A 72,089-nucleotide genomic window follows, 5' to 3' on the forward strand; every position below is an offset into this window, starting at 1 on the left:
AACCTCTACAAAGTGGTTCTCACCTACCTTGCCAGCATGGTCACATATAATTTGCACTTAAACTGAGTTAATTGTTTCTAGAATCTGTTGTATAGTTTTCTCTAATGTGATTCAAAGTGTACTTCTGACTCACCTGAGTGCCTCTTCTTTTTATGTACGGCATGACACAGCTTAAAGTGAACTACCTTACTGAATAAATACATTCTAATTCATTTATTCAACTATTCCTGGACTCCTTCGATATGCACCAGTGAGTCCATATGATATGGTCCCTTCTCTCAGGAGCAAACAGCCTATTCACTCCAGTGGACTGTTACCACATCCTCTGAATTTCTATGACATATTATATGTTTCTAATGGTACTAGTTCCACAAAGAATTGTATTATGTTTTGTTTTGGTTTGGTTTTTTTTGTATATGAATCATGGAATTATTCATCAAATTGCTTTCACTTCTTTTTACACAGTATCCAAGAAATATTTGTTAAATGCTACAGTCTAAATAAATGACATTTAAATTCCATTTACTTCTTAACAATTTGGCAAAACTTTTTTCTGAGCTCAACTCTCAAGTGTGTGATTATATGCTCTTCTTAAATGACTAAAGACATCAAAATTATTTCTGGCTCTCTAAATATATTTCCCTGATGTGTTGCAAATCTAGCTAAAACTTGCATACTACTAATGCTGATGGGTTAAATCTATAATTTTCTGGAAAACAAGTACATATTAATCTGACCTATATATTTGACTTTTTAGTCTGCAATGTCTTTCAAGGTCTAACTGAAAAGGTTATTTCCCTGATTTCTAATTGTCGCAAAATCATTTACTGACTGAGTTGTTAATAGGCCTAAGGATTGAAAAGAGAAAAGCAGGCGATTATTAATGTCTTCTTACTTTTTAAAGATTAGCGTTTAGACTACACAGTATCCCTTCATCTTATGTAGATCCATTATTCCTTACAAGAAACAACATTATATGATCTATTAAGGTGGTTTGGAAAATAGAATAAGAGAAGTATGAAGCAAAGCACTTCACTTTGGCCTCATCAAGGCCTAATCAAGTCTAGTGACTATAAAAACAGGGGGATTTCCCAAGAGAAAGGCACTTACCCTCACATCTGAAACTTGTCTCTACTTTAAGATGAAGCCCTAATAGTTGATTAATACTTTTAGCTTTTCCAGTTTGTCTAATCTCATTCACAGATGTGAGAAAGCATCTGGATAGCATGAGTATATAGTGATAAAGTTGGATCTACTAATTTTTCACAGTAATAATAATAGCCTAATAATAATAATAGTAAACTGGGCCATCCTCTTTTACATGGCTGCAGTGTACTCCGTACTTTTGCTAGAGGAGAACCATCCTTCCTCTCCCAGAGACACTGACTTGACAATGATACATGGAACAATGCTCTGTGAGAAATCCAGAAACCAGTTTAGAGGCTTCTGCACCCCAGGTAAGCACGGCATCAGCCTCATCAAAGCCATTAGGATCATGACATTCACCTACACACCTTAGGCTCTTCTCCCATCTCAGCACCACACTGTTAGGAGAAAACTTCAGCTTCTCCCTGGGAAGAGAGAGAGAAGACTGGACCATGCATCCAGTAGTGAGATTTTTCAGGGGGCTGTCCAAGGGACTGGCTTCTGTCTCACCCAACTCAGACTACTAAAGGAACCCAGCATACTCTAGAAGCCTGGGGACCACTGAAAATACAAGGGAGCTGGGAGACTTGCAGCAGCTCCAGAAAACCTGCAGTATTACAGATAGACACCAGAGGAAACAAGAGATTACAAACTCCTGAAAAAAAAAGAAACCAGTGAATCTCTCTAACTTGGAATTTGCATTAAATCTAGTGAGGACCCATCCACAGAAAAGGTTTGAGACCCCTAGAATCTCAGGGAAATACAAATGAAGACAACAATGAGATATTGCTGCACACCTGTTTGAACGGCCAAAATCTGAAACTGACAACACCAAATGCTGATGAGGGTGAGGAGCAACTGGAACTGTCTCTCATTCATTGCTGGTGAGAATGCAATATGGTACAGCCACTTCAAAGACAGTGTGGCACTTACTTATAAAACTAAACATAAGTACTCATCATATGATCCAGCAATCATGCTCTTTGGTGTTTACCCAAAGGAGCTGAAAACTGATGTCTACACAAAAAAATCTGCACACAGATGTTTGTAGAAATTTTAATCATAACTGCCAAAACTTGGAAGCAACCAAGATGTCCCTCAGTAGGTAAGTGGATAAAGTTTGGTAACTCCAAATAATGGAAAATTAATCCACGGTAAAAAGAAATGGGCTATCAAACCATGAAAAGACATGGGGGAAGCTTAAAGATATATTACTAAATGAATGAAGCCCATCTGAAAAGGCTACATACATCATGATTCCAACTCAATGATGTTCTGAAAAAAGCAAAACTGTAGAGACAGTGAAAAGATCAGTGGTTTCTAGGAATTGAGGAAAGGGCAGCGAGAAGATGGAGGTCATGAATAGGCAGAGTACAGAGAATTTTTTAGGCAGTAAAAATATCTGTATGATACCATAATGATGGGTACATGTCATTATGTATTTGTCCAAACCCATAGAATGCATAGCACCTGGATTAGACACTAATGTGAATCATGGACTTTGGGTGATTATGACGTGTCAGTGTAAGTTCATCAGTTGTGATAATAAATGTATCCATCTTGGATGTCCCGTTGGGGACTGTTGATAATGAGGGAGGCAATGCCTGTGCGGGACATGGGGTATATGGGAAATCTTTGTACCTTCTCAATTTGCTGTGAACCTAAAACTGCTCTAGAAAAATATCTTCAAAAATGTATATTCATAACAATACGTTAATGGATACACAATATAAAAAGATACAATTTGTGGTATCAGTAAAAAAACTGTGTGTGGGGGAGGCGTAAAAGTATAGAGTTTGTATGCAATTAAAGTTGTTATCAGTTTAAAATAGATTATTATAACTTTAAGATGTTTTACATAGCCCAATGGTAAACACAAGAAAAGCATGTGTAGAAAATACAAAAAAGAAAACGAAAAGAGAATCAAAGAATGTCAATACAAAAAAAAAGAATCAATGAATCACAAAGGAAGATAGAAAGAGAGGAAAAGAGACAAAAAAGGTACAAGACAGACAGAAAAGAATGATCAAACTGAAAATAGTAAGTCCTTCTCTGTCAGTAATTACTTTAAATGATGTAAAAACTCTAGATGTATTCCCAGGTTGGAAATAAATTTTCCTGGATTATCTTCTAGAAGCCTTACCGTTTTCGTTTTCAAATGTCTGTAACCCATCACAAATTAATTTTTGTATATAGTGTGGGGTAGTGATTGAGGTTCATTTTTTTCCATATGGATATACATTTGTTGAAAAAGATTTCATTCCTTATCAGCACTTCTGTTAAAAACCGAGTCTGTATAAGTGTAGGTCTATTTTTGGACCCTGATATTTCATTGATATTTGTCTACCCTTATGGAATACCACTAAGTGTTACGAGGCATTGTGTTATAGACTAAATTTATTCTTGGATCACTCTAGGTATTAAAAATGGTATTTGGGGGCCAATTTTCTTTGGCTTCTCATGGAATTGCTTTAACCCAACTATGCTTTGGCATGATGCCACTGGCCTTCACTGAGGAAGTCATTTGAAACTCACCATTATATTTATCATGGAAATGTTAAGTGCTTTCTACTGTCTCTCCTTTATAAGGAGTCACAGGAAAACTGTCTTACGAGTTTCAATACCAGGAAGAATAATATGTCTGTCTTCTCAGGAATCCATATCACATTCATTTCATGAAGCTGTGGGTCCTGACCACTGGGAAGATAAGAGACTTTATTGATCAAGTCTAACAATTCCATAGAAAACCTTACTGAGGGGTCCTGTCCTTTGCTTGTGGACTATTTTTAGTCTACTTTACATCTAATTTTTCAAACATTATTGTCAATTTTCTCCTAGTTTACCACTCATCATATTTTTATATGGGTGTATTATATGTACATACGCAATCCAAATCAAATCCCTTTTGGGGATGACTTGGAATCTAAATAAAGCACTATATTTAATGTGGAAATAAGTACTACATTCAATATTTGGAAATAGATTTTACAATCAAGAATAATAGCATTTTCTTTAGCTTAAATTTATCAAATATCTAAATGAGAGTCCCCATCTTTTTTCCCAGGCTCTCCTGTAAACTGACAGGAAAGCAGAGCAAGTGTATAGTTCTATTACATGTGTAGGCTTATGTCCAATTCCTCCTTTTCTTCTCGTCTTCCCAACTGGGCCATGGTCTCTCCTTGCTCCAGTTTAGAGTGTACAGATAAATAGCATTTTAAAGTAAAAGTGGTATAGGGCTTTGTTCTTATACCATTAACTAAGTGGAACCACTGAAGTTAAAGGATTCTTGATGAGACTTCCAGGGAATTTAGCTTCTGCTTCCTATAAGGAGAGGAACAAGAAGAGCTACAGGGCCATTTACACACAACGGGACGTAGTTCATGGTGTCCCAGTGTTTCCAACTTTTGCCGCCAGGTGGGATCATACAGAGTATAGTAAATGACATCCTTTTCTGTCTCCCAGCCCATTGAAAGACTAAGATACCTGACCTATATTCCCAGAAATATCAGCTTTAGGCTTCTTTCTAATGTGATGCCTATATTTCTATCAGGCACTATTGCCCTTTCTTCCATTTGAAAGGTTATTGATTATATTCTATGATCTTGGCATCGCTATATGTGTTAGGGATAAAAAAAGAAATAATATATGGATCTGGAGATGAACGTGCTTAAATCTGAAATAACAGCATTCATCAGCTGTCATGACACTTTCCCGCCTGTCCTTTTACACACCACAAATCAATCATTCCACTTTTAATTTATTGGGGTGACAATGGGGTGACATTCAGTTTTTGAGACCTGTTACTCCTCTGAGGTACCAGATAGCTGAAAGGTGTTCTATCCAATGAAATTAAATGAATCTAACAGTGGGGTTCCCCCTCAGTCCATAAGGAAAGAACTGTGAAACCACACAGGAAGAATAAAATTAGTCCATTGAATTATAATCTCTCTTATCCCAAGGGGAAAAAAAAGTTTAAATAAACTTAAGCATTTTGTTAGGAATACAAAAGTGACAAAGATAATATTTCAAAGTGTCATAGATCAAGTAGCAGTATTTCTCCCATATTACTTTTCACTTAATTCCAATCAGCAAAACCATACAGGATGTATGGATATTAGTAAAAATCTCATTATATTATCCAATAGTTGGGTAACTGAGCTGTTTTTTTCGAGGTTAATGGCCAGGCAGCCACCGAAAATTGTTCTCTAAGAAACAAAGAAATTTGAGGCAGAACGAGCTGTAATGCCATAAGTACCTTCAGGCATAACCTATCCTTCCTGCGTGGTTCATTCATCATCACCAGTGCATAACCGTCTCCTGGCGGCCACCTCAGTGCAGCTGGTTTGACAGAGATAAGTGATGTTGGAATCTAACTGTCAGAGCCAAAGAGCACAGTGAAGTTCAAATGCAGGAGCAGATCTAAAAGAAATGAAGACTTGGAATCATAGCTATAGCTCTCAAATCTTACAGTCCACCATGTATAAAATTATCCAACAAGAAAGGGAAGTGACTAACCTATCCCTACTATTGAGAATGCATCTGTTTTTAATTCACGCATCAAAATTTTGCCGGTGATATTTGTATATTCAACCTTGTTTTGAGGTTTACCTATTTGCTTGCAAATAAAACAAAATTTCAAATTGAAGCTTAATGATAACACTTTAAAATTTTCTCTAGCTCTATTGGAGTATACTTGACAAATAATTGTATATATTTAAGGTATACAATATGTTTTGAAATACATATACATTGTGAAATGATTACCACATTCAAGCTAATTACCATATCCATCACCTCACATGGTTATGATTGTGTGTGTGTGTGTAGTGAAAACACATAAGATCAACTCTCTTAGCAAATTTCAAGTATATAATACAGTATTATTACTGAGTATAGCTACCATGCTATAGATTAGATCTCCAGCAATCCCATTTCTACGTATATACTCAAAAGGAATAAAATCAGAGTCTTGAAGACAACGTCTGCACTCCCATGTTCATTGCAGTATTATGCTCCATAGCCAAGATATGGAAACCACCGAAGCATCCACTGACAGATGAATGGACAAAGAAAATATGGCATGTGTATACAATGCAATATTCTTCAGCCTTTAAAAAGAAGAAAAGCTGACGTTTGCAACAACATGTGTGAATCTGAAGGACATTATGCAAAGTGAAATCAGCCACACAAAGGAAAACAATTACTTCCTGGTCCTACTTATACGTGGAACCAAAAAAGTCTAACCCATACAAGCAGAGAGTAGAATGGTGGTTGCCAGGCCCTGGAAGGTGGCGGAATGAAGAGGTATTGAATAAGTTCTGATCACACTTTTTTAGAAGCTGGCTTCAGCAGAACCAAAAATATTATCAAATGACAGAAAGAATGAGTAATGGTAACAAAAATGCTGGGGGAAAAAATGGCATCTATTTAATATTAAACTATTTTAGAACTTACTAGGTTTGATGGAAATTAAAACCAAAAATATGCAGAGAAACTATCACCAGAAAATAATGTAATTCATAGAGCCATCTCACACATCTTAGAGGAGAGCCTACTATCTACTATCTTTTCATCGCTACTAACCCACTCACATGCCTAGGGATCCAGTAATTGATATGATAGCATAAAAATGAACATCTTTAAAGTACTGATAGTAGTAACAGAAAACAAAAGATTCAGGCATCAATTTTTCCTGCCTCCCCATCCTTTTATTCACCATGCCTCCCCATCTTTAAGTGGAAGTTGTTATTTGTAAAAGGACTCTGAATAACAGATGAATCAGGGTCTATGGCATGAATATCAATATTAACATTTATTTCACATGAGTATTTGCCAAAAGAACAGCAATGAATTATCCAGAGTTTCCTCAAAGTCTTAGCAGAAGTATGGTACCTAATAGCAATTGCTTATTAACTTTAATAATAGTCCATTCAAAAGAGAAAATCTCAAAACATTGCTGTTTGGTGGTGAAATGGTTTTTATTTCAGCAGATATTTACTAATGTATGACTCTAGTGCCAAACATTGCAAATGCTTTTCATCCACTTCACTGGCAAAACACCCCCCTGAGGCCAGGGGAAAGCAGGTTGTCATTCTGTGTTTCTGAAGAAAACTCAGATAGACAACGAAAATCAGAATGTATTTTGCAAACAACAGAAAAGAAAAATGATATGTCTTTTAGGCTTAGCTTCCAGTATAACTTCATGAATTCAAAGAGCACTGATTGCTTACCTACTATGTGTTGCTTACCTACTTACTACGTGTTGCTTACCTGCTACTTACCAAGAACTCCTCTAAAATCTGGAGATTCCACACTTTGTCTGCCCTCAAAGTGTTTAGACTCCAGTGAAAGATAAACAGGTGCTTATGCAATTACACTGAAAAGTAAAGATGCTACAGTAGAGCTGATGGAGCACAGTGGAAGGCCACAAACCAGTTTCACAAAATGAGGCAAGAGTTCTCCTTGACCTCAATCTTGAACAGAAACCTGAAGGAAAGCAGGATTAGGTAGGCTAAAGAGCACAAGAATCAGTAAGTCTTGACAATTAAAAAATGCCAAACACCATGATCCTTAGAGACAACGTGCAAAATAAAAGTGTATGTGTAACTGCTATCAGGCACCTCAGTGTCCCCAAATATTCAATAATTCCGTATGGTGGTACCAACTATAGTATGTCTACTTCAGGAACTATTTCATAGGCATTAAGTAGTGAAATTGATTGTGGTGAATTTGCATTGAGCTCACATAAGCCAGATATGTGTTTCCCAGAATTCCCTTTTCTGCACAGTTCTGAGTTAGGAGTGCCGGAAAAGGACATTCTGAGTGCGATTTGGAAGGCGATGTGAACCTACGGCATCCATATTCTTTTCTCCTGGGCAAGGGCAGAGAGCCATGCGCGTGCGAAGGTGCTGACCTGCTGCCCCCTTGTTGACATGGGTCAGCAGTCAGGCTGTGGCTCCTACAGCTCCCGATGGTTCTCCTCCATCTGCTTCTCCAACTCTTGGCCCAAGGGTGCGTTTTGCTGTTGAGGGTAGATGCTTACTTCTCTTTGCAGGTAATCTCCCTCATCAAAATTGGAGGTTTAGAGGCAGTGAGCAACCAATGTTGGTTCAGTCCAATCTCATCGGTCTCAGCTCATCCTTGTAGATTCTAGTTTACTCGCTGCTCCTGTCCTTTCTGCTCAATTGCTTGTCCCTGACTTCAGATTCTTGCATCAGACAAAGTACACCAGCTTCACAAAGACTGTTTAACCTGCTTTTTCAATTACATAAGATCAATCTTTATAATAAACGCCTTCTTATTTGATCCTCTGATCAACCTCTGACTGCTACAGTGATGTTTGTACATTCTGTATGATGACGCTGAAAAAAAGAATTATGGCATAATGTTAAGTTAAAAACACCAATATGCAAAATTTATGTACACTATAATTTCAATAGTCTACATGCACATGGATCTAAAATTCACCAAAATATTAGCTGTGATTTTATTTGGATAAGTTGGACGTTGTGTGAATTTTTGTCTCCTTTATATCTTCAGTGTTTACACTTTAAAAAAATGAACATGCATTAATTTTATAATTTAAATCAGCAAGAAAACAGAAATTTGTTTTTGTGACAATAACTCTTCAGCGCAAAGAAAAGGCAGTCATCTAACAGTGTGATTGTAGGTCCTCTTAATTCAGATAAATGCATCCTTAGGAGCTTTCTAAATTAAAATAACATAGGAATAGAAAGGATTGTAAACAATTAGAGCTACATTTCCAATATGTTCTGCTAAGACTCAGCCACCAAACTTCATGAATACTAATTTGAAAAACTGGGTCAATTTCCCCAGCACAACTTTATGTATCGTTTCCTATAGAAGGAGTTAGATTTAAAGACTTTTAGGCAAATTTATTGAAACTATGTATTCAACATGTAAAGTTAAGTTTCTTGCAAATATATACACATCTATCTTATGCCATACACCCACAAACATGCACATATTCAAAGAAATTTCTATTTCCAATACCTAATTGCAAATTTTGAATAAATTTAGTAACCATCTGTGTATCCTTCATTTAAAAATTATGCATATATACATTTATTCACTCACAATTTTTGAAGTTTGAAATAGGTACTTTATTTAAGTAATAATCCTTCATAGCTTTCTAGTAAGTCACCATTTACAAAAAGCTTGCATAAGGCACGAAAAAGACATTTTTGTTTTTTAATTGTTGCAGATACTGAGACCCAAAGAGATTAAGAAATGAGGTTGCAGTTCTCATTATCCTTTATTGTCACTATTATTGACTTTATAAAACATCATCACCTGGTTATTTTCAAAAGTGAGTTTCCTTGACACCTCAGAGATTAAAGGAAGTATTTACCTCCTTCAGTGAACATTCAAACACCCTACAACATATTAGTTTTCTGCTATCAGGTAAATCTATTCTTCTAGTTATTTGAATTATAGATATAATCATATGATTTAGACTAATGAATGAATTACTCAATATTATTGACTCAAGAATATCAATTTCTTCATAAATCAAAATAAATTATATATTAGTATCCTTATAAAATATAGACCATAAATGTAGATACCTTTCTATCAGATTACATGTATATAACTTACAAAACAAATGATTTAACTGTATTTTATCAAGGAATTACTTTTTCAGGTGGGCATTGCATATTGCACTGTTAATTTTAGTGGAAGAGTTTGGGAATGCTCTTTCCAGTGAGTGAACAGGATATCTTTGCAAAAGTTAATCTGTAAACCAAGAGCACAGTACGTCCATTCTTTCAATTCCATTATCTGGTGCAGAAGTCAGCACATAGCAGCCAGTCCATAGCCAAATCCAGCCCAACACTGTTTTTGTATGGGAGACAAGCTAAATTATTACTTTTTTTCATTTTTAAACTCTTGGGAAAAAAATTAAAGAAATTATTTCATGACACATGAAAATTTTATGATATTCAAATTTCAGTGCCCATAAATAAAATTTTATTGGAACACAGGGCCACTCATTTGCAAAGTATTGTTCCCCATGGGAATGAAGTAGAACATAGTAACAGCTTTCCTAAGTCACAGGGTTCTTCTATGGATAAATGATGAGTGTAAACTAGACATAAAATTGCTATGCAAGACATTTCTGATAAAATCCAAAAATGCTTGGTTACACTGTAAAAAAATATTTCCACATGATTTGTATTCACATGGGGTTGGGGGGAAAGAGTAAGCATCCGTGTGTAATTTATTTTACTTAAATTGTTAATCTTGAAAGTAAAATGATAAATTTTGACAGCGGAGCCAAATTGGATCCGTTAGGTTTCCGATCTCTTCCAAAGATTTGCAAATCTTTCTTTTCTACAGACTAACCATAATTATGATATCTCTCCCTGCTCTAGTTTGTGACCTAGGTAAGATTGAGCAAGTGACACATTCTGTGGAATCCCATGCAAAATAGGCCAAAGAGAAAAAAAAAGAGAAAGAGAGAGAAAGGTATTAAAATTAACAAGAAAATTACCCCTGCTGTGTTACCATGTGTGGGCAGACCACAACTCTCAGTGCTTGGAACTCTGATCGTGAAAATCTATGAACTCAATTTTTGTCAGTCACACCAGTTTAAAATTGTATCGCTGCTGAGCTGAAATAAAATGCTAAACTTGATGAATCCCTGTGTTCCTTATATCTAGTTGCTTATTTATAATTCATTGTTATAGCTGTTGTGTTGTAGAGTTCCTTCTACATCACTGCGTTACCGAGGCTCCAGACCAGACGATTACAAATGGTCAGTACCTTACATCAGCATCTGCATTGTATTAAGGATAATTTCACAATGGATATCCATGGTTCATAACCCTTATTAATGCACAGGAATATTAAAGCAAAGATTTAAGGAAATGGACACTTTAAGTCTTTAGTTTCTTTGGGAGTCCATTAACTACAACCAGATACAATTGTGTTTGTACTAACAATTTTATTCCCAATTTAAGAATTGCTTTTTTTTTTTAATGACAATAAATGTCTTTGTTGGTGATTGCCAGCCCACCACACTTATGCTTTTTAGATCCAGCACAGTGCTAAATTATTTATTTATTTTTTTTGCTATCAGTAGGCAGATTGTTTTAAACAGTTATTGTATTTAAACCGTTAAAGTTCACAATGGATACTAATAATTATAGCTAATTTTGCATTGGTACTATGTGCTCTGCACTACTAAGCACTCAACTTTCGTTGTCTCATTTATAACTTAAACACCCTTGTGATCTAGATGCTCACATTATTTCCATTTTACGTGTGAGAAAACAGTCTTACAGAAGCTAGTTTAGTTTAGTACTGTAATAGGTATTAGAGGTAAAGTAATTAATAGGTATTAAAGTCAGATTGGAATCTATGCATGCCTGACAACCAGAATTGTGCTCTTATCCGCCATTATGTCATTCTGTTTCCCAGGCATGGAGACAACTTAGTCAAATATTGCTTTCGTGGATTTATTGTAGTATTTGTCTGTATTTTAATAGACAACAGCATTAATTACAAGTCTGGCAAAGCTGATGTTTTTGTGAAGAAAATAGGGTCTTTGGAAGCAGGCTCACTTAAGTTTGACCCTGAACTCCTCATCTCTAATCATTTAGAGTAAATAAATTATGATACTTACTCTCTTTACACCCACTTACTTGTCTATAAAATAGAGGTGTTATAATAACTACCTTGAGAATTTTTGTAAGTGTTAAATAAGGTAATGTATGTATAGCAACTAGCATGAAATAAGCACAAAATTACTATTTTTCCTCCTGTCTCTACCGTGTTTCCCCGAAAATAAGACCTAGCTGGACAATCAGCTCTAATGTGTCTTTTGGAGAAAAATTAATATAAGACCCCATCTTATTTTACTATAATATAAGGTTGGGTATAATATAATATATAATACCCGGTCTTATTTTACTATAGTAAATATATTATATAATATAAGACCGGCTCTTATATTAATTTTTGCTCCAAAAGACACATTAGAACTGATTGTCCAGCTAAGTCTTATTTTTGGGGAAAGACGTATGTATTTTTTTTAATCTGTACGTAACTTCCATTCCACAAAAGGGCTGAACTAATGTCTCAATCATCCGTTAATAGAAAAATCCAGGTCCCACCTTAAATTTGGACATTGAGTTTTTTTACATTTGTCACAGGTTCATTAAACACCTCAGTAGAATTAAGATTACATTATTTTTTTAATCACAAGAGACTCACTGATCTGAATACCCTTTGAAGTGGTAAGACACAGCCAGGGCTTCTGAATATGTATTACAAACACGAGTAACAATTCTTGTAATAGTGGAATCCTGAGGAAAAGAACCTGACATTCCAGGCAGTACACAGTGAGGAAGAACGTAGGAAAAGCAGTCTTTTGATGGAATCCTCAAAGAAACCCTGCTCAGAGTCAGACCAAGGGCTCCTGTGCCTTTCTGATGTTGATTTTGATATGTCTCTTTATCCTGTATTTCTGTTACTTTCCTGGACCTCGGGCAGGTCTGATTCTCTAAGAATACCCTGGTGGTTTCTCATACCCCATAGATGTCCTCCCTCAACAAGAAAAAAAAAAGTGAAATATTTCACATCAAGTTCATAATGGAAGTGAACTATTTCACTGTCAATTGTAACATTAACTCAGGCAAGAATGGTTTTCAACACAGGAAACCAACAGTGATGTTGGAATTGATTGGTTGTTTGATGATTATTTTAAACACTAAGAAAATGTGGATATGTAAAGGTATAATGCTAACATACTATGCAAATAGTGAGGTTATAGCTGTCTATCACAAAATGGAAGTATCAATATTACCTGGCAATTTTAAAGTTTAAAATGATTCAGGTTACTCTGGCTAATGTTGACAGTTTTCAAATCCTGGACTTTAGTAACATCATATATCCCAACTCATGTAAGTCATTAAATGTCTGTTAACATTTGCCATGGTGAAATAAACATATATTTTAAGAATTAAAGTCAATATTATTTATTAAAAATGTTTTGGATTTCCTGAAATCTCCTTAGTTTTAAATTAAAAATCCTTAGTTTTTATGTTAGAAATCTTTTATCTAAGAAGGAACTTAAAATAAGTATTTATGACTTGTTAACTTATTTGATTATAATTTTTAAAATGAAAGAAGGGGAAATAAACTCTATTCTAAATTTTATATGCATATACATAAAAATATACATGTATACAACTATATATAATAAAAAGGGGAAGAACACATAATAAATTATATCTACGTATTGTAAGAATAAAAACACATCAATCTCCTCTTCTAGCTTCATCAGTGGTCTTCGGGAGCAAGCAGCCCCCAATTATAATTTTTATAAGCATTCAACTATATATGTTCATGTATTTAGTGCCTTTTATGTGCTAGGCATTTTACATACCTTATCTCATTTTCTCTTCAAAAAATTTTATATTTGAGAGAAAGACAGAGATCTCTTCTGTTATTCTTCAGCAAAACACTTTAATTAAAAAAGAATATAATGAGTAAATCAATGGTTTATAAATCAAAAATCAGAAATAAAGTGAAATCAATAGAAATCAAAAGAGCAGAAATAAAGTAAAAAACGGTACAGGTAAATCAGGGCATGTATTTCAAGGTGCCTGGTGAGAGTGGGGAGATGCTCCTTATTTGTTCTATTTAGTTTTGTTTGCTTCCACAGTAGAAACTCTTGCCCAATGCAACATCACACATTTGAACAGGAGTTGAAGAAGGGATTAAAGGTGCAAAGAGTGGCTCTGTGCAATTTCATTTCTTTGTGTAGAACAAAGTGGCCTTTGGAGAATTGAAACTATAGGCTAGGTCTTCACAGGAACACACTAAAGCCAGAGGAGTAAAACAGGCTACATTGTAATGACCGATAAGCGTACATCCCGTTAGCAGTATTATACATTACCATGTGTGTCTGTCATACTGAAAAGCCACATACAGGGCTGAAATGCTGTTACAGGGACACCCCGTATAGCCAAGCATTGTAAGAAGCATACTTTCGTTTAATTGAAATTTATTGGGGTGACAATGGTTAGAAAAATTGCACAGGTTTGAAGTGTACAATTCTGTAATACATCATCTATATATCACATTGTGTGTTTACCACCCAGAGTCAGTTCTCTTTTTATCACCATATATTTGACCCCATTTATCTTCATCTACCACTCCCTCCCGCTTACCTTCTGGTAACCACTAAACTATTGTCTGTGTCTATGAGTTTTTGTTTCTTCATTTGTTTGTCTTGTTCTTTGTGCTTTCAGTTTTGTATCCCACATATCAGTGAAGTCATATGGTTCTCAACTTTTTCTGTCTGACTGATTTCACTTAGCATTATAATCTCTCAAGGTCCATCCATATTGTTGCAAATGGCACTATTTCATCTTTTTTATGGCAGAGTAGTATTCCATCGTGTATATATATATAACACAAGTTCTTTATCCAATCGTCTATCAAAGGACACATTTTGGTTGTTTAATGTCTTGGCCACCGTAAATAAAGCTACAGTGAACATCAGAGCACATATATCTTTACAGATAAAATCTTTTCAGATTTTTTGGGTATATACCCAAGAAGAGGGATTGCTGGGTCATATGGTAATTCTATTCTTAGTTTTTTGAGGAACCTCCACTGCCTTCCATAGCGGCTGCACCAATCTGCATTCCCACCAACAGTGTATAAGGGTTCCTTTTTCTCTACAACCTCTCCAATGCTTGCTATTATTTGTCTTGTTGATGATAGCCATTCTGACTGGGGTGAGGTGACATCTCACTGTGGTTTTTATTTGCATTTCTCTGATGACTTAGTGATGTTGAGCATCTTTTCATATGTCTGTTGGCCATCTGTATGTCCTCTTTGGAGAAAGGTCTGTTCAGGTCCTCTGCCCATTTTTTAATTGGATTGTTTTTTTTTTTGCTGTTGAGTTGTATGTGTTCCTTATTATTTTGGATATTAGCCCCTTATCAGAGGCATTGTTTGCAAAAATCTTCTCCCATTCGGTTGGTTGCCTCTTTATTTGAAGAAGGAATACTTTCAAATGAACTCTTAAACTGGGATGTAATTTTACTTAATTCTTTGGCATTGAGAACTAAATAATATATTTTAGATAGCTAAATCATTTTATTTTATTAAAAAATAAGGAGTTACTTTCAACTATCTCTTTTAAACAGGAATAGTCATGTCACTTGTATTTTAAATGTGTGTCTATTCAGGTTACACTCCACAAAAAGCCTCAGGCTTGTAGATATTCCCCAACAAAACTTACATAACTATTCACTACTGAAAACCAACTAAAACGTTCATCTTTTAAAATTATTTTTTTTTAAAGCTCCGTAATCATCTACGACCACTAACAAGGATCTCTGGATCTCACCAGCAGTCACTGTATCGTGAGCACGAATCTTGGACTTAAGAAGTCATACGTGCTGTCTGGCCTGACCTTATACAAAGCGCTGCTGGTTTGCTGTTCATCACATCACTAGTCAGAAAACACATTTGTCTTAAAACACTGTAGGATTCAAATCCAATTCTCTGGATTTGAATAATTCATCTAATACTTATTTTTTATGTGCCCTTGGAAAAATTATTGAACTTTATATGTTTAGATTCTTCTATCTATAAAATAAAATATCTTTATTTAATTTCTGTAAAAAATAAATACATTATTTTGAAGATTAAATAAGTGAATTCATGAAAAGTACTTAATACAGAGTCTGGCATTTAGTAAATGCTAAATAAATGTTAACTATTTTTATTTCTTATCTTAATTTATCATTTTCTATGCATTGTGTTATTTGTGACAGCTTCAATTTATATTTTATTCTGCACTTGCAGATTAAGAAAATCATTTGAACGTGTTTTCCTGAATTGAGTAAGTGATCAGTTAATCAATTAAGATATATTTCAATTATTTGGTTAATAAATCAGTCAATATTTCCCTATACTCTAAATTTTGATGGCACAGGTACCACATTACTTAGCTCACCTTCATTCAATCATTCATTATTAAGAAAGTATCTACTATGAATTATAAGGAAGTTAGGAATAAATATCACATTAATTGTATTCTAAAGGATCTTACAATCCAGGGGGAGAAATAAAAAATGTATGAAACTAATTAACAGAAGGGAAAAAAAGCTGTGTGATGATAGAAGTAGATTCAAAATGATAATATCTGATTAGTCAGTCATTTTATGGCTGGAGTAATAGGTTCCAAAATTGAAGCCCATTATTAACCAAAGTTCTGCTGATTTTCCTCTAACTCCGCGGCCCCTTGACTGAACCCTAACTTCCTGACTTTAGCTTTCCCAACTCCTTCCATGCTGCATCCTTCTTTGGAATCTAGACAGGATTTGCTGCTTTTTCTTACCCAGCATCTATTTTCCCATTTTCTGGTAATAGTTTCCTTTACAATGAAAAAAGCGAAGCATAAATTGCCTCAAAATCTAGTCAGAGCAAGAAGCCAATAATAATGACTCAGTTTCTAAAGAATTGTGGTTTCTATATTAGGTATTTTTTATGTTAATAGGATATTTTTATTGTGGTAACATACATGAGGTCTGACAATTAAGTTCGCGAACTTGTTGCACCGATGTCGCTAAGCTTTTTAGATATCAGAAGGATTATTCATTATGAATTTGTACCATCTGGACAGTTAACCAAGTTTACTATTTAGAAGTGCTGAAACAGGTGCATGAAAAAGTTAGATGACTGAACTTTTCACCAACAATTCATGGCAAACAATTCATGGCGTTACGACAATGCACCAGCTCACACGGCACTGTCTGTGAGAGAGTTTTTAGCCAGTAAACAAATCACTATATTGGAACACCCTCCCTACTCACCTGATCTGGCCCCCAGTGACTTCTTTCTTTACCCAAAGTTAAAGGAAATATTGAAAGGAAGACATTTGGATGACATTCAGGACATCAAGGGTAATATGATGACAGCTCTGATGGCCATTCCAGAAAGTTCCAAAATCGCTTTGAAGGGTGGACTAAGCACTGGCGTCAGTAGACAGCTTCCCAAGGGGAGTACTTCGAAGGTGACCATAGTGATATTCAGCAATGAGGTATGTAGCACTTTTTCTAGGATGAGTTCATAAACTTAATTGTCAGACCTTATATGTAACATGAAAAATACCATTTAAACAATTTTTAAGTATATAGTTCATTGGCATTACATACATTCACTTTGCTGTGCCATCATCACCACCATCCATCTCCAGAATTTTTCATTTTCCCCACCTGGCGCCCTGTGCCCATTAAATACCAACTCCCATTTCTTCTTCCTCCCTAGCAACTACTATTCTATTCTCTGTTTCTATAAATTTGATTACTTTAGGTATCTCATATAAGTGGAATCACACATTATTTGTCCTTTTGTTATTGGTTTATTTCACTTAAGAGAATGTCTTCAAAGTTCATGTTGTAGCATGTGCCAAATTTCCTTCCTTTTTAAGGTTGAACAATATTCCACTGTGTGTTTTATGCCACATGTTGTTTATCCATTCATCGATCAGTGGACACTTGGGTTTTCTCCACCTTTTGGTTATTGTGAATGACGTTGTTATGAACATGGGTGAACAAATATCAATTTAAGTCCTGGGTGGCATTTCTTTTGGGTATATACCCAGAAGTGTAATTGTCAGATCATATGGTAATTCTATGTTTAATTTTTTTTGAGGAATAACGATACCATTTTCCACAGGAGCTGCACCATTTTACATTCCCGCCAACAGTGCATAAGGGTTCCAATTTCTCCACATCCTTGCCAACACTTGTTATTTTCTTTTTTTTTTTTTTTGGACTAAGCATCTTAGTGGGTAAATAATACAACATTTTTAATATAGGCAGAGAAACTGTAATTTTTACCTCAGACATGTAGAATTAAAATATATTCACATAAAGACACCTAAGCAAATCCAACAAAAATCAGTAACTCTGCTTGTTATTTTGTATACATCGCCTGCTAAAGTTTTGATAGTTTTAAAACTTGGTATTCGGTTGATGTTGTTATTTTATATATTTGGTTTTATTTTTCATCGAAGAGTCTAAAAAGTCAGTCTGTATTTTTGGCATGAAATAGAGTTCACAGTCCCTTTCTTATTTCATGGAATATCAAAACAGGAAAATTCTTGAAGTTCTTGTATTGCTAATCCAACTTGCTCACCTACAAACCTGTGGTTTTGAAATACTCTGGACGAGGAGATGAAGCAGCAAAACCAGAAGGCTCCTTATTCTCACTCTTCTCCTTGGAGCTTTTTTCTCTTCACCATGACTGCCCCCAAATATTCATAACGCGTAGTTAAGTAGAGAACAAAGTATTAGGTTGGTGCAAAGTAATTGTGGTTTTTGCAATTATTTTTAACCTTTTAACGGCAATTATTTTTGCACCAACCTAATACATGAGCTCAGGAAGAAAAAGACAAGAAATCTAATTTTGTTAACCTGTTATTTAGTGCACATCTCTATTGGCAGAAAGACAAGCTTAATGTGTAATGAGATCTTCACCTTGGTGGAGCACCCAGGCCTAAACCTGCCAGTGGTAGCCTGCAGATATATTCTAAGTGGAGGTTCAGCGTGATAATGCACATTCAATCGGTATGAAAGGGTTCATTAGGACAGTCTGGGACTCATCCATATTGCTGCAGCTGTGACTGGGCTGTAAGTTTCTTGAAATCCATTCTATTACAAGACATATTTCAGTTCCTAAACCCCAGCCCTTTCTCAATATACCCCACCCCCGACAAGGCTGTCTTTAACTTCATCACTAAATTCACTGGAGTGACCCTAAACCATCCCATCCATCTTTCACCAGCCTCACCACTGAGGTGATAAATCTCCATTTCCCTCCTGAGAGTTTGACACTTGGTGGTCCTCCCTCTTCTGTAATTATAATGTTCTCCCAGCTCTTATGATTAGAATTTCTGATTATGCCCAAATCTGGACAGCAAAACCAACATAACAACTTGCTAACTTCTTTTAATCTCATTATAAGTGGGCCTTGCTTTAAAAAATGACTTTAATAGGCCCCATTCCGGAAGGGCAATGCATGCCATGTCCTTTTAATGTTAACAGCACGCTATTCACTTGTCCTGATCATGCCCATTTATGGTGAAAAGTTGTTTTAAACCTCAGGAAGGTAACTTCGTCTTGGGAGTGCTGTTTGCTTTCATGTCGAAGAGTCTTTGTAAAGCTTTCCTAGGGATATTCTGCATTTATCTTGGTTCTAAATATAGTGAGTATAGAAATCCAGACTCAAAACGTATTGATTGAATGGAAAAATATTTTTCTATAGGGAAATAATGTCAACTTGAAGTATAGATTATTTGTCTCTTCTACTTTATGAGAAAAACAAAGGTTACAAGTGCGCACGATGGTAACGGGGCTGATAAAGGATAAATGAGATTACCCCATAACTCTAGTAGTTTTTCCCAAATACTTGGAGTTTTCTGATTAATTTTAATTGTTTTCCACAAAAGTCATTTGCATGATTGTTTGATACTCTGTTATACTCTTAAAGAAACATTTTCTCTTAACTAATGAGAATATATGAGAGCAGGAAATGATAACGCTAGTATGTAAAATGCCAGAATCTAAAAAACACATTTGTAACTCTGTTTAAACCAGTATTAGAACTGAATATAGGTACTCAGTTAGTTTTACTGGAACCAATATTTATACTGAGTAGTTTTCAGGTATTATATTGCAAAATCAAAGATAATAAAAAAGAAAAATATTCAATTTCTTGATCAGATCAAGTTGCTTTACTTAAACAAGGCAATTTTCTCTGCCACAAGAAAAAAGCCAAATTTATATATTTTGTGGGAAAGATGAGCTTTGAATTCTTGGCACTATCCAACATCCAACTTCCAACTTCCTGGAAAATAAGGATTTTTAATATTTGAGAGGAAACCCTGACTGATTCCATTTGTAATTTCTGGATCAATCAATACCATATAAAAAAGAAAGCTCCCATCCTCCCTCAAAGTTCCCGGATCATAAATATACATTAAGAGTGTTCTCAGAACACAGGACAGGTAATTACAGAGCAGTACTGGGGAGTGCCATTGCTTATCATGGAAGGGCTCTCACAGAGCAGGTAAGAGAATGAGACACCTCACTCTAGTTCCAGAGTGCCTAAGCTGTGAGAAATCAGGGAACCGAAGCCGATGACACAGCCCCCACTCTCATGGAGCTTCCAGTCTTGCCGAGCTTCATTAAGCTTGGGATGTCTACTGTATCTGGGGATGTTTGTACTTAATACCATGATGCTGGATCAGAAACGCCATTAAATCAATACCATGTTCCCCATGCTGATGTCACTCTACCCACAGACAACTTGTATCATGGTCTGAAGACACATATACATTTATTAATACATCTCCATGTTTTTATACATGTTTTCCCATAGATTCTATTGCTTTTATCTCTTTTTAACCACCTAGTTATTACTTAAGGATAGTTAATTATATGCCTAGCATTTGTATATAACTTCGTCATTACAGTCATCATATTATAGTCTAATTACAAGTAATACTTGTCAGTGGTCCTCCATTTTTAAAGTCATCTGCCCAACCCCTGACACATGGATGTTTAACTCTAAGCTCCAAGAGGGAAAGGATCTCAACTGCCTTGTTCTTCTTCACATCCCAGTGCCTTTTGCAATAAATGCCTGGCACAGCAAAAGCCATTATTCTTATTTTCTTTCATCAGTTTCTGTGAAGCAAAGTATGCTATTCATTTGATGAAGTATATCAAGATTCTACTATGAGCTAGTTATCCTCAAGAAAACCAGGCTAGTGGGGAAGACAGAAACATGACACCTATTATAATACCCGGCAATTATTTATGACTCCTTGTGGTAGAAAGATGCTGAAGAAGACAAAAAGAGGTAGAAATATGTACGTATAAGGTCTCAAACTAAACAGGAGTGATCTGTCTAACCTCTTGAGTGATGGAATCCGTCAGTACTGGCAGTGAAAATTGGAAGCCTCCTTTAGGGCTTCTCTGATTCTCTTTCAGCTGCCTGGATTGAATCCTTTTCCTAAAGATTTCCTTCCACATCCTTTCTCTTCTCGTACTCATTGACCATCTCTTCTGACCCCACCCACCCTCACCAGAGTATCCTTAAACAGTCAAAGGCAGAATAAACACAAACTGGGTTATCGAAACCAGCGTACTACAGAGCAATGTATTTATCCTTTAAAAAGGGTACTTTTGGGGGGGAAAAAAAGGGTACTCTTAGTCTTCTTCAGCATCTTTAGTCAATGGGAACTGTCTTCACTATCTACTCTGCTGCCAAGAGCACAAGCAGAATAAGGAAGAAAGTGCATTGAAGAGTAAGAAAATATGGGTGAAGGCCTGAAAGAAAAACTGGGCCTAAATCTCTGGGAAGTGATTTATAATAGTTGGAACAGAACACAAAGGAGAACCTGAGGACCCAAGGCTCGAAATGCGAGAAGCTGATGAAAAAGGTGTTTGTGTCTCATTCAGTTACCAATGGAGCCATTAAAAGCACTGCTAGGGTCGTGATGCAATCTGACTTGTGTGTTGAAAGAATAACAATGGTGATCGTGTGGAATATGGGCTAGAAAGAGCATTTGCTGGAAGCAGGGAAAGAGTCTGTAGGATTTTGCAGGAATTCACGTAAAATAATAATGAATTCCCTACCTACTTTGTATACCCTGTTCTAAGGGAGGCATTCAATAATATTTTTAAATCAAATATGTAAACGAGAATATGAGCTTCCCTCACAATAAAAATCTGTGCATTACATTTAAACAATGTAAGCAGTTTAGAATCCTAAAGGTGAGGAGGGTTATTCTTTGATAAAGAAGAAGTCAGAAAATATTTTGTTTGTTTTTGTTGCTTTTATACAACCCCTGTACAGGTGAATATTAATGTGCTGACTGCATTCCTCTTCTTCCTCTGCTTTGGCTTCCCTGGTCAGATGTCACCAGACATTTAGAATTACGCATCAGTTCAGAATGGTGCAAGCATTCTTAGGCAATCTTGATAGTCAAGGTTTCTACTTATTTTCTCAAGTTCTCAATAAAAATGTATCTACAAAATATCATAGAGTGTTATTCATCAGCCATTGTTCTGTAGCTGAGTATTATTGGAAACGCTGAGTATTATTACCAGAATATTATAAAGCCAATAGATGAATATATAGGCTTAATTGTAGTTGTTCTAAAGATAGTACCTAATTAAGGTGCTTTGAGCCAAATGTTATTTAAAAGTATCATTGTGTTTATATATATTTTCCTGTTATTATATTTAATTTTACTCTGAATTTCCTACGAATCTGTTGAGAAATTTGATAAATAGTAGAAATAGAGAGGAGGTCTTTAATACCTTAATAAATAAGAATATTTATATAGAATATTATATATTTTTTACATAGAATATTATATTTCAAGTTCAACTACATTTCCAACACAGAAATCTCTTCTTCTACTTCCCTGACAAAGTCATCTAGACTCTGCTTGGAAGAAGAACGAGGAGATTCATTCTTTAATGAGGCTGCTGGATGTTGAACCCAGTGCTCTGCTGCGTAGCTTAGATGTTCCATCTTCTTGCTGCCACCTGAAACAACCCCGTCTGCAGCTTCTACACCACAGCTCTTCAGATACTTAAAGAGAGCAATTATGTTTCCCTCCGCGTCAAAACCGCAGCAGTAATTCAGGGATGAATTAACAGGCTGTGAACTAGAGTGACTCCTGGAAGGATGGAAATGAGCCATGGTAAAGAATGAACAATTTTGTTCCCTTTTTAGATGTGAGGGGAAGGGAGGTGAAAGATGCCCCAAAGCGTGTAGAGTTTCAATCCTGAGTGACAAAAAAAAAAAAAAAAAAAAAAAAAAATAGAATATACCATTGATAGCCATAGAAAGCCAGGAGCAAGGTGACATGATGGGAAATTCTCTATCTCAGGAGAAGAGACAGGATGTCCTGTGAAACTCGTTCTTCCCATGAGTGAACTGATTGAGAAGCGTTTATTCTTGAAGTGGAAAACAGGAAACTCACCAGCTTCCAGTGCTCACTTGGGTGTGTGTTGTACTTTGCCTGAACTCCAGGGTGAATTCTGAAATCAGCTGTCTCCTGGGCCAGTAAACACCAAGCTTCTCAACAGAATAGCTAAGCAAGACACCTGAGTCTGTGCTCTCATTTTCAAAATCAGTTAACAGACTTTTACTCAGAGTGTGTATGATCTGAATTCTAAAACATGCTTGATTTGCAGTTTCTGAGGCCTGAGAGAACCATCGTGTTTGCCTGCCTAGATGGTTTCACATATTACACTAATCAGCCTCCCTGGGCCAATATAATTGGGCAAAATTAGTTGGTACCTTTATTTCTTGGCCTCCTCCCCTAGAGTCATTTTACTTTGAAGTTTATTGTCTCGCTACAGCATTAATATTTGAATAATAAATTCCTAGGAGAATTCATTAAGAAATGTCTACAAAGTACTTTTAAAAACCTATGATAAGTGCACGATACGGCACAGAGTGAGGAGGAATTTACCTGGAGGCAGCACGATTAGCTGAACCCGGCCTGGAGATCAATATAATGACAGACACACATGTAGGACGAACAATTAAGCCAGTAGGACGTTTCAAATGCATCCAATAATGATCATGCCAATTCATGGTTAAAACCCCGTGAACCCTTAACATGGCTTATAAGACTTCCCAATATCCGTCTTTCCCTCCTATCTCACCTCTTGCCATTCCAGAAACATTGTGCTGTAGTCAGGTTAGCTTTGTGGTCAAAGGCACCTTTCTCTAACAGGCTGGACTTACCTGAAGATATGCTTTGCGCACTCTCCTCTCCGCCCTCCCAAGGCCCATCTCAGATTTGCAATGTGGTACTCATTCTTTAGGTCTCCGGTTATATGTTTGTATTCCCATGAAGCTTCTCCTTAAACTCCTTTATGCTAGACCAGCTGTTGTTCCTGCTTTTCCTCTTATAAAGCTTTTAATATAATAGTAATATCTCTGTGCTGCCATTCCAGTTTGAATGGTCTGCCTCCCACCCCTTCTAGACTAGAAGACAAGAATGTCTCTTTTCCCCTTTATCCCAAGAACTTAGCCTAGTACCAGTAAAAAGTAGGTTTCCAGTAAATATATGTTACATGAATGAATGAATGAATGAATGAATGAATTGCTAGCAGAATGGCACCAAAAAATATCAGTCTGTGCCTTAGAAAGAACCCCTTTCCCCCCACACACATGCACACTCACTTCAACATTTTCTTGAATTTCAGGAGACCTCTCTGCCATTAGAAATTAAACTGCCTTATGCAGGAATTAATTTATGTAGTGTCCTATTCTGACATTGAAATAAGTGAATCCTGAAAAAAATCAGCCAACTAATCATTTATGGAGAATCTATTAAACCCTTACCTCCGTGAACTAAACAAGCTGTCCTGGCTCTAAGCTGGTGAAAACACAGACCAGAAGTTGAGCTCTTTCAGTGATGTTTTAAGGTAACAAGTGTAACACGTTAAGTAGCAAAATATTAACTGCTTATCAGTTAATATTTGTTAAAAATTAACAAAATCAGTTTTCCCCAAATCTAGCAATATGTGTGTCACCATTATAATGAGAGTCTTCTCGTCTTTTAAGACCTCCTTCTCTGCTATACTACCTTTGGTTCACCCCAATACTGAAATAAGCAGAAGTCGAATTTTTCCATGATTTTTCTTGCAAGAAGTTAGTTATTTGACTCATCTAGAATATACAAACATTTTCCCCTAAATGTTGGTATTTGGGTAAGGTTCTAACAATCTTATAGGCCATATAATATCATTACAACCCAGGGATATGAACTAAAACCTTCACTTCATCAGTTATCAGAATTGTGAAAGGGAGTGGAGGAGAGCAGTCCAGTGAAGGATCTAAAGGATAATACCGGAGAAATATTCTGTAAGTCATAAGGCACTATGTACATTTAAACATACATCTCTCTCAATTCTTAGAAATATTTCACAAGAGCATAACCTGTCTGTGGAGATCTTCCCAACGTGGAAGGATCTGAGAGTTTGCAATTATAGGGGTTTGGTTATTGGTAGAGATAAAGAATGAATGGCCATGTTCAGATGAAGGACATGATCCCTGCGGAAAAGAAGGTCAAGTAACCAAGAGGTCAGGATGCTCCATGTCGACATCCAGTTTCATGAAGGATTAGGACACAAAGTTGGAAAGCATGCCAATGAATCTGGAAGTAAGTGCAAGAGAGGGGTGGCCTGGAAGTCAGTGACGTGACTCAGAGAAGTGGAGTGATTAGGGAGAAGTAATGCTTTTTTAAAGTACTTGCATTTTATTAAACACAACACCTATCTACATACATGTAAAAAATTCAGAGAGACACATCTATAAAGACAGTGTGTGGTACATGCTTTGTAGCTCATGGGGTCTACACAATAACCCCACTTGCTTCTATTTCCAACAGGCAGGGAATGACTGTACTGTACCAAGCTAATTTGATATCCCAACTGAATTATTTAAGATCAAAGAAGGCATACCTAATTGTGGGACATATGGATTGATTTTTGAATAATAAAACCTTTTAATTCTATGTCCCTTCTTGCATAATTTTTAGGTATTCTAAAATCTAAGCATAAGAAATCTTCCTGTTCTTTGGCGTCTTTAATGCCTCTCTGCTGTTTTTGCTGATTTTTTTCCCTTCACTGAAATTATTTCAAGATTATGTTCAGAATTTTATTTTTTAATGATGTTCCCATTTAAAAATCGCATTTGCATGTACCTCCCAGCAGTGAAGTCTTTGCCTGTGTTAGCTATTTGGTGGTTTGCTTAGTTAATTTCTCATCTTTCAAAATACACCTTCCTTAACCTCCCAACCCCCAACTAGGTCAGACAGCCTATTAAATGTCCTTGTAGCATGTACCTCTCCTCCTAGCACTTATCAGTGCTAGAACTAAATGTTCATGGAGTAATTTGGGGTTATTTTCTCTCTTACCATCACAGTCTTCCCAGCATCAAACATGGTACTTTGCATAAAGTAAGAGCCAATAGATGATTACTGCATCAGTGAACAGATGCAAGAATGAATGAGTGAGTAGCTGAGCGTAGGAAAATACTATTCACCCATTAAGAATTCTATCACTAAGCAACAAGATCACAAAGCAGTTTTAGAAAATTATACCATTTTTGTTAATAAAAACAAAAATTAAATGTCCAAATATCTGCAAAATGTTAACACATGATTACTTCCAAGGGATAAAATTAAGGAAAAGGTTTTCTTCTTTTTAAATCTTCATTGTATACATTTACTATATTTAATATTTATTATTTCAGAGTTAAATAAAGTAACTCAACATTGATTTATATTTTTTTTAGAAGCACTTTTCCTTATTTGGTTTACATCTATTATTTACTTGAATATGTGAAATACCCTCTCCCAAAACTGGCATACCACTGCTCCCATCTTGTCGTAGGGTAAGGCTTTACAGTTTTCAAAGTTTTCTGATATACCTTAGCTTATTTGATCTTCACAGAGATTCCAGAATATAAGCAGGACAGGCTTGTTCCCATTCTATAGATGAGTTTGTGAATACACTTTTATAGCAATGTTTAGTAATTTCTTCCTTTCCTACTATTGTACTATGTTCTCCAAGGTCTGTATCACTACAAAGGACTTACTCATCTTATCTAAATCAAGCAAGGCGGATACCTATGATGTTTCACCTATTCTTCAAAAAATGAGGTTTTCAGGAAAGTGAGTCAAGATTTTATCCTACTATCCACTTCGACCATTTTACAAAAACTATTTAGAAAATTGAAATTTTCATGGTTATTAACTTTTTTAAATTAAAGTTTATTGGGGTGACAGTTGTTAGTAAAGTTAGATTTCAGGTATACAGTTCTGTATTACATCATCTATATATCACATTGTGTGTTTACCACCCAGAGTCAGTTCTCTTTCCATCACCATATATTTGATCCCCTTTACCCTCATCTACCACCCCCCACCCCCCTTACCCTCTGGTAACCACTTAACTATTGCATGTGTCTATGAGTTTTTGTTTCTTTATTTGTTCGTCTTGTTCTTTTGTTGTTTTCAGTTTTATATACCACATATCAGTGAAATCATACGGTTCTCTACTTTTTCTGTCTGACTTATTTCGCTTAGCATTATAATCTCAAGATCCATCCATGTTGTCACAAATGGTACTATTTCATCTTTCCTTATGGCAGAATAGTGTTCCACTGTGTATACATACCACAACTTCTTTATCCATTCATCTATTGAAGGACACTTTGGTTGTTTCTATGTCTTGGCCACAGTAAATAAAGCTGCAGTGAACATTGGAGCACATATGTCTTTATGGTTAAGTGTTTTCAAATTTTTGGGGTAGAAACCCAGGAGAGGGAACGCTGGGTTATTAACTTTTTGATTCATTCAATAAATACTTCCTGAGCACTTACAATATGCTAGACAGTACAGTTATAAGGGTGAAATTTTTCCTGGCTTCATGGAACTTTCAGTTTAGAGAACGATAAACACACAAGGAAATATATGAAATTTTTGGAAAAGGTAAAATGGGAAAAAGAAACAGATACAATTAAAGAGGATAATCAGAAGGACTTCACTTAGATCGGAAAGGTGAGTGAAAGACTTTCTAAAGTATAAGTGTGATTTGCCAGGTGAAGAGTGGGGAGGAAGAGTGTTTCAATCAGAGGGAATAGAATATGCAAACACCCTGAGAAAAGAGTTTGGACTATTTGAGAAACTACAGGAAGGGACTGTTGGAGCAGAGGGCATAAGCATAAGAGTGACACAAGAGGAAGTAGGGGATAAAATACAGCTCTTCCCTTCCCATTAAGTGAGCTCTTATTATAAGTTTGGTGCAAAAGTATTTGCAGTTTTTGCAATTATTTTTTAACCTTTGAAACCACAATAACTTTTGCACCAACTTAATACGTTCGTAGGAATCAGTCCCTGATTTATCAGCCTTCATTATGATAAATCGGCCTGTATCATAAGCCCTTTCTATCAGTTTCCTGTGCTAACTGTAAGACATGAGTTATCTTCTTACATAGGAAGCCAACTTTACATTGTTTACTGTCCTCATTTTGTACACTGCACAGAGAAAATTGAAATTGCTATTGTGATGTAGAAGAGTACTTCTTAATTAGCAAATTATTGAATTACTATCATTATTTATCTTTAGTTTTACAGGTCCCTAGAACCTGACATCTATGATTCTATAGAGACTTGGTGACAAGTTCCTAATTAAGGCATCAGGTAATTTATTTATGAATGAATGAAATGCTAGGAATGAAAACTTAACTTGCCGTGGATATTCCTGTAGCAAATATTTGAAATATAAGAAATACTAACTAGTTATTTGTTTTAAGTTTGGATTTTCTTTTTTTAGAACTTTATCACCTGTTGTCACTATGCCTTTTTCAGTTATAGCAAAGCACATAAACACAAAATCGTATAGTAAGCAAAATATAGGGCACTCAAAGGTGTATAGCTCATCCAGGTGACAGAGTTGTTTCAACATAACTGAATCCATGTAAGAGATGAAGTTCCCAAGGTAAAGTATGCAGAGGCCACCTAACCTAGGGGAAAAGAAACCCCTTCCTATTCATTACAGAAAGAAGAAACAGGGAAGGAGGTACAAAAGCGAGGGTATCTCCAGATGCCGATGTGGAAGCTGAACTTAAGTGATACTTTAAAGAGACCAGTCAACAGTGCTGTAGTCAATTTATGCACTTGTTTGTTGATTGGTTAGTGGAGGGGAAAAAATTGAAAAATGCTCGTTGGATTGGTTTTAAAAGATAATTTTTTGGTGATCTTGTAGACATAACTTTCCAGGGAAACAAATCAAAATTTAAATACACAGATATGAATTTGAGTATTTATTTAACTAGATCAGTTACATAACTGACACCTTTTACACACCAGCTCACAGAATATTCACTTTGCCCGCAGACTGTAAAATGCCTGTCATCAATACAACACAGTAAGAGACTTTCAGATTTGAAAGGAACAGTATTAAGCTAAACAGGGGCAGGGAGATTTTGATAACTCAGACACGATTCTTGCATTGAGTAATTTGATGTTGCTGTTCTTATTAAAGAGCGTGTTAGCAACACATTGTGTGTATATATATGTACTTTTATATATATATACTTTTTACATATATATAAATATATATATATATATATATTTACTTTTTTTTTTTTTTACAGAAATGAGTACATTTCAAAGGCCACAGTTGCATTGTGAAGATTTATTCTCTAAGGGTATAAAACACGTGATGTTTTTCACACACCCATTAATTCTTTAGGAATCGATTTTAGTGAAGCCACTTCAGTCTTGATAAGTCAATTTTAGGTGCACTTTTGTAATGTTCTAATACTCTGTGACACATGGCCTCAACATAAGGACTTTTAAAAAAAATCTCCAGAGTCAAGCATTGTGCAGCCCTGGCTAAGTCCTCTGGAGTGACACTGCACTCTGGGAAGATGGTGTCCCTTTAGTTTTTTTGATTATGACCATTTCTGATTAATGACAGTAGGAATGAATGGGCATACAGTAGGAAGACAGAACTATGTATCGATGGTGGTGAATTTTTAATGAGGCCTTATACTTCTTAACACCTACTTTTTCATCCTTAATTCAGGAAAGCACTTCTAGCAATGTTGCCTTCATGCCTTATGAAGCAATCATGCCTTAAATTAGAAATCTTGATAGGGTCTGTTTACCACCCTTTTGCCATTGGAGTTTGGTATTTTAACTAGCAAGACGTGTTCTCATGAAACCTATGCAGACAAAATGAATCCTATGCAGATATGAAGACAAAAACTTTAGGCTCTTTAACCTACTTGGCTCCGTTGAGCGAGAACACATCTCTAACGCGAATACGGTCATTAAGTCCCCCCAGAAGCCAGTTACTTTCGTTCCAAGGGCACAGTCTACACTGAAATAACAGTAAGTTTTCTTATCATGTGTACTTTTAGAAGGTAAACTGTTTAAGAAAACGAGGATGACAGACCTCAAACTTACCAGCATTGGTAAAAAAACAACTCAGCTGAAACATTCTGCGAACAATGCAGAGGCATACTATCTTCACATCGAAAATAATAGGCAAATGTTGGTATCACAGCCTCTTATAGTTAGATAAATCAATCATCAGTTGTTTCTGATTGCATTGTTATATGTTTTTAAAAGTTTATGGGAATGAAGGATAAAAAATGAGAAAGGGATATTAGGGAAAGAAATATGTTGAGGTTGGAATAGATGGGAACTTAAAAATCATCTCTCCTCATTCTACTAAAGAGAAGTCTGAGGGCTGGAAAGAATGAGTGATTGATCCATTGTCACTAGGATTATAGGGGGGGAAAAAAACAAAAACGAGTGTCTGTGACGTTTAATTTTATGTGTCAACTTGGCTGAGCCTCCATACCCAAGTATGTGGTCAAACATTCTTCTGGATGTTCTGTGAGGGTGTTTTTTATTAGATCAGTATTTAAATCAGTGAATTTTGAGTAAAGCAGTTGCCCTCCAGCATGTGGGTGGGCGTCATCCAATCAGTTGGAGGCTTGAAAGGAACAAAAAGACTGACTTCCCCCAAAGAAGAGTGAATTCTGCAGGAGACAGTCTTTGGACTTGAACTGCAACATCAGCTCCTCCCTGGGTATATAGCCTGCCAGCCCACTCTGTGATTTTGGACTTGCCGGCCTCCATAACCTCATGAGCTAATTCCTTAAAATAAATCTGTGTGGGTGTGTGTATCGTGTTTCCCAAAAAAAACAAGTCCTAGCCAGACCATCAGCTCTAATGTGTCTTTTGGAGAAAAAAATAATATAAGACCCGGTATTATATTATATTATATTATATTATATTATATTATATTATATAAGACCGGGTCTTATATAAGACCCAATCTTATAGTAAAATAAGACTGGGTCTTATATTTATTTCCTATTGGCTCTGCTTCTCTAGAGAACCCTAATTGAGTGTCATAAATCACATGTACCTACAAGTGAAAAGAAAGGGTAAAAACATCAGTGGTCTTCACTTCTAAACTTTTTACCTTTTTGGATGTGACTTTCAAAAACTATCATAAGCATTATACAAACAGATGGAATTTCCCTTTAAATTAGGATCTTGAGTCATGAACTAACTTATTTGTCTTCTCTTACTGTGAAGTGTTTGACTCAACAGTCTAAACAAACTGAGTAATTGTAAAGCCATTAATTTTCTACGAACAACAACAAAAAATGATCTTTTTATTACAAAGAGGAAAGATCCGTGCTTTTAGCCTATGATGGGTACCAGGTCATATAGATGCATATAATTACTCATCCCTCCTGCCTGCCGCTACACTCTCCTCATTCAACTTCTCTTCTGTTGAAGCACATCTCACACCTCACCTGGGTGGTGACATTTTCCTGTTGGCTACCATACAGCTTGTTGAACTCTCCCTTCTCAAAGTCATTTTTATTTTAGCACTTTATCTCCCATTATTTTCTTACTATCTGAACCACCTGATATAGTGTTTAAGCCTTTAGGTTTATTTATTTTTTTTTAAATAAAAGACAGGCATTAAGACTTAGCGAGCATGTCTGAGTGACTTAATCCTTAGGAATTAATTATACAACCGGTGTCATTGTAGTACTCCTGAGGATGGTAGGAAGCCCGATTACAGAAACTTAAACCTGGACTTTGAAAGAATTTAGATAATTATAGTGTAAGATGTGGGTTGTAAGAACCCAAATTGGAGAAAATAGGATGTAAACTCAGACAAAAGTGAGAGTGAGGGAGTGTTGGTAAAATTTATGGGTTAGTCCCATGAAACATGCAAAGAGCTCTTGGGGAGGTAAAGCAGCCCAAGGAGTCCTGTGCTATGGATTTTCTTCACCCCTACCGTGTTTCCCCGAAAATAAGACCTGGCCGGACAATCAGCTCTAATGTGTTTTTTGGAGCAAAAATTAATATAAGACCTGGTATTATATTACATTATATTATATTATATCATATTATATTATACTGGGTCTTATAGTAAAATAAGACTAGGTATTGTATTACATTATATTATATAAGACCGGATCTTATATTATAGTAAACTAAGACTGGGTCTTATATTAATTTTTGCTCCAAAAGATGCATTAGCGCTGATTGTCCGGCTAGGTCTTATTTTCGGGGAAACACAGTAGTGTCTTCTGTTCTTAAAAGCACTCCTTCTCTGAGAGGCAAAACTCGTTTAAAGACTTGCACTACCTGCTAACTCTGTGATCCCAGATGTTTCCAGGGCAGTATTCCAGGGCAGCAGTTTCCAGGGCAGTATTCCAGGGCAGTAGATAAGAAGCAAAATCTTTTATTACCTAAGGTTTCATTTTAGAAAAATACATCTTTCGATGTTTGCTGCTCTCTGTCTCTCCTTGAGAAAATGAGGCCTGATTACTCAAGTGCTTCTGAAAGAATTCCATCATCTTGCATTTAGATTCCTTTGGGTGGCATTCAGTAAGAGAGATGCAGGAGAACGCTCACTTTTCCAAATGTGCCTTGTTTGCATGATGATCATGTAGATCAGTTAGTATCTGTTATCGTATTACTCACAGCTGCTCATTCCTCATATTTAAACACCATACCAACATGCAATTCACAGGAACTTCCTGCTTTTGCTGTTTTCAGGATAGTTTGTTCTGAAGCAACGGGTACTTCTAACAATGGTTCTGGCTCTTCATTAGTCTATAATAACGAGACTCAATATTGTGGCGGGAGTAAAGACCTGGACTGCACCTCAAACGGAAATATACTTCATCTTAAACACATCAAGGTGTTAAATTTTGTCTGGAGACATCATCACATCTCCAGTCAACTCCTTGCTTTTCCTCCCCAAAACACACACTTGAGGTTATAAAATATTCCATAAAACTTAGGTATGTGAAATGCAACATTTAAAAACTAAATGCTAGTGTTCATTAAGCTTCTGGAGAAAAAAAAATTTAAGAAAATAAAAGTTCTAAAAAGTTTTTAAAGAACATAAAACACCTGATTCACTGTAACTAGCAGAACACTTCTCAGGTTTAAAAGCTTAAATAACGTTGATTACAAAAGCACAGATCTTCTTCTATGCTTTGAGGCTATGGCTTCCATCTTGTTTATACTCCCTTGCCCTAGCACTCACTCTGACAAAGCCAACTGCCATGTTCTGAACTGCCCTAAGGGCCCCTATGGCAAACAACTGAGAGTGGCCTCCAGCCCACAGCCAGCAAAGAATTAAAGTCCTTCTGTGAGGACAGAGCCAGGAGTGCACTTTCCAGGCTCTCGGCCTCACCTAGAAAGGTGCTGGCTCAGGTAGTAAATGGCCATCAACTGTGATTGGATGGCCATCAGCTGTGGCTAGGTGGCCGTCAGCTGTAACCAGTGAGCCATTGGCCACTAATATAACTGCCATGGCTTCGCTAGCAGAAAATGGGGGCTAGCAAGAAGATGGTGGCTGAGCTAGCAAGAGCTGATTGCAGAGACAAGGATGCCACCAGCGAGACTATAGTGGTATGACTCCCCCATCTATGGCTCCGTGGGTGTTCCTTTTTGGCCTCACCGTGTCCTGAGTTCTTATGTGGGGAGCGGGAGCTGAGACCCCGCACGCCACCCCGCATGACACATGGCAATTTAAAAAAAATTTTCACCCGTTTCCCTGGGGAGTAGGTGTGCAGAATCCTACTGGCATGCCAAAATATCCTGCCGAATTTGGCCTGCTAGGTGACCTGTGAGCTCTCTGATGCTGCTGGAGTGCTCGGAGCTTGTGAGTTATTGTGGCAGATGAGTCCAGAGATGTAAAAGACAAACATGGAATTTGTTCTTTGGATAAGGAATACCTACTGCGGAGTTTTAAGCAGAAGAGAGAGAGGAGCAAATTTGCATTATAGAGCCCTGTTTTTGAAAAATAATAAAGAAGCTGATGTGACTTTTCAGTGTGCTTTAGCATCTGTTTGTGTCTCCCTTTCTGTGCACAGGGTTCCACTCATGACCTATTACGAGAGAAAAAAAAGAATAGAGAAGAGAGACAAAATATGCCATGGTAAGAGACAGCCTTCATATATTAATGATGTTATCCATTAGTGCTTTTAGTTGAATATTACACCTTTGGGGAAGGATGGAAAATACGTGATAGAAAAGGGAGGAGAGAACCCAGTTGGCCAGCCCCATCTGGGAAATGCTGTGTACGTAGCATATCAGTCTTGGATATTCGCAATGAACATTAGCATAGAAAAGACCTTCAGAAGTACTGAAACAAAGAAATTTGTTTAACTTTGTTTATCCACACTTCTCAGAAACGTATTTACCATTGTGCTGGTTTTCATGTCTGAGCTATAAATCTCCCTCAGTACGGTTCTGTGATGAAACATAGTTTTGAAAATTGAAAGTACTAAAAGGTTTTTAAAGGTGAATGACAAGTGTCTAACTCATAAACTATTTCATAAAATAGAATACCTCATAAAAATGGAATGGATAAATATGCCCAGTGTTGAAATAGTTGTACCTTGGAGGGGTGGGGAGGCAATATTATCTTTAGAACTAAGAGAAAAGCAAAGAAAACAAACTACCTGAAACATTTATTTGAACATCTTTAGTAGTGTTAAGTTTTCAGTGTTTGGTGATTAATTTAATTTTGAAATATGATCCAGAATTAGTCAGTGACTGAAAAGTGAATTGAATGCATCAGTGGGATCATTTTACATTAAACAAAACAAGAAAACAAAATTGAGTGTGACAGTGAAGTCATTGGGTGGATTTTACGTCACAAAAGTTAATCCTGAACTTGATTCCAAAGAAGGGATTATTTGTGAAAGCCTTTGCAAAATATAAACATCATTAGTACTTGCATATTCTCTCTTAAAGTAACTATTTGAAGGGCAACATGTACATTTTGCTCATTTGAAAATTAATCCAGGAGAGTTCTGAATCAAGAGAAAGTAGACAACCTTCACATGTATGAACAAGAAATTAGAAAATATATTGAAAGAAAAAATGTCATTACAATAGCATCAAAAAAATATGATTTACCTAGGTATAAACATTACAAGAAATGTGTAAGACTAATATGAATAAAAATTTTAAATGCTGTACAAGAACACACAAAAAGACAAACAAATGGAGAAACTTTTCATGTTATTAAACAACAACACTCAAGATCATGACAACATTGATTTCCCTAAAGTAAATTAAAAGTGTAATATAATCTAGGTAACAATATATGTAATGTTTTAAAACTACATTTAAGTTTATGCTAATGTTAACGTGAGCAACAAAACCAGAAAAAGGACACAAGAAAACTCTGAAACTACAGAATGTTGTGGGGGACCAGCCTCAGATATCATAACACGATAAAGCTAACCAAAACAGTACTTTAATTGTACATAAATACACAGACAGAAATGAAATTGAAGAGAGAGCTATGAGAATGAAAAGACAAACCACAAACTGGAAGAAAATATTTGCAAAAACATGTATCTGATAAAGAACTACTATACAGAATATGTAAAGAAATCTCAAAAGGCAACAATAACAAACAAACCACTCATCCCCCCAAAATGAGCAAAAAACGATTTGAACATTTCACTAAAGAAAATGGACAGTTGGCAAATAAACACGTAAAAAATGTGCAACGTTATTTGTCACGAAGGAAATGCAAATAAAACCATAATGAGATACTGTTACACCTGCACAGAAATGGCTAAAATTAAAGTCTGCCCATACCAAGTGTTAACAGTGATGTGAAGAAGCTACGGTACATACACGGCTGGTAGAACACTTTGGCATTTTTTTTTTTTTTGAGTTAAACGTCCATTCAACTCCTAGATATTTACCCAAGAGAAATGAAATCATACATCCATACAAGCACTTGTATATGAATGTCCATCCCCAGTTTACTTGTAACAGCCCAGAACTGGAGACAACAAAACTCCATCTACAGGTGAATGGATAGACCAAGTGTGATGTGTCCATACAATGGAAGTAAAAAGAAATAAACTTTCTACTAAATACCTGAGACCAGTATTCTTAATAACTATAAAGTTCATGAAATCAAGGAAAAGCCCGGCATGGTCAGATTTCAGAGGACAAGAAGGAGACGTGAAGACCAACTGTGATGTGGAAATTCAGATTGGATTCTGATATTTAAAAAAAAATAGTGGGAAAATGGTGAATTCCAAATAAAGCCCATAGTTTTGGCATTAGTGGTGTAAGGATGTTAATTTCTTAGTTTTTGACTAACATACTACATAGTTGTATAAGATGCTAACATTCAGGGAAGCTGAGTAAAGTGTATACAAGAGCGTCCTGTACTATCTTGGCAACTTCTCTATAAATCTAAAATTATTACCAAATAAAAATGTTTTTTTCTAAAGGCATGAAGTATCAATACACGTTACATGATGGATAAATCTCAAAAGTATTATTAAGAGTGAAAGAAGCTAAACAGAAACTAGTACATATTGTATGATCATATTTACATAAAATGCAAGGAAATGCAAACATGTAAAGTGGCAGAAAGGAGATGAATGGTTGCCTGGGGTGGAGTGAGGGACGGACGCAGGAAGTGGCAGAAGGAGGAATTGAAAAGGGATAAGAAGAAACTTTGGGGAATGATGGATATATTCATTATCTTGAGGGTGATGATAGTTTCATCACTATGTGTATATGTCAAATTTTATCAAATTTCACATTTTAAATATGTGCATTTTATTACATGTCAGTAACACTTTAATAAAGCTGTTTTTAAAAGTTTATTTAAAAATATCTTTGCAGCCTACAGGAAGTTACAGACAACACAACGAGAATTAAGTAGGCAAAGCTAAGGCAACAAATTTAAAAGAATAATACGACCATTATATAAAAGAATCCCATGTTAGAAACAGCAAAAGAAAAGTAAATGAATAGGACAAACAATAGCTGAGCGGAAGATAAAAGGCATCTTATAACATTGAATGGAACAATTACACAGAAAAAAATATGTAAGGTTTTTTTGTTGTTGTTGTTCTTTTCAGCTTTACAGAGGTACAAGTGACAAATAGGAATTATATATGTTTAAGTGTAAAACTCGATGTTTTGATGTACGTGTCTATTGTGAAATGACCACAATTAAGATACTTAAAATATCCATCACCTCTTATAGTTATGAATTTTTTTCTTTTTCTCTTTTCCTTTCTCTCTCTCTCTGTCTCTCTCTTTCTTCTCTTGAAAACACTTAAGATCTACCCTCTCAGCAAATATTACGTATACAATACCATATTAATTGTGGTCCCTATGCTGTACGGCGGTCTCCAGAACGTACTCATCTTGCATAAGTGAAACTTTGTACCCTTTGGCCAACACCTCCCCATTCCCTCCTCCCCACTCTCTAGCTCAGTTTATTGCCTCTTAAAAACTGAAACAAAATCCAGTATTTCTTTGTTGATAAAACTCACACCAAAAGACTAACATAAGATTAAAAACTACATTAAAGGCTTTTAATGCAAGAAATTGTCTCCAGGTAAGAAAAGAAAGGAAAGAAAAACTGGGACAAGGATATTTGGGAAGGAACAGTAATCAGAGCATTAAGTCCAGGAAAGGAATGAAGGTAATCTTTCAAATATTTCACAGGGAAGTTGGAATGCTTTATCAAATAAATATCAAATACCAAGACATGTTTTTTGACTCTTGTGTATTTAGGAAAATCACTGTGGTGATACCAGTCTGTTTCATCATTTCATCCTTTTTTTTTTTTTAAGTTTATTTCATCCTAAAGTTGATTTTCAAGATCCCAACTCAGTCCTCCAGTTGAAATAGGGCTCCACATTCCAGAGAAGAGTTGTGCAGAACGTCTTTTTATGTGTCTATCAGGCATCTGTATGTCCTCTTTGGAGAAACGTCTATTCAGGTCCCCTGCCTATTTTTTAATTGGATTGTTTGTTCTTTGTTGTTGAGTTGTATGAGTTCTTTACATATATTTGGGTATTATCCCTTTATTGGAGGTGTTGTTTGAAAATATTAGGTTGGTGTAAAAGTAATTGCTGTTTTTGCAATTATTTTCAACCTTTTACACCCCAATTACTTTTGCACCAACCTAATATCTTCCCCCATTCAGTTGGTTGCCTCTTTGTTTTGTTGATGGTTTCTTTTACTGTGCAGAAGCTTTTTCGCTAGAAATAGTCTCATTCATTTATTTTAGCTTTCACTTCCCTGGCCTTTGAGGCCAAATTCATAAAACCCTCTTTGAACCCAAGGTCCATAAGTTTAGTACCTATGTTTTCTTCTATGCGTTTACTGTTTCAGGTTTTATATTTAGGTCTTTGATCCATTTTGAGTTAATTTTGGTACATGGGACAATGTAATATATAGGTGATGTATTACAGAGTTGAACACTTGAAACCTGTGTAATTTTACTAATCATTGTCACCCCAATAAATTTTGATGAAAAAGAACCAGAAGTCCTGTTTAGAAATGAGCAAATAGAAACTGTAAAAGAACAAGTAACTTATTAAAGGCATGTATTGATTTTAGAGAGAGAGAGAGCGAAAGAAAGAGACAGTTGTGCAGAACATCAAGGCACTTGGCATAGCTTATGTTCCAGTCTTTCTAAAATGGTCCTCCCTGCCAAAACAAAATATACTGAAGGAAAAAGAATGCATTGAGCACAGACACACTCTTAGGAAGGTGGGAATTTTCCTAGATCAGTGGAACCTCCATCTGAGAAATGGTAGAATACTGTTGAAGAAATCACACTGTGTTGCCACCATGCAGAGCCAGCATGGAATTTCCCCAAAAAAAAATATTTGGTTTGATGACAGCACATATGCACCAAGAGGGCATGAAAAGGTTTATGATTCACATAATGTAGCTGTGTTGGAAGAATACAGCAGGATCCTAAGCCGCCTTAAAATGGCTCGAGAGAGAGCAGAGAGAAGCAACTGGCGTGGAGGTTTATCATGGTTGGAGGGGAGATTGAGCTACTTTGGGAGGTTTGAATTTCCTTCTGGAGTCAAAGGAGGAAACACCAGTCTTTCTTATCTTCTTGACTAGGCATGGGGCAGAAGGGGAATGGAGGGGAGGCTTAAAGCTATCAGCAGTCAAACATCAACAGTGGAGTCAGTCAGATTCTTTATTACACATACAAACAAAAATGGCTAAAAACAGCCACACAATATCCTTTTTTCATCTGCCTAAAGGGCATCATTCACTACATATCTCATAAATATCTCCAACCAAGTTATTTGGTTCTTTTCTCTTAGACAGACCTCTCTTCCTATATTCATAATGTTACTTAATGATCCACCCAATTGCCCAAACCAGTAACCCTAGAGAAGCCTCACTTCTAATATTTGTGGCTTCAGGATAAAATTACAAATGGAAGCTCCCGACCTGAAACTCACCCCTTTCTCTTCCCGCTCCCTTCCCCTCTAATTATTAGGGGCTTTGGGCACGTATGCCTGAAGGACCTAGACCTCCTGGTCAATCTCTTTGCACCCACCCACAAACAGCAGACCTTGTTCACCTCTCAGACCTAAGGATACACACACAGGGGCCTGATTTGTCCCGTGAGGAAACATCCTGGCAAGAGGCCTACTCCGGCCTTAGCACTGAGTGGTTTGGATAGGGCACCTGTGGTCCCAGTTACTCCATGTGGCTTGGGAGGGGCAGTGTGAGCTGGGTATGGGTATGCCTTCAGCTCTGCAGATTCCACAGCCTGTGGGAGGGGCACAAACAGGAGGGTCCAGGCAGACTCTGAAACTTGAGGTTAGCCTGGGTCTAAAGGTGGCACCATCTGAGGTCATCTTCAGCTCTACCTTTTCTCTTACCGTATCACGTTGAATATTAGGCCCTATAAATTCTACCTCAAAAATCATTTCTCAGCTTTGTTGCACGCTGTCCATATGCCCTTGCACAACCTTAGTTCAGGATCCCGTCGTCCCCCAATATAAATATATCCATATCCTTCTAACTGGCCTCCTTATAACCATCCTCCAGACTGCCAACACAAACCTTCATGAAAAGTAAATCTGATTATGTTTGAGGCTTACCACCTGCAGTGAGTCACTCTTCTCTATAGGATAAGTGCAAACTCTGGACAATGTTGTTTCGGGCTATGGCTTTCACCAAGTACCCCCTTCCTTCTCTCATCCACTTCCTAACCTCAACAATCCACACTTACACTGAAATATCTGTTCCTGCCTTTTGCTTTCTCTCTCACGCTGAGGCCCCAGCCTAGAACTCCAGCCTCTAATACGCCTGCTGTCATGGGCTGACATGCTGCTGTCCCTTCTAAACCCATGATAAGGGCGTCTTCCCGGAGAAGCCCTCCTTCTTTCCCAGAGTTTGCAACTCCTTCTTCACTGCTGCTTCAGGGAACAATATGTGATAGGGTTTGAGATCAGTCGGAACCAGACTCGAATCAGGATTCCACCAGTTATTCTGTATCTTTGGGTAGGAAAACTAATTTTTTTAAGTCTCTTAAATAGCAGAAGTATCTATTGAGGATTTCTGTGACTGTTAAATGAGATGATATATGTGAAGCAGCTAGCACAGTCATGGCACGTGGTGGATCCCTAAGAAACAGGAACTATCGTGTTAATTGATTGAATAATTGAAATCAATTGAAAGTGTATACATATACATACCCTTGTCTCTATTATTGCATTATATCTGAATCTTTTATTTTCTGAGATCCACAGTACCTGAATAGTGAGTTCTCTTCATTTAAGTGTTCCGTAAGTATTTGTCGCGTGAATTGCTCTCCTGTAACTGGAAATATGATTCAAATGATTGGCATGTGGTCCCACAGTCCTTTTCTTACATTGTTTTTACATTGTCCTTTGTTCCGTATCTGCAGCTGCTGCCTTCAGGGCTTTTTTCTATTTATGGTGTTGTCTCTTCAGCACTGAGGTATTTGGATAAATATGAAAGCATAAATATGGATTTTTATTACAATATCCTTTAAAGCACTCTCTTCAGATTTTCTCATGAATAACTTTTTAAAGGATGTGGTCATTTTTAGACTCATGCTGAAAGCCACCTCTGTTTCTCAAAGCAATGACTTAATAATTATTTTTAAAAAATCATCCTTATGCAAATTATTTTAGAGTGAGTGAGACTATGATTACGAAGAACCTGGGTATGTTTAAGTCCTGAAAGAGAGCCATAATCAATCCACTGCCCCCAAATCAGTACTTATTATGTGCAAAATTAAGTACTCACTAGTCCCTGTTAGAAAATAGGTCCCGGAACTCAACAATATGCATGAAACAATCAGAGAACAATTGCATAATGGGATGTGAATTTCTGGTTTTTCGTGCAAACCAATTTCAAAGAAGGAAGAAATAAAAATGAACTTGAGTCGTCAGGAAAGCTGTGTCAACAGCATCTTCCTGGCCTGATATTTGAACGGGACCTACCTGAGTGATGATGTTTATGTAGCAGAACAGGAAAGGAGGCTATCTCCAGGCTGACAATGGTGTGACTCGGTGACTGGAGAGAAAGCTGAGTGTGACACGTGCAGAGGACGGGAGTGAGATGGTTTGACGTGGAGAGGTGTGCCTTCGTGTGTGAGCATGGTGCCCTGGGCTGAGTGAGTAGGGTTGATAGATGGCACGGAAATAAAGAATAGACAACCTAGAAAATCAGGCAGAGGTATTAAATGCTTAAGCAAAGCAGGCTGAAGACCGTGCTTTTAGAAAATCAACCTCACCACCTAATGGATTGAAAATGGGGGCGGGGGGTGGTTGCTTAAAGCTGGTGGAAGGATAAGCTCAATCTGAAAGACACTTCAAAGGACTATGTAGGAGAAAGAAACAGAAACGAGGAATTAGAGTTTTCTATCCTGTGAAAAGATATGTCTACTGACAAAGTGAATAATTAAGGAGAGTTAGGATTGTTTCGTTGTGTTTTACATGGTTTTGTTCTATTCTGTTGTTTTGGAAAGGGGAACATACAAATTCAGGTTTAGAAAAACAAACAATGGGAGGACGATAGAATGAGGAGCAGAAAAGCCCAGAAGACAGTCATAAGAAAGGCAATTAATGATAGAAGTAATATATCATATTGGGAAATTCAGATTTGGGCACTTTGAGTGGAGAAGTAAGAAGCTGTAGCTAATTCTGTGGTAGTGAATGAGTGTTAAGAGAGCTGCTGTCCATGCTGAAATGGAACAATGAAAAATCCAGTTATGGAAACTGACCCTGTTGTTGGTTCCTGTCCTCCAACTACCATTAGTAGATAGTCCTGTGCAAAGGGGTATACTCTAAATAAAAGTGACAACAAGTATGTAAAGCAGTCGTGTGCATGTCCACAGTTGGGTAGGGGTGCATTTATCCCTTTAAAAATATCTTGAAAGAGGTGGGCCCTGGCAAACCATGGAAATGCGATTAGTAAGAAAACATTCAAGAAGATCCCACCGCACAGTTGAGTGAAAATAAAGTTTAATACTGTCTGACTCTAGCAAAGGGCTTGAATCAGCAACATCCAAACAAAAGTCTAATCAATCTCCAAAGAAATACCTTAAATATATCCTACCATGTTAGCCTGAAACATTCTAAAACTGAAGGTTCATTTCCAAATACTTTTTAATATCTCAAAAGCTACAAGCATACATAAGAAAATCCTGTAAAAGTGCCTTTGATGCCATTAATGAAATGCAAAGCAGATGCATTTGTATATTACTAACTACCCCATGTCTTCAACGAATATGGAATTTGTTCTTTCAATAAAACAGGCTTAAAGCATGCCTTTTGGATTCATTTAATGTCTATGGACTTTAATGTTTGGGACAGAAAAAAGTCTCCAGGGCATAAAGGCGATTTATCTCTTTAAACTTTTCAATAATATAACTGAGAAGAGCTGAGTTTTGAAAAAGTTGTTAGTTATTCATGTGGTGCCAACATTTTAGCATAAGAAATGCCAACTATTTATATTATTATGTATAAGACCTCCACCTTCACATCCCATGGTCATTCTACAATATCCCTCTGTTTCTGAATATCTGCTTCATGCCTCTCTGCTGATTTCCATCCTTCAAGGCGTAGCAAGAACCCCCACTAGCCTATAAAGATTTTTCTAAATATATGTATACTTGTGTGACATTATCTCTCCCTCTTTTAAACCTGTACTACTTATCATTTAATTTTATTGTGTTACCATTTGACATGTCCTACATGTATATATATATATTACATACACACATATACACATATATATGTTGGCATATACGAGGTCTGACAATTCAGTTCGTAAACTTGTTGCAATGATGTTGCTAACCTTTCTTTGATATCAGAGGGGTTATTCATTATGAATTTGTACCCACTGGACAAACAGTGAACCAAGTTTACTATTTGGAAGTGCTGAAAAGGCTGTGTAGAAAAGTTAGACAACCTGAACTTTTTGCCAACAATTCATGACTCTTGCATCATGACAATGCACCAGCTAATACAGCACTGTTTGTGAGGGAGTTTTTAGCCAGTGAACAAATAACTGTATTGGAACACCCTCCTTAGTCACCTAATCTGACCCCCAATGACTTCTTTCTCTACCAAAAGATAAAGGAAATATTTTTAAAAAAGACATTTTGATGACCTTCAGGATATCAAGGGTAATACGATGACAGCTTTGATGGCCATTCCAGAAAAAGTTCCAAAATTGCTTTGAAGGGTGGACTAGATGCTGGCATCAGTGCATAGCTTCCCAAGGGAAATACTTCAAAGGTGACCGTAGGATATTCAGCAATGAGATATGTAGCACTTTTTCTAGGATGAGTTAATGAACTTAATTGTCTGACCTTGTATACATACACACACATTTACAAAGAGAATATATATATGTGCTATTACATATACACTACATGTATATATATAGTATGCAATGTATCTAGTATATATGTAGTGTGTATATGTAACTTTTATCTATATGACATATATACACATATATACAGTACTTACAGTGCCATATATACACCTACATTTGACATTACACATACAGATGACATGATATGACACATATATATAAGCTTATATAGAAAGCTATCATTTATTAAGGGGTGACTATGTACCAGGCACTAACACATACGTAATGTTACTCAGTCTGCTCCATAACCCTATAAATTGGTTATTAATATTATTTCTGCTTACATTAGACCCAACTGAGATTTAAAGGAGCTAATCGAGTTTCATGCAATTTCACAATCAATACTGAGTAGTGAAGTTGGAATTAGATTCACACATAGTAATAGAATGTCTCAGTCAAGCAGGCAGCATAAAATAATTCATTCATTCACCCCCAAGACGTTTACTTACGCTACCCAAAGTGGGACAAAATGTATGGGAGATAGAGGAGAGTTCTTAAGATATGGCAGAAGACGCCCACGTCGTAATTGTGTGTGCTGTGAACAAACAAAGGGCCACCGTTCAGGGCTGAGGGGTGGCGGTGTATAGCGGCCCACCATTTTTCTCTACAGTGAAAGTGTCCTCGCTGTCGACCCCAGCAGCCAGGCGACAGGGCCTTCCTACTCACTAGCCCCTGTCCTTAACGTCTCAAAAGCCACCTAGAGTGAGGAAGTCAAGAATTACCAAACTTTTGATTTCATGGACCAATTAAAAATAGTGTTGTTAATTTTCTTCTTCAAATAAAGATAACAGAATAAAACAAACCTACCGTATAGTAACATGATTATTTCATAAAACAGTCGGTATTTTAATATCAGAAAAATAGAGAGGAATTCATCTCAGAGGAAAAAAGGACAGTATTTTCAACTGAGAGAATTTAAAACATTTAAAAATCATTTAACTTTGTTCTGTTCTATTAAATTTTCATTTACCCTTGGACAGATTTAAAAAACAACAACAACAACTCTGTTGTGAATTAACACCACCTTTTCGGCAGTTTTAGGGAAGCCACGTGGATCCAGACCGTTCTAAGCCACGTGGATCCGGACCGCAGGCCCAGAATAACGCTCCTCCACGTGATCTGTTAATTGTACATGTTCCTTCTTACAGAGGAGTGCTTGGAAATCTAATGTCTAAGTCACAATAGTTATTTCAGGCAGTTGATCGGGGATCCCGTTTTGTTTTATTAATTCAATCAACAAATGCATGCCCCCGTCACTGTGCTTTAGACCGAGGGCCGGTTTAGTGCACATGCGCACTTCTGCTTGTAAAGAAGTAAAGAAGGCGGTGCTGCCAGGAGCCCCCCACCCCCCCGAGCCACTGAAGGCCACCACCTAGCTCAGTTTATGGTTCCCAAAACACACTCAGAAGTTACAAGCATGACTGGAAAATGCTTACTAAAGGGTCTTTTGTTTTTTATCCCCCCGATGTAAAAAATCTACACTACAACTAGATTATCTCCAAGGTCTCTTGCCATTCTAAAAAACTGTGGTTCTAAAAACACACAAGCATCGGAACTTGATCTTTATGATCGTGGTTGAATTTGTCTCAGTATACACAGCAGTATAGCAGCCAAGTTGAAGAAGAATACCTTCATTCATTCATTTTGCAACACCAGAATATGTGACAGGGATTACAGGGAAAATAATACAAGCCAGAAAATTTAAAACTGTAAGACATTTTGCAGACTGAAGACAATGTAAATCTTACAGTGGGGTGGGAAGAGGGGGGTGCTTACCCACTGGTCTCACCCGCCCCCCCAACCTAGGGAAGTCCCATTTTCCTGTCTGTGTGCCTTTTTTGTTCAAGGAGATGACCCCTTGACTTTGGGTTTGTTATTCGTGGCAAAACTTTCAACCTTTTACAATAAAAGCACACACATAACTAACCATGTATTCATAAAAAAAAAGAAAAAAAAGCATAAATATCTCTCACCAAGAAAAAGCAAACAAACAAAAAACCTCATTCCTCATTTGGAAGACAGAGCATTGTCTTTTTGACAAGTTTTACTCGAGCTGGGGAGATACCATTAGAACACTTTTCCGTTCTTCCCAATAAAACCACTGAGACCGCGGTGGCAAGCGTCAGTGTCTCACAAAGGTGGTGCATTAGAGAAATGTAAGGTGTCCCTCAGCCCCTGACGTGTGCTTTCATTTCTACTGTGGTTTACAATTAAGCCCAGGGATAAAAGCAGCTTCGAGGCAAATTCCATTTTCCTGCTCAGCCTTTAGTGTGGCTGTATGGTGGGAAAATAAAAACATTATTTCCTTTTTAATATAGACCAAAGTCTGATGAACTGGAAATACAAGGAGAGCGTACATGAAAGATCTTATCTGTAGAGCAGGCCATTTGTGTCTGACACGTCATATTTTTCACTTAACTACATGTAGGGTTATAATTATGGTCCACTTCTGCTTTGCTGCCTGGGGAGGGGGAAAAATGTCTCAGCAATGTTTTTAAATAGAGAGAGAGTGGAAAAATGGAGCATCATTTAAAATATTCTTAAGAGAAAAAAAAATCTCTTGAATGTCAGTGCAGAACTAAATATAGAAAATAGCACTTGTCTGAGATCTGTTCATTCATTTATAGGAAAACCTACAGAGGTACCGTTTATATTAAATGTCAGAATCCAATTAGTAAAGATGTTTTGTGTAGCCCTTAAACCAAGTAAATTACCCAAATAGGCAAGAACCAATCCAATGTTTTTTTTTTCTTTTTTAAAAAAAGGTGCTGACTTTCAAAAAGATGGTTCCTCTAACACAAAACATTCCATTTCTAATGAGCCCAGCACACTGTATTTCTTAAGTTTCTGTTATCTCAAATTATTGCTATAATTCTTCTGTTCTTAAGCCATGGGCAGTGTAGCAGGCACTAAAATGAAAAGTTCAGAGGGATATGTTGATGTGTAGTAGAAGTTATGACCTGCAAAAGATGACAATGTTACAAGAATATGAGTTTTTAGGGAGTTCTTTGCCTTTTTAAAAAAAAAGTACAAGAGTTACTGCCTGAACTGACAACACCTAGACAAGAAAGGAATCCAAGCTCTCAAAGCATTCACATTTAGCAGAAATGTCAGTACTGAGAGCTAGCATATTTCTTGAATTCCCTCTGTCATGTCCACTGTCCAACCAGGGATTAAAACTTGAAAACATAATCACCATAAATAAGAAGGTTGTCACAGTGACACATAATCAAATCTGTAGGTGTTAAAGGTTAGAATCGAGTGATGTGGGTTCATAGAGTGAGGATAAGGAGTTTAGATACTGACTTTATCTACTAGTTTAGAAGATAGTATCTCCCTGCATAATAAAATTGCTAGTGATTGTGATTTAAGAAGTAAAGTGGCCACCATTCTGACAGGTAATGCGTCTTGCAGTACGTTTTTTGGAGAACAATGTAATTACATCCACATTGCCAGAGCGGTGATGCATTGAGAAGCCTTGTCATTTTCCTTACACAGAAATAGTCGGAACCTCTCTTCTTATTTATACTCACCTTGTTTTGCTTGGTTGCATCCAAAGCTCACCAGTCCTTGCCGCCTTACTTTGCTTTGTGAACAAAATCATTCTGAAGCAATTACTGAGACTCCACTACCCCCCACCCCTTTTATTCATTTTCAGAACAAACTAAGATCGCTGCTCATTTTCTTCTTGCTTTATACATCTTCTGCCCCTGCTGCACCATGAATACATTTAAGTCATTCCTCCTGAGATATACCTCTGGTGACTATAACCCAAGTAAAATGAGATTCATGAACTTACGGGTAAATGCATATCATCTCAAATTTCGAACTATGGCTACTTTTTGAAATATGAGAAAGTTGTCTAGAAGAATTCAATATGGTTTAGTCATGCTGAACTCGCACAGTTTACACAGGTCTTAGTCCTTTCAATTTGACACCAGACTAACTACCAGCTTATGATACTGTGTTTCCCCGCAAATAAGACCTAGCTGGACAATCAGCTCTAATGCATCTTTTGGAGCAAAAATTAATATAAGACCCGGTATTATATTATATTATATTATATTATATTACATTACATTATATTATATTATATTACATTATATTATGTTATATTAGACTGGGTCTTATAGTAAAATAAGACTGAGTTTTATACTAATTTTTGCTCCAAAAGACGCATTAGAGCTGATTGTTCGGGTAGGTCTTATTTTCGGGAAAACACGGTAGGTGCCTGCCATTGAAAACCTCTGGACTGCTAAAAATCACCTGGTTAGATTTCTAAATAGTAATTTCAGCATCTACCCCAGACAAATTAAATCAGAATCTTTGGGGATGGAGGGACCCAAGGTATTAGTATTCTTAGAAAGCTTCCTAGTTAAGAGCCACTCCTCCGGGATACCTGAGGTTATTGAGCACAGCAAATGGTTCTTACTTTCAAGGAGAGGAGTAATAGTGTAAACTGATGTTATTGTTATTATCATTTGGCTAGAAAATCACATTCAATGTATTGGAAGAAAGTTTCCTCCATATGAGGGCAGGACTCATTCATTATTCATGAATTCTGCCAATATAGCTATGAAAAACTATGTTTACCCTGATTTAGAAGTATCCCCTGTTTAGAAGGAAAACTTCTAAAGGTGGAAATGCAAGATACAGCTTTAGCTTATCAGGCCGTGAGCTTCCTCCTTCCATTCTTAGCCTTTCTTTTCTACCCACATTTGCTAATGGACATCCTAAACAGATATTATAGTAGACAGAAGAATACTCCCCCATCGAAGACGTTCACATCCGAATCCCCAAAACCTGTGGCTATGTTTCCTTACCTGGCAAAGGTGAGTCTGAAGATGTGATTAAGGATCTCGAAATGGGAAGGTTATCTTAGATTATCTAGGTGGCCGCAATATAATCACAAATTGTAAGTGGCAGAAGGAGGCCAGAATGGGAGAGATTTGAATATGCTACATTGATATCTTTGAAGATGGAAGAAGGGGCCACACCCGAGGAATGCAGGCAACCTCTAGAATCTGGAAGAGGCCAAGAAACAGATGTTTTCCTCAAGCTTCTATAAGAAATGCAGCCCTGCCGACAATTGGCTTTAGGACTGCTAACCTCCAGATCTATAAGATAATTTGTTGTAACAATAGGAACCTAACACAGACATACTGAATTACCTCTAACCTTGACTACTCTGGAGATCGCCTTTTACTTTTCTCTAGGTCAAGCGCTCATTCATTTATTTATTCAGACAGTTGAATTAGGCATTAAGCGTACACATATAAAAACTTGGCTCTCGCTCTCAAGGAATTCACAGTTAAGTGGGGATGTAGAAAGCACCATAACACAATTTAGCAATGGACATGATAGAGGTTTGCAGATTGCTAAGGTGTGTCTTATCCAGTCTAGTGAGGTCATAAAAGTTTGCTTAGAGAGGTGGTACCTGACCTGTTTCTTGAAGAATGAGCAGTAGAAACATTAGGAGTAGGTAAATGAATTGGGAAAGTTGGAAGGTTATAGGTAAAAAGATATATAGAGTAAAAGGTATAAGTAAAGAATTGATGAGGTACAGCAAAGAGTAATTAAGTAATTAGTATGCAGGGCTGTATAACTAGTGTCGGCAAAGTGTATAACTAAACAGTATGTGTGGCTGGAGCTCAGATACAAATTAGGCAGTGCTGAAATATGAGACACTCAAGCTACACATATTCCTTCAATCATTCAGCAACACCTCACAGGTACACAGCACATGCATTTTGCTTAAGGAGTGACTCTTCCCCAAATAAAAAGGGATTCCGGGAACACACTAATTTAGTCAGCACCTGCTACCTTGATCCTCATGCAAATTAGGCTTCCTATAGACCTAACTTCCGAGCTTCCCAGGCATGTTCAAGTTCAACTGGCTCTAAATTAGAACCAAGCTGAGAACACTGAAAACCCTGTTCCGTTATATAAATACCCAGTCTGGTCTCATCTGTTGTTTTATGGATGATGTAAAGACTGAATCCATTTTGAATCATTTGGGCCACACTGGAAAAACTCACCTCCTCCCACTCCATCCTTGCCAGATACATAGTAATGGGAGTAATATTGGGGACAGAATTCTGCAACAATAACTAATTCAGCATTTCAAATAAGAAAAGAAAAAAATACAGATTGCATGTGTGTATGTATGAGAGAGAGAGAGAGAGAGATTTCTACCACTTCTTCTAAGTAGGTAAAAGCTTCTCAGTACCTGTCTCCCATTTTCTCTTTCTTCCAGTTTACCTTTCTCCTGCCTCTAGACCCAGATAGAAACCTGCCATCAAACACACTACTGGAATAGGAGTTAAAAGTGGTCCGCACTAGAGTGCACTGTTCTCAGTCTGAACCCCTGAAGGTGGTTATTTATATAACCAACCATTATCAGCATCACTTTATTTTCTTTTAATATTATTACTTGTACTTCTTGTACACGACTCCCCTGAGGGATTATACATGATTTGAAATGAGTCTTATACTTTCACCCAGCTGCATTCAGTGATAATGATATATTTGGTAAATCCACATTAAAGAATTGTTCAGGTAACAAATCCAAAGTCATCAGAGGTTGAGGTTTAGGTGGTTCTTGGTGATGGGACATTAGACGTCAAAGGGACTTTCAAGTTCCTTCCAGCAAATTAAAACTTAAGTCGATTGTAGGTTTTGTGCTTTATCCTTTAGAAAATTGTCTATGCAGCATTAGGACTTCTCAGACAAAAATGTACCTGGTACCTGATTCTTTTGTAGCAAAGATTCTCATCACAGCTTCAAATCTGGAAAAAGATTCTGAAACACAGATTGGCCCATCTTGCATGAATTTTCCTGATACTAAGATATTATGATTCAGCAAAATATTTTCCTACCACATGGCTGGTATCCTGACATAGCCAAAAATTTCTCAGAGGGACGATATGAAACAATCAAGTCACTTTCAGTGGGACTCATAATTTCCTTATTTCCTTCTCTCTTGCTCATGATGGCACTTAAGAGCCTAAGGGAATGAAGAAGTGGGGACAACCAGGGATTATTCAAGATCATTAATTCTTAGGATTTGAGATTTCCATAATACTTCAGAAATCATTTTCTCCTACTCATTCATTTTATGGATGATGAAACCAACACCCAGAAAAGTTAACTGACATCCACATATACATCACTTGCAGTTGCAAAGCCTGGGTTACATGTTGGCTCTCCTGATCCCCAGAGATATTCCACTTCATCAAAACAATGTGTTGAAAGGGTGATTTATGTTTCTGCTGTGAAATTGGTCATTTGACTATGGACTGCTTCTTTTTCATCATAACCGGGGTGTTCTAAGGACCTCCTTACTGCCGTGTCATAAACCACTCTGAAACTTCGTAGCTTCACTTTTTATCACTCATGGGTCTGTGGGTGGATCTCCTCAGCTTGGAGTCCCTCATACAATTAGTTGCAGCCATACGTAGCGGCTGAGACTGTAGTACAGACATAGGAAGACTTCTTCACTCACACCTGGCACCTGGGCCGAGACAGATGAAGAGCTGGAGGCTGGACAGGCATCTGCTTCTCTTCGTGAGGCTAGGCTTAGCCTCCTTACAACATGGAGTCTTAGGGCTGCTCTTTCTATATGAAGGCTGGCTTCCCGCAGAATGGGTGTTTCCCAAGACTAACAGAAAAACTGCAAGGCCTTTTCTAGCCTCCAAACTCCCAGAATGCTACTTCTCTGTTCTTGCGTTCTATTCTATTTGTCAAACAATAGATTCAGCCCAGACTCAACCTTTCAATGGGTGGAATACCAAAGAATTTATGGTCATGTTTAATCTTATTTTTATATATATTATTTTACATAATGAATGCATTCTTTTACCTAGAATGTTAAATCCTTGAAATGGTAAAATGCAGTCATTATTCAGGGAAAATTAGGAAAAATAGTAGCTTGCCTATATGTGGAGATATTTTCTACTCCGAAATTATTCAAGGACCACTGAATGGTTGTCCTCAACACCGCTAATTTATTTATTTCTATAGATAAGTCTCCATATGCTTAGAAAAAGATTACAATTTATTTAAGATTTTAAAATGAATTTCTTTCCTCTCTCATAATTACAGGCCCATTAGCTTACTAGACATTTAATACAAAATGCATGCTCTTTCCTTCCTGATAAATTGAAAACAGCCTTCTCCAAACCATGGTCTACATTGAAAGCTGACAAATTACAGGTACAATATTTTTTGTATTAAAGTGTGTTATATGTTTTTAACAATTCATGGAAAATCTGGAACAAACACAGAAAGTTAGTTGACACATTTTGTTTCCTTTCCTTCAGTTCTTGATTCTGAGAATAGAAATGGGCTGTGAAGTATAAATTATACATACGAAATCCCTCGAAGGAAACAGACAAAAATATAAGTGGTTTTCTCTGGTTGATAGGAATAAGTCTTTTAATTTTACTCAGATTTTTATCTACCAAGAATATAAATGATTTCTGTAGTATGAGGATAATAAAATTTAAAATGAAGAGTTATAGACAAATTTTCATTAAAAAAAATTTTTTTTCCTAGCAGATTCCCTGCCTGCTGCAGTCTCCATTTTTAACTATTTGCATGATGGCAGATAAGTACTAAAATAAATCACATTTAGTAAGTGCAGCTGACACATATCATAACCTGTTTATCTTGGAGATTAAATGATAAATTACATGGTTCAGCACCAGATATCCTCTGAATGTTTTCCTAAACAGAAAATCATAGCTAATGTGCCCATCAAGCTATGTGCATTTTATAATATTTCAGTGAAAATAATGATAGCCAGACTGTAGCATAAACACTTGAGACAAAGATCACTCCTTTAAAAATGCGGATTAGAATACACATCCACAGTGATCTCTAGAGAACTATCTTGGTGTTGTAGATAAATAACTCCCTTAGCTTCTGCCCAAGCAGAAGTGGTACATCTTTCTTTTCTAAAATTAGTTTACTGGGGTGACAATGGTTAGTAAAGTTACATAGGTTTCAGGTGTACAATTCTGAAATACATCATCTATATCTCACATTATGTGTTTACCACCCAGAGTCAGTTCTCCTTCCATCACCATATATTTGACCCCCTTTACCCTCTTCTGCCAACCCCTTGCCCCTTTCCCTCTACTAACCACTAAACTATTGTCTGTGTCTATGAGTTTTTGTTTCTTCAATTGTTTGTCTTGTTCCTTTGTTGTTTTCAGGTACAGCTTCCCAGTAAGGCTTAAGTCATGGGAGGACAACTCTGATTGCTTTCTCTTCACTGGCAACACTGAGTTGTCGTACTCAGGACATTTGTTAATTAGAAGGTGTGATCTCAAGGCTACTCTGGCCCAGGTCTTGTCAGAAATTCGCTTGGGAGAAATAGGATCCATGGGCCTGACTTATCCAGGCCAACATCTATCTTTGAGAGACCAGAGGGCCAGGTACTCCCTCCCACCCATTTGCTACTTGCCCTCCCAAACAGCAAAATGCTTTTACTCAACTATGTTTGGAATGCTGTTATGTCATAGAACCTGATCAAAAAAGCCTACGCAGGCCATCATTTTATTGATTCCAGGTTGTCATTTAGTGTGGTGCACTGTGTGTCCCACAGGAAGACATCGATCTCTGTTCTTAAGGTGCTTGTTCTCTTCCTGAAAATCTGGCTTACTTATGTCACAGTCATTGTGCGTTCTGTAATTTATGAGTGCTAGAAAGCACTTTGTGGGTGCTAGAAAACTGGGAGTCAAGTTTTCGCACTACCTCAAGTAGATGGTAGGATGTCATCGTGGAAAGTTGGTGCAATAATCTTGTTCCTGACTTGATTATTATTACCTACCCTCCTTTCCGCTTTGACTCAGACTCCTCTAAATTTTGACCTTATGTTTTCATGGTGCTCTGTATTAGATCTCTGTAAGTTGTACTAAGTGAATTTTGGAACACCTTAAACCAAATACTCCTGTTTCTCACCAATCATATGATATCTCACAATGAACCATATTAGACCAGCTAAAAGAATCAGCCCAAATCAGTATTGGGGGAGGAGAGGGCTGGATTTAAAGAGCATATTTTGTGAAAGTAAGTAAACAATATAATCTTCAAATAGGAAGAGTGATTCCTAAAATGTGCCTCCTAAGATTAGAGTTGTCAGTGAGTGGTAAATACTGTATTCTGTAATGATAAGAAGATAGGGGGACCATTAACAGAAGATGAGTTTAGAAAAAGTACCGCCAATGATAAAACCGTATAACTTTTTCCATAGTGAAAAACAATGAATGGACCTTAACTTGATGTCCACAGTTGCTTTTTTCATAAACAATTTAGTTACACTGTTTTAGTAAATAATTCCAATAAAATGTGATGCAACTTCTTTTTCGGGGGGTCAGAGGGTCACAGTTGATTTTCCCCACAAACGTAATTTTGGCATTTTTATCCGTGTCACAAAATAGAATTAATAATAGAAGCAAATACAAAAGAGAACAAAACCATTCGGAAAGCATATTGCCCATGTATGCCCTGTGAATAACAGCCTTTCCACTATCATAAATAATTAGTAGAGAAGGGGTGTGTGTGTGTGTGTGTGTGTGTGTGTGTGTGCACGTTTTAAATAACCATAGAGCTTATTTATTTAGTATTGCTGGCTTGTGGTGTTGCATTACTCCACTGCATAATTAAATTTGTAATGTTATAAAAGCATACAAAGTTTTGGCATTCTAGGCCATCCTCCATCTTTCCATGCTTTGGTGGTAGAGCAAATGAACACTGTTTTAGTTGAGTGTCTTAAATCATTTCATTGTGGGCTATCTTAATAAAATCAACAGAGGGCTGCTGAATGAAGTCAACCATGCCCACCATATTCCAAATGAAGAAAAGATGCTAACAGACAAAGGGTAACACTCCATGTCTAATATTGTCGAGCTGAATTCCCTTATCATGTTTGGTCTGTAATCATGTTTTGCAGTATATAGGTGGTGAAATGAGCAGTACTCATTGATGGGTGACCAGGGATTGGTGGCGACGACTTGAGCTGCATATCACTGTTAGGTATTTTGTATTTGGGAAGACAGCAGAGCTGGAAGGAAGGGGCATAAGAAAATTCTGGAGACTTTGATTCCTAAAAATAGTTCCTAGGCTATTAGCCTGGTAAGAACTTTGTTTTAACTAATAATGTAACATTCGTTTTTCATGTGTAAGTGATTATATCAAAAGTAGTTGAAAATCATCTGTTCTCTTAAGATCAACAACCCTGTGGTCTTATTTCCATCATGCACTTGTCACACAGAAATTCTGTACAAAGTGAAACCAGTTTTGTCAGGGTTTTTCTACTAGTGAGAGGGAAACCAGACACAGAATCTCTCTCCATGGAATTTTAATTCAAAAGAAAAACTGTTGAATGTCTTCATGGACTTTATTTAATCACATGTGGGCGGGCATATTTTTAGCATCGGAAGATTCCTGTGCCAATTTCATCATCTGAAAATGTGTATTTAGCATATCTCATACACAAAGGGCCCTGTCACAGAAAGTTCCAGAATATGAAATACAAATTAAATATCAATAACTTCCCACTTGTTCTTTCTTGCTTTGGTCCCGATTTAAGATCAGGGATTATGTATTCAGAGGATGATTATTTTTGATCCAGAAAAGAATCCTGTCAGATTCTCAACATACTGTCAGAAAAGACACTCAACTGAACAAAGCTGGAAAAAAAATTTTTTATTTACTAACTGGATAATCTTTGTCTTATTTCTAGAAGCTAAGTACTAGTTACCTTACAGGACTAAGACAAATAAAAGGAAGAAACTTAAAGGGACCCTCATTGTTACATGGGAGAAACATGATTCTCTGAGGTCCCCAAGGAAGAAAACCTCCTACAGAGAAAATGACATTTTCAAAATAAAAGCTTGACATTTCCAAGGTCTTGTCCTATGCGTGTTTCTTATCCCCCCGGAATTCTCTGTGCACAAGCTGGTCTGAACCACAAGAGAGAAACACCACTGACACTTTCTTCTTCACTCAGTACCAGATGCGCTAAGGAAAGGAGAGGTGATTTAATTATTCCTCCTCTGTTGCACAGATGTCTTCTCATTCTTTCTTCTAACTTAAGTGCCTAGGAGAAATGAAGAGTCCCAATATAGTATTCCTTTCTTGGTGATTATTTTCTTCCTTCAAGATATTTTTCATTCCAGACTGTCAAATTCATACTTAAATTAGTCTAATAAATAGAATATCTTGCACACTTTGATGAATGGAAGTGAGGTGTATGAATTAGGAAAGCTGCACATGTAGTTGTTCGTTTCCTGACAATTCTGACTTACACCAACAGTCAGTCTCTCAGGTGAAATAATCTTCTTTTTTACCACTTATAAAAATCAGTATGAGAGATTGGAGACACTAGTTGAGTTGCAAAAAATTCTAAAAACTAAAAAATTAAAAATGTAACTTTCTTAATGGAAAATAGGAATGTTTCGTGAAAAGGTTAATCCTCTGTTTTGCTTACAAACTGATCATTTTGGGTGTTTTATGAATGGCGCAAGGTCAAACATTACCCAGGCTTGCAGCAAATGAATTGTGGTGGTTAAATTCGAGAGAGATTTTTTTCCCTCTTCCTTTCCTGCCTCCCAAAGCCAATGAATTACAACACCAGCCACCCATTTTCCTCAGAAAGATACTGAGTTCTTCTTTGAATCCTCCTACCCTCTTGTTGTTCACTTCTAGTGGATTCCATCTGCTATATCACTTTCACATCTAGCTATTTTCTTTCCGTTTTCAATGTCTTCAGGCCAGGTCACTACAGGATCATCTCTCATACATATTTCTGTAACTATTTCCCTATATTCTTCCAATTTGCCCGATTCCAATACATTCTCCAAACTAGTCAAATTGATCTTTGTAAAATAGAAACCAGGACATATCACACCCCTGCTTGAAATCCTGTCATGGCGCCTCATAGACTTCAGGGTAATTTTCAAATTCCTAAGGTGGTTTGTAAGGCCCTGGATAATCTGGATTCTTACTGATATTCCAGCTCATCTGTGGTATCTCTTTCATCCATTCTAAATCCAGTGATGTTGAAGAATTTTCAATAATTTTGTTCTTGCTTCTGGGCCTCTGTATTTGAAATCTGTTCTAGTCCTTTCGCCTTTTCTAAAGGATATTGTTATTCATCTTCTAAACTGCATTTTATAATTAGTCATAATAAGAGTAACACTGATAGTTATTATTTATTAAACACTTCTGTGTGCTTAGCACTATACATAATTTGCGTGTGTGTGTGCACAACAGATTCATGAGGGAGTATATTAGTTGTCAATGTGAAAATGAGGAAAGTGAAGTAAGTTGTTTATTACAAATCTGTTGGCTCTTAGCCATTATCTTTCCGGCCCACCAGGACTTGGGTTGGTTCTCTACCCTTGCAATCCACGTCATCTGTACGTGCACAGTTGTGGCACTTCTCACTACAGTCTCTTGTTTCCTATTTGCCATTTGTTCTCTGTTTCCTTTGCTAGAATTCCCTTACATTCAAGAAACAAATTTCATTCCATATTGTACTTTCTACCCCAGCATTTATCACATGGATGACACAGAAGGCATTCAGAAAATATGTATTTGTTAAGTTAACAAAATAATAAATGTACTTGTCTCTGAAGTTTGCTCAGATTTTCAGAAGGAAGAGATTATTAGATTTTATTACTCGTCAACCTTCAGCTGTGCTCCCTACCCCCAGATCTCAAGGCTTTGTGGAATGAAAAGATTCTTTTCACAAAACCATTGGGGATACCCTGCTCTTCACTCTTGAATTCAAAAAGATCAAAAATTGAACTTGATCCAGAAAGATCCTAAGTGCAGAAAAAGAGGAACACATTAAAATCAAAGTAGCTATTTTGAAATTTGTTTCAATTGCAAAATAACCAAGTTCTGCATAAGCTATGCTTGTAAAACAAAAGCTCACTGTTCTTTTCTGTGTCAAGAGCAACTCTTGCATTATTTAGTGAAAAAGAATCTGCTCACCAACTTGAGCCAAGTAACTTGCACTCATTGAGCAAAATCATAAAAGGTGGAGAGTGATATTTCATCCATAATTTCAGCATATATAATCATAGAAAGAAACCTGCACAATCTGATCATATAACAGACCAGAAGAGATCTGTTCCTAGTAGTGCAAGCTCTGCACTGTTTAATTATGGGAAGACAAGCCATTTAACCTCTTGGTGCTTTTTAAAATATAACTGCCTCTGTTGGTGTTAAGACTATAAATAAAATAATAAGTTGAAAGTACTTCGAAAATTGTATAACAATGGTAAGGAATTTTAAATTTTATTTCAGTGCTGATACTTTTATTCCAGTGTGATCAGTGTATTTAGATAGAATCATATAGAATGCACCATCTTTTGCATTATCTAGGTTCTATTGATAATTTATTGCCTATTTTTTAGGTGCCCCATCATAATCAAAAGATCTCACTGATTTTTCTTTCAAATAGAGAAAAAAAAAATTGAGTGAGTCAGACGCTCTTAAATGTAAAACCTCACAAAATAAATTATTTCACCTAAGGAAAATTTTATATTTAATACATGAAAGCAAACTTTTCTGAAGTTACCACTTTATTTTTGTTTGTTATTCAAATAAGAAAGAAAGAAAGAAAGAAATCTCTGTCATCCCAAAATGCAGATAGTGTTTAAATCAATATTTATGTTTCTTAAGTACAATTTTCAAAATAATAAGTCATGACTCTCATACAAATGTAAAATGAGCATGTGTGAAAGCTTTTACTTAATTCATTAATTTGTGAGGAAGTAAGATGTTAGAACCAATTTAAAGAGAATTTGAAGAACAGACATATAGGTAATTAGAAATGCTGCAGTACATTTGGTAATAAATGCAAAGCAGTTTAATACGTTTTAGGGTAATAAAATATAAAATTTGGAGCCGTATTTTCTGAAGAGTATAAATCACACTGGACAAGAATAATTCGCACTACTCTCAGTTTCCTACAACTTATTATTTTACCGCTGCAGAGTTATTAATCACTCTAGTCGACAGAAAGACGATCAGGAATACACATCCCATAGAATCAGATAATTCCTCAGAGATCCACCAGGTAATACCCAGCAGTCCACTGAAAGGGCAGCCAGGAATTTCTTTTGGCCATTTCCAAGTCTGACAAATCTTCCTGACAAAGTCTATGAAAATAAAATATGGAAAGATTTGGTGGGTAGGGATCCTTCTTTCCTTCACATATTTTTGTTCTTGAATACTCACAAGCTTAAATCTAAATGATCACTAAGTTACAATCTTTAGTTTTTTCAAGATAGACCTCCAAATTTCTAGGACCAGAAAATGGTTCAAGGACTAATTATTATACAGGTCCCTATAATGACACTATCTTTCAGATATCTGTAACTAGACCATGCAAAGAAAACACTCATAAAATAAAGCATTCTAGCCCAGTACATCATCCAGAATAAAGGTTTTGCTGTTATTGTTTGTTTGCTTTACTTTCTATTCTATATATGTCCTGTGTTGTGATGTAATTTGGGTTTGGTTTTACATCTGCTCTTCTTTAGATCTCACCTGCCGTGTAATCTTTGGTTACATTTAAACATCAATGATTTGAATTCTATTTGTGTTTTCAATGATCTCAAACAGCACAATTAAATAGTTTGTCTTTCGCTCCTACTGGAAAGTGAGCTCCATGCAGCAGGGCATTCTCTGATTCATCAGGGCTATATCCACAGTATACCTGGTGAGAAGTAAGAGCTCAATAAACATCTGTTAAATGACTAACTATGTTGGCTAACCTGCAATCTGAATCTTCTCTTATCAGAAGCAAGAATACAGAATTGGCTTTATTCATTCAATAAATATTATTTAGTATTTTTAAACTAGCAATTTTATCATGATGCATACATATAGCTCATGAATGAATAAACATAAAGTTAACCATATTGAGACAAAAATGATAACTTGTATGCTACATTTTTTATTGAGCAGATCAGCTTTGATGCTCAGCAATAAAAATATCATAACGTTTTTTCAATTATCCTTCTTTATTTTTAGCAGATTAACAGCAAATCACTTGCTTATTTTACAGGGCACAGAGAACGTTTGTGCATTGTTGTTGGGAATGTAAATTGGTATAGCCACTATGGAAAACAATATGGAGATGTCACAAAATATTAAAAGTACTACCATCATATGATCCAGCAATCCCAGTTCTGGATATATGGCTAAAGGATATGAAGGTACTATCACAAAAATATATCTGCACTCCCATGTTCAATGCAGCATTATTTATGGGCCAAGGTATGGAAATAACTGAAGTGTCCATCTCCGGATAAATCGATAAAGAAAATGTCACATACAGAGGGTGCCAAAAAATTGTATACACATTTTAAGAAAGGAAAACTGTATTAAAATTGTAATGCTCAATATATACCGATAACAAAAGATGATTACAAATCACGTTTGACTTCTGCAATTACAGAGGTGCTCAGAGTGGTTACCATCAGCGTCCACACACTTCTGATTACAGTGAACGACTGCTTGAGCAACATTGACCAAAGTGTCCACTTGTGTACATTTTTTTGGCACCCCCGGTATATGTAAATATTATTCAGCCTTGAGAAGGAAGGAAATCCTGCCATTTACAACAATGGGAATGGACTTTGAGGGCATTGTGCTAAGTGAAATATGAAATAAGTCAGACAGAAAAATACAAATACTGCATGAACTCACGTATATATAGAATTTATAAAAAACTTAACTTATAGAAATAAAGAGGAGAATGGTGGTTGCCAGGGGTTGAGGGGCAGGGGAAATGGAAAGATGGTGGTCAAAGGGTACAAACTTCCAGTTATAAGATGAATAAAATCTAGGGTTCTGATGTACAGCATGGTGACTATAGTTAACAGTACTGTATCATATATTTGAAAGTTGCCAAGAGAGTAAATCTTAAGTGTTCTTACCACACACACAAAATAGGTAATTATGTAAGGTGACGGAGATGTTAGGTAACCTTATTATGGTTTTAATTTCACAATGTTATGTGTCAATTATATCTCAATAAAGCTGGAAAAAGAAAAATAAAACTAAGTAAAACTATGTTCCTTAGGTTATTTTACGTTCAGAAAGTTCTACTCCCTTCATTTGCATAGGATCTCTTTGTGTGTTAACATATGTTTTCCATACTTGTCCTAACGTTTGTTTTTATCTTCATCATGCTTAATATGAGATTCTTTGTCAAATTTCCTGTTTGTCCTGATACAATATAGGCAAATTCTATAGCGTAGCCCCCTGGGCTATAATGCCCCTGGAGTATTGTATTTTATACTACTAAGAAGTGAGCTCGGTAAATGGGGAAGAAGAAAAAGCTCTTGTGAATAATGTAAAACTTTTCTTGATGAAACTTGATTCTCTCCTCTCTGGGATGGGTGAATTGTCCAGGGTCCTCCTGGAGTTCAAATATTTCCCCCAAATAACTATAAAGTCTTTTGTGAAACGTCTTTAGCTCTGGTTGCTTTCTCTATATCTCCCCACCAGCTATTTCTGCTCTCCCTCATCTGCAATGGGGAAACAATGACAAAATCATCACAGTCACTTATCTGTAAATATCAGACTATTCATGAGAATTTGCAGGAAGCTGACAACTCACTGACCGTGCTTCTAGCAGCTGGCAGTGGAAGTGGAGCAAGAAATCTCTGAATCCTTGCACTCTGTCCTTGTTACCTCCTGAGGTTAAGGCATGTGGGTAGTCGTCTTCTTAACCCTGTTTGGTCATTGTTGGTAAATTTTCTATTTATTTTTACTATTTTCAGGTGTTTTTCATTTAATTAAATATTGGCAACATATGCATGTATATACGTATATGTGTATGTTTTTGTAAATAAATGTATATATTTTGTGTATATATGGTTATATATATTTGAAGATATATATATATATATATATATATATATATATATATATATACACACACATATATACATACATATATATATATGAAAGAGGATTAAATGCCAAGATCACCATAAGGGTTAATAAAAAAAAATCCATTGTCCATTTCCCACCCCACCTAAAGGAACTGTCAGAATGTTTATATATAATTAACTCTCTGCTTCAAATAAATACACATTTTGAGAATGATTTGTGGGAAATAAAAGGAATATTGTTATATCACTCTAATTACAATTTTTCCATGTCTTCCCATGCTAGGTATTTTTTATTTTTATCAAATTGAAAGATGAAATGGTTATCATAGCTGTAGTATGGGAGAGTTCAGAGAGAGAGGAGAGCACTCCTGACGTGAGCACAGTTTTAGGCAGAGAGAGGGAGAGAGGGCGCTCCTTTTGATGTGTTGCTTGAGGCAATTCACAAGGAAAAAGAACTCAACAAATATTTGCTGATTGATTAAAGCTCAAATTTTAAATTCCTGCCACTTTAGAGAGCCTAAAACTCCAAATATCCCAATTATATTTTTCAAGTCACTGAAACCTATTTCAGTTGCAAATAGCCTTGTTCTCAGGTGGCGCTGAAAGTATTCTACACAATTATTATTGCAAGTTTCCTGTGGCCCTGGGCCTGCTTGCCTCTTCTGTTCATCACAGCAGCTGAATAATAAACCCATTCCCTGCAGTTTATCAGAGAGGTGTTGGCTATAGTCAGGGGAGAGAGACAAAGAGAAGGCAGTGAGGGTGGTTATTAATAATAATAAATTATTTATGCCGTGCTGACAAAGGGCTCACTGCTGTAAAAGGTACACAATCGAAGATAGACTCCTCTCTGCCTTGAGGACTGAATTCTAAGCAATTCAGACATGAAATAAGCCTTGTCAAGCTGAGGTTGCAGCTTATAATTTCAGAACTTCTTTGGCATAAGTTTCATTCTAAAAAGTTATTGAGTGTATATTCTATACTGGTGACAAATGGCCTTCCAATATGGCACAAGTTTAAGTACAACACAGGATATTTTCTTCTTTGCCTTTTCCTCAATTTTGTCAAAGCGACAACTTAAAATGTGAATAACTATACTAAATTATACAACTGTTTTGACTAGAATGTTAAAGAGAGAGTTTGATTAAAATATTTTTTCCTTCCTCACTTGACTTTATTTTGATCTGAAATGAGGGTAGGCTTTCATTAAACACAATGTATAAGACCAAGGTAAATGCTAGACCTAAAGAGGCTGGAAGTAATATTCCAGCATGTTTTTATTAGCAATATCCACCCCCAATGATGTATGACAGGAAATTTAGAAGCTGTGGCCTCCCCAGAACCTTGGGAGACACCAGAACTCTCCAGAGAAAGCTCAGGGACCAGCACATTTAAATATCTTAGGAAATCTGCTTTAGGTCTAAACTATTGCTCAGTTCAGTTACTCCTGAATAAACAAACAATTCTCAGAGACAGTTTAGGGCTGGGGACTTTGGGGTGGGATAGAGGCAACAGAAAGGCAGGTGAATCCGTTGCAGCCCTGGTTCGTTGTCCCAAGAGCAGATTGGAACTATGCAGAGAGAACTTTAAATACTTCCATTCAGTCAGAGACGCTCTCGTCTCCCAAACTGAAGCCAAGACCCTATTCTATGGTTGGTCTTTTCAGGCTTTTTGATCCAAATGTATTCTTTTTTCTTTCTTTCTTTATTGTTAAAATACACATAAAATTTACTATCGTTAAGTAAATGGGTAACATTTTTTAATGTACAATTCAGTGGTATTAAATACATTTATAATATTGTGCAAGCATCATCACCATCCATCTCCAGAACTCTATTCGTCTTGCAAAAGTGAAACTTTATACCCTTTAAACGATAACTCCTTATTCCTGCTGCCCCTTAGCCCCTGGCAACCACCATTCTACTTTCTGCCCTATGATTTTGACTATTCTAAGTAGCACATTTACGTGGATCAGGTATCTGTCTTTTCGTGCTCATTTCACTTAACATAATTTCCTCAAGGTTCATCCATGTTGTAGCAAATGTCAGAATTTCCTTCTTTTTTAAGACTGAATAACATTCCAGTGTATGTGTACACCACATGTTGCTTACCCATTCATCCCTCGATGGACACCTGAGTTGCTTCCATGTTTTAGCTATTGTGAATAATGTTGCTATGAACATGGCTGTACAAATACCTCCTCAAGACCCTGCTTTCAATTCTTGTGGGTATATACTCAGAAGTGAAATTACTGGATAATATAGTAACTTTATTTTTATTTTTTGAAGAACTGCTACACTGTTTTCCACAGCCGCTGTACCATTTTACACTCCCACCAGCAGAGCACAAAGGATTCTTTTCTCCACATCTTCCCCAACACTTGTCATTTCTTGTCTTTTTTATTTTATGTCTAGAGATTGTTTTGTCTTATTTTTAAAAGTATTCCCCCATTACCTAGGTTATAAAGGTAGTCAACCTTTTTTGTTTCAAAAGCTTTCAAGTTTTTATTTTTATACTTAACTGTTCACTGTATCTCGTGTTTACGTTTTGCATAATCTTAAACAAGAATCCAAATTCATTTTTTCCACATGGATAACCACATTTTCCAACTGTATTTATTGAACAGTCCCTCCTTTCCCTAGTAATTTGCCATGCTACTTCTGGTGTATATCAGTTTATATACTATACCAGGTCTGACAATTAAGTTTGCGAACTCACCCTGGAAAAAGTGCTACATATACCTAATTGCTGAATATCACTATGGTCACCTTCAAAGTACTCCCCTTGGGAAGCTATGCACTGACGCCAGTGCCTAGTCCACCCTTTAAAGCAATTTTGGAACTCTTTTTCTGGAATGGCCATCAGAGCTGTCATCGTATTACCCTTGATGTCCTGAATGTCATCAAAATGTCTTTTTTTCAATATTTCCTCTATCTTTGGGTAAAGAGAGAAGTCACTGGGGGCCAGATCAGGTGAGTAGGGAGGGTGTTCCAATACAGTTATTTGTTTACTGGCTAAAAACTCCCTCACAGACAGTGCCGTGTGAGCTGGTGCATTGTCGTGATGCAAGAGCCATGAATTGTTAGCGAAAAGGTCAGGTCCTTTTCATCTAACTTTTTCATGCAGCCTTTTCAGCACTTCCAAATAGTAAACTTGGTTACCTGTTTGTCTAGTTGGTACAAATTCATCATCAATAATCCCTCTGATATCAAAAAATGTTAGCAACATCATTGCAGCAAGTGGGCGAACTTAATTATCAGCGCTTGCATACAGTTTTGTTTCTTAAAAACTGATGAGTTTCTAGACCCCTTCATTAATTTCATAGTATCTTTATTACTATAGTGTTATAATAATAAATCTTTATATCTGTCAGGAGACATCCCTCCTCTTCTCCTTCCTCCGCCTCCTTCTCCGCCTCCTCCTCCTCCTCCTCCTTCTTCTTGGAGTTGGACACTGACATGATGATCTGTCGAATGATCATTTTCCTGAGGGATGGGCGTAGTGCTAATAAAGCCAAGGTTGTGTTATCAGAATTGTGAAGAGACAAACTGTTCCAGGTCCCCGTCTCTACATCCAGAAACTCGTCTTTCTGATGGCTGTCAGCTGTCCTACAACGTAGCAGAGAGGGATGACTTAACTAAAACCTATTTTCATTACTAGCAAGCAATCTTGTATGGCACTGTCAGCAGTGATGTCTCTGTGCCAGACATTAACACGTTCTCACAGCACAACCTGATGTCTTCAGGGGTTATCCGTTACTGAGTGTGGGACAGGGACTGGCACAAGACAGTCTGGATGTTCGCCCAGGCACAAACTTTTAGCAGGTGTTGAAGTCTCCAAGAAAATTTGATTGGCTGTCAGTATATGAAGAAACAGTGCAAGGTGAATGGATTTTAAGAAAAATACAATTTTTTCTTCCTTACAGTTTATAAATATATTTATAACCCTGGCCCTGCAAAGAGTAAAATGTTCATTTTCTCAAAGTATGATTTCTTTCAGGCGTTGAGCCTGTAGACCTGCAATAATTTACAACTGCACTAACGTCTTTAAAGTGTGAACATGGAGCATCTAAAAACATAGCACATGCTCCCAATAAATGCCCTCAGAGACAAGCATGCCATTTGGAAGACTTGCCCAAAGAATAACATTACTGACACATGCCCTGACAAAGTCTGTCAGATGTTTTCATTTTCAAGTGGAAGAGAAAACCATCTGGTACCCAGAGCAAGTAGTCTCATCTCACTAAAAGAGAAACCCAGTATTTTATGCCAACTGGAACCTTGGTAAATTCAAAGAAAAATGGTAAATCTTTAATCACTAGAGTAATTTTCCATCTTAGTTATCAGACGTAATTTTGGTGGAGAAAAATGTTCTCTCAGACATGAAATGCTCTATTGATCTACCCTGTTTCCCCGAAAATAAAACCTGGCCAGCCCATCAGCTCTAATGTGTCTTTTGGAGCAAAAATTAATATAAGACCGTATATTATATTATATTATATTATATTATATTATATTATATTATATTACATTACATTACATTATATCCAGTCTTATATAAGACCGGGTCTTATAGTAAAATAAGACCGGGTCCTATATTAATTTTTGCTCCAAAAGACACATTAGAGCTGATTGTCCAGCTAGGTCTTATTTTTAGGAAAGCACAGTAAAGACAGACGAGCATCTCTAATAGTCTATTGCCTAGGTAACACAGAAAGCTGCCTTCATCTGGAGGCAGCTTGGTAAAGTGAATGTGGAGACATGCATTCTTTGATTCCTTCAAGAACTGTAAGCCAGATATAGGGTTAAGTGTTAGGGACAAAAAGACCATGGTCCTTCCCTCAAAGACCTTACAATACAGTAGGGGAAACACAGAGAGATCACTAAAAGCAATGAAGAAGAGATGGAAAAGGTGAATGGAGAGAAGGAACACCTCACCCAGCTGGTTATCCAAAGATGGCCTTTAGGGCCAGGAATAGAGATTCACACCACACATTACTTATCAGTTAGTAAGTTTTCATAACAACTCTTAAAAACTATACCACTTTTCAGGTGATTCCTTTTTTAAAAAAATAACGATTTTTTTTATACCAAAATACACTGAATAAATATGCTTTAGGAAATAATAGTTTAAAATTATAGTTTCAGGCAAAGACACACATGTTTACTCGACATAAATTCTGTAGTCAAAGACTATCAAATGAAACCAATTTGAATCGTTTGCTGTGTTTAGAAAAACTCAAAACATTTGGGGACGGGAGGATAGACAAGTCAAATGAGTGGGATGAAAAGTTTAAATTGTGTATGACTTTTCATAAAAAATGTGCACATGCGCTTTTTCCATGGGTTTCAAAGCACTCTTGGGTTTAGACTTTATTTTGCCCTAAAAGTGATTTTTCTATGCTGCAACTTTTCTTTTAAATGCAGTTTGAGTGCAGGATAACCATGAGTCTCATTAAGTTTGAAAAACTGATAAGGAAAACAGTACAGAAAGAAAATCTATAAAGAATGATTGTCTCAGACCCGCTCATCCCGAACACTCGCCATTAGTCTTCTCTGCCTCATTGAGTACAAACAGTCAATTCTCAGTACATTTCATTTTATATACCCAGTACATTTCTTTATTTGCAAACTTATGTTTTGCTTATATAAGCTTGCTTTTATTGTTTTATTGCTAAGTGTTTCCATCTACCATATGAACATTGTTTTGGATCTCTTACATTGAAGTGGAATACATTATTATATTTCTCATTCAAAGTAAAGTGTTGTTTTTTTTAATTTAACAACTTTTCACTTAGTAGCAGGGTTTTCAGGAAAAAATGAAAGTTGTTAAGTAAAAGATAAATATACGTGTTGAGTTAGATTGTAGAACATTCTTTGGAGTAAGCCAGGAAAATAGATAATTCAGATGTGTGTGAAACAAAGGAATAGGGAGAAAATTTAAGGAAGTTGGGTCTGGTCAGGTAAATATACAGAGTAAAATGAATGTTTTTATAAAAATGAATGTTTTTATAAAAATGAGAAAGGAAAATTGGATCATTATTCCTGAAGGTATAATTTTGCAGATTCAAGTGTTAAATATCCCTGAAAATCAACCTTCTAAAGATCATTTTAAAAAGCAATACACTGATTGCCCTGGGAAAATTTTTTAAATGTACACATGTAGGATGAAAGACAAGGAAGGAAGACTGCCCTAGTGTCCCAATTATGGGACGCTCATGTTCAGGATAACATTTCTAGGAACAGAATCACACACAGGCTGTACTTTTAGGCTAATATCACAAACAGTGTAGTTGGAAGTAAAAATGATTTGCTCTAGGTTGACTCAAAAGTAGTTTTAAAATTATGAAGTCACTGATGCTGAACATGCATGTGAATAGTTTGAATAAAATTATTTCAAGAAAATGAGAGTGTAAACTCCTGCTCCAGAGATTTAACCATCTACTACTCTGTACTATTTCTAGTTTATTTGGATTTGATTTGGTTTGATTCATTGTTTCATGAGTTTCTCTTTCCATTCAAGACTATAAGTTTCTCCAGAATGTGTATTATATCATACTGTCAGGCCAAACTCTGTCCAGCGCATGGCTATAAGCACATTAAATCAATTAATTTTTGTTGAATTAAATTGCATTGGCATTTAAGGAAGTCATGATCTCAAAGCAGAGAAAACAGAGTGAACGTGGTGACTTTCTTCTTGCTCTTCATCAGATGTGAGGTCATAACTGACATGCCATCAAGAGGGTCTGCCTTCCAGTTAGGTTTCTGTTTAAATGGTTGGCAGGGCAGAAGAGAGCAGAGTTGACTTGCCCATATTGGACTTCAACCCATGACCTTGGCCTCTCTGACACAACAGTCCAACCAACTGAGCTCACCCAGCTATTTGTCCATCTTCATTTTTACACTTGGTAGGAGAAACAGCACCAAGAGGCGTCTTGGGTTTTGTGCAATCACAATTAATAAGCCATTTCTTCCAATAGTGAAAAATTTTCCTATCTGAGTTTTCACACTTCTAGCAAACAATAAAAGCAAAGTACTAGTTGCAAATAATACGGATGACAACTAAACTCTCAGTACTGAAACTGTATTTCTATAGTTTGGTGAGACTATCGCTGCTTTTCTGCCCATGTGAAAGAATCCTTAGCAAAGCTCATTCTTTGTCATCTTTAGAAGAGATTAAAGATACTATGAACCTACTCAAAAGTTAAAGAATTGCTACACTTTCATTTAGGCTTTGCTTGAAAGTGAAGAAAGGGGCCAAAATGCTATTAATAGCAAAAGAAATGAAGAAGCTTATTTAGAAGACCTACATATTCAAATTGCTCATCTTTCTCTCTTTCCACTTAAATAACTTTTCTGGCTATGCTTCTGGAGGGAAAAGGAAGTTGGAAACTGTTCTTATTCAGCTCCATGAACTGGGTGTCTTAGAATCCAGTGTTGGAAGGGACCTTAAAGATAATCAAGTCCAGCCCTCTCATTTCATGGTAAGAATACTGAGGTTCAGGATAACAAAAATTATAAGTGGCAGAGTCACTTTTAAAAAATATCTAGAATTGGTCATGTTGTATACAGACAATGAATTCAATTCAAACACAACTCTATCATTGGAATTGGAATGGCCAATTAAAGACAAGAATTTCCCATCTAGTTCTATTTTTTAATCTCAGTTATTTTATTTCACATGTTCTTTCGGGCTCTGAATATTTACTGATTAACTACTACTCTGTGCTAGGCTACTGGCTAAATACCTGGATAGCTACAATAAAGAAGATATTTTGCAACAGCTATTTTGGTTTCATTTAGGCACATTGGAAGAGCAAAGTCCAAGTGTAAAAGTTCTCTATACATGATAGAAATCCCTAATACCCACCCTTTCCTGAAGCCGTACGTCCCCTCTGAGACGCTAGTGTGTGACGTGAGACTCAGGACAAAGTGGGGGAGAATTAATGGTTTTAGAAGGGGTTGTGTGCCCACATTACCTTTGTAATAAAGAAACAGTATTTTCTGCACATTATAAAGTCTGTCATACCATGTTTCTCCAAAAATAATACCTAGCTGGACTTTCAGCCCTACTGCGTCTTTTGGAGCAAAAATTAATATAAGACCTGGTCTTATTTTACTATAATATAAGACTGGGTATAGTATAATATAATATAATATAATATAATATATAATATAATATAATATAACTGGGTATAATATAATATAAGGTAATACTGGGTATTATATTAATTTTTGCTCCAAAAGATGCATTAGAGCTGCTTGTCCGCCTAGGTCTTATTTTCAGGGAAACAGGTTATGTAAATGTCCAGTACCTAGGTACAAAAATAAAACAAAATTCCATCTCTGTCTTAAAACAAACTTTTGCTATTAAGGTTACTGAAATAGCTTCTTAATGGTGTCCCCTCCATCAAAAATTATAAAGAATTTGAAATTTTTACACTGCTTGCATGTGACAAGTTAGCCTGCGTGGTTTCATGGATGATGGCAGAAGACATGAGGCTGCTGGATCAGAAAATACTTAATTTCTCACAGTGCAGCAAGCAACAATGGCAACACATCTGTGTCAGTGCCTCTTCCAGGTTCCCCAGGGACACTGAACTTGGACCCCCAAAGGTTTTTGTACATACAGTGGGTTGCATTACAGGAGAGGAACCCCTTAGTTTAGGGAAACTGAATCTTTTGTAGCAGATTGTAGTGTAGGCCTGCTTGTTTTTGCTCTGGAAGGAGATCCTATCTACCTTCCAAGGCTGTTCACAATAAAAAAAAAAAAAAAAAAAAAAAAATCCTTGAAAAGATAGTTCAGAACAAAGGCAGGATCTCGGCTTACAAGGGACACATGGAAGATTATCATGCAGCGTATCCCCAGTCTCTGCTCTCTCTAATGCATCATGCATAGTCCCTCTAGATTCATCTTCCTTAAGCACAATTGTGATCTCATCGGTCTCTTCTTTAATAGCTGTCAGTGTATCCATCCCAATCATCATCAAATCAACCTCCTAGCCTGACGTTAATAGGATCTGAACACCTTGGCCTAGGCCTCCCATGCAGGCTTACCACTCACTGTTCACCCTTAGATCTAGGGTTCACATTTCTGCAAACGCAAGCAGCCTTACCCAGCTCCACACCTATTCTGCTTCAGCTCTCTTCTCAGACAGAAGGTCGTCCCTCTCCTCTGTGTCTGCTCTGCGTCCTGGCTGTTCTTTATACTCACACCTGCTCCGTGAAGCTTTTCCGAAAGAAGCATTCATTATTCTGTGCCCAGGCTGCTACCTGCTTGCATCTTTATTTCAGATCTACTTCAGTGGGATGGGAATAATTGTTTCTTGTGAATGTGCCATCTCCTTTGTCATACTGCCATACCCCCCAGTAGGGGGGAGCTGTTCTGTCACTTTCTCATCCCTCACAGCATGAAATGTGGTGTCTGGCATATATCAAACCCCCGTTTATCCTGTTAATTGGATTCAATTGTAAGCTACTGCTTCCCAAAATCCAAAAAAAAAAAAAAAAAAAAGTAGATGGCAGAGCTGAGTGGCTTTCTCCCTTTTCTGCATCCTCTGAAGGGGAGAAGACTCTCTAGAACCATCTTCTCTGAAGAGCCATGCTCCTCTCATGGGCTAATCTATTTATTTTTTTTTGCTCTGTACTGCTCTGCCCCTCTTTTCTTCATTTCCCCTTACCCTTTCTCCTCAAACCCAAGCAATGTGGATTAGCATTTGTGGCAGGCTAGTAGCCATTCCCCATTCCCGTAATTACATAATTATAAGCCCCGTCCCTTCCCCAAGCTTCTGTGCCCCACAACTGATTTAAATGTGTTTCTGTATGCCCATCAGCAAGCAGGGCCAGACGGGAGAGACGCTGGTCCTGCCACAGGCCCAGCATCTCAGCCACAGGTTCACAGGGCCTAGCGTGGTCCTGGGACAGTTCCTACCAGGCATTGTTTAGGCTGCTACATTCTCAAAGATGGGAAGGATCTTACACTCTCCACCTGGTCTCTCTTCCAGGTGTCCTCCCCACTTTCAAGTCCCAGGCGTCCTCCCTTGATCTCCCTTGAATGTATCCCTTACAGGGAGCCCCGCAGAGGACATGGACACTCGTGTCTACCGTGGTATCCATCCATGGCCCTTATCTGACCCTGAC

The sequence above is a fragment of the Rhinolophus ferrumequinum genome, chromosome 26, assembly GCF_004115265.2.
Source record: "Rhinolophus ferrumequinum isolate MPI-CBG mRhiFer1 chromosome 26, mRhiFer1_v1.p, whole genome shotgun sequence".
Taxonomy (NCBI): Eukaryota; Metazoa; Chordata; class Mammalia; order Chiroptera; family Rhinolophidae; genus Rhinolophus; species Rhinolophus ferrumequinum.